General features: G+C 50.7%; 3 protein-coding genes across 4 annotated transcripts in view; 1 reads left to right on the forward strand and 2 right to left on the reverse strand.

The window, feature by feature from the left end:
- The window catches only part of LOC111161748 (MLLT1, super elongation complex subunit), a 64,999-nt gene extending 64,838 nt beyond the window's left edge, over nucleotides 1-161 (forward strand). For both annotated transcript variants that reach the window (XM_022525658.1, XM_022525659.1), the window contains one exon: nucleotides 1-161. This exon is cut by the window's left edge and continues 2,547 nt beyond it. The gene's annotated coding sequence lies outside the window, so the exon portion shown is untranslated.
- A 3,174-nt stretch (nucleotides 162-3,335) lies between these two features.
- LOC111161661 (acyl-CoA synthetase bubblegum family member 2) lies at nucleotides 3,336-20,742 on the reverse strand. Its single transcript, XM_022525429.1, has 13 exons — nucleotides 20,679-20,742; nucleotides 19,990-20,213; nucleotides 16,553-16,641; nucleotides 15,907-16,027; nucleotides 11,127-11,207; nucleotides 10,868-11,017; nucleotides 10,579-10,755; nucleotides 8,651-8,832; nucleotides 8,320-8,553; nucleotides 4,888-5,105; nucleotides 4,490-4,647; nucleotides 3,826-4,072; nucleotides 3,336-3,427 (listed from the first exon to the last, which is right to left on the reverse strand). The coding sequence occupies exons 1-13, from the start codon at nucleotides 20,740-20,742 to the stop codon at nucleotides 3,336-3,338; spliced, it is 2,037 nt and encodes a 678-aa protein (XP_022381137.1).
- Nucleotides 20,743-27,746: 7,004 nt separating this feature from the next.
- LOC111161844 (long-chain-fatty-acid--CoA ligase ACSBG2-like) lies at nucleotides 27,747-59,896 on the reverse strand. The gene is made up of 14 exons (XM_022525851.1): nucleotides 59,874-59,896; nucleotides 50,784-50,884; nucleotides 46,951-47,180; nucleotides 43,205-43,293; nucleotides 42,109-42,229; nucleotides 39,808-39,891; nucleotides 37,168-37,317; nucleotides 34,734-34,910; nucleotides 32,772-32,953; nucleotides 32,396-32,629; nucleotides 30,786-31,003; nucleotides 29,499-29,638; nucleotides 29,088-29,334; nucleotides 27,747-27,820 (listed from the first exon to the last, which is right to left on the reverse strand). Exons 1-14 carry the CDS (start codon nucleotides 59,894-59,896, stop codon nucleotides 27,747-27,749), a joined length of 2,070 nt encoding a protein of 689 aa, XP_022381559.1.
- Nucleotides 59,897-60,948: the final 1,052 nt, after the last annotated feature.

Raw genomic sequence — 60,948 nt, forward strand, 5'->3', positions numbered from 1 at the left:
CATCAGCCTGAGACCAACTCCTGGATAAAAGGAATAAAGGAGAATCGTGTTTGTAATAAGTTACAGGATTGTTTCTGTCCTGGATTTTAAACTTTTTGTTAAATTGTGAAATTATGGAGGAGTTTTATAGAAAAAAAAAGTGAAATAAAGTCAGATGGGAAAGCAGAGCTGTGGAGCCTCGTGCGTCCGCTTGGTTCCTCCTTGAACAGCCAGGAAGGGGAGAGGGTGGGCGTCAAGCCTGGGCAGGGGGCGTGGGGATGGGGGAGTGTGAGCACGGTTGGCCTCCTAGAGGAATACAGATGGTGCCGCTAGAAATCCAGGAGAGGGATGATGGTGGAGAATTTGGTCCTGGGTCTTGTTTTGGATGGTGTGTTCTTTCCTTGGAAGCCGGCAGCAAGGTTGGGATTGAAAACCAAGCCCGACTTCACAATATGGGAGAATGGGTGTGTAGGGGGGTGGGGGGAATGGGTCGGCATGGGGGATGGGAGAGATGGGGGGTGGGGGTGGAGGGGTGAGGGGATGGGTTGGGGTGGGAGGACGACAAAGGGCAAGATAGGTGGAAAAAGGGTGGTGAAGCTTCCTTTGCTGAGAGCTGGGTGGCCTGCCTGCTGGTTTGTCCGTGGCGGCCTTTGCTCTGGACTCCGTAGCAGCCCGAGTTCTCACAGGCCCCACATATGCAGCCCCGTCCGCCCTGCGAGACCTTCGTCCCTGAGTGCCCCGCGCGGCAGGCTGGCACCCGGCCACTCTGCCCACGGCAGCTGCGACAAGGTGGCAGGCCCCCGCGGGGTCCCATGGGATCCCGGGGAGCCTGCCTTCTCAGCCTGGCCAGAACTCTGCTTCCAACATCAGGGCTCTCCCACCCTGTCTTTCCCACCAGAGAAAGATTCTGCAAGTCCCCTGGGGCAGTTTCTGCTCTGAGCTCCTAAAGAAGGGGCAGAGAGCGAGAGAGGGTCCCCGGGGTTCCCAGGGTACGTGGAGCCCCACCACACACTGAAGGGCTGACTGCCCGGGGCCAAGAATGCAGCAGGGCGGAGAACCGTCGCATGGCCTCTTCCCGAGCCCTGGATGGCGCGGGAGCTGCCGCCGGAGTCCCCGCGGGGCGGACAGAGCGGTCCGGAGAGCCGCCGGGCCTGCGGCGCCGCACGTAGGCACATTCTGAGACTTGAGCCCAGGCACGTGCTCCCGCGGCTGCACACGCGTGTTGGCCCCCGGGGGGGGGGGCGCCCTGAGGAATTCTCATTAGCGGCAGGGAATTCAGTTCCTTAAAAAAAAGAAAAAAGTCTGTGTCATCCTTGGTGCCTAAAGGTGTCTCCACGGGGTGCGGAGCTCTAGGTGGGCAGCCGCGCTCTCTTCTCCCGCGCTCCGCTGTGGCTCTGCGGCTGCTCCTGGGCCGTCTGCCTCCCGCCGGATGGGCTGAGAAGTCCCTTTGAGGCTTTGGTCTCTGGTGCCTTTAAAGTTTCCTTTTCGTCTTTCAGTTGGAAACAGTTGCACAACGTGTTGGTGATTTGTTTCTTTCATCCATAGGACATCTCTGTCCCCTTTCAATGCTTTTGCCTTGAATATTTCCAAATCTTACGTCGTAAATGTCTATTTTGATGACTCCAGAGGAGTCTGCAGGTTCCACAGGCACATGACCCTCATTCCTGCTTCTTTTCCGCGTCCACTTTCTCATGCGTCCCTCGGGAGCCGCGCTCCGCTCCCGACCACAACAGTGCTCCCTCCCAAACAGCGGCCGCCCGCACACCTCTTCCTGAACGCATCTGCGAGCTCCCTCCTTACACGGTGCCGATGCACCCTAACCCGCACCACCAGTCCTGTGGGCGGGCTCGGGACGGTTTCCCCCTGCTCCTCTTCCGTGGCTGCACACAGCTGCACGTGGGCAGGGGCGCGACTGGGTCTCGGGGCTGGCGGGTTGGGGGTATGGGGACACCAGCCCTGGCCTCACCGGCCCGCCTTCGGAGGAGGCTCGTGGGCGGCAGCCTGCTTGTGCCCCCGCGCGTGTTCTTCTCGGAGCATGAGATGTGGCTCTTGCGTGGCCCAGAGTTCCCCGCTTGCTCTTCCGTCCTGTGTGCGGCCCGCGTCCCTCAACACGCAGGAGCCTGACATCCTCGTCCCACTTCTTCCTGCACCGCTGGGTGCTTATTCCCGGTCAAGCATGATACAAGGTTTACGAGTTCTCTCCAGGCTCCTTCCACCAATTCAATGCTTTCTCCTCCCTTTTCTTCCCTCCCTTGCTTTCGTTCTCCCCTCTCCATTTGCTCCGTCCGGAGCGCATCCTGCCAGGAGGCAGGGCCCCAGCTCCTTCTCCGCAGTAGCTACACGAGGCCGGGCATCCCCAGTCATGGTCACGGGCTAACCCGTGCTTCCTCCGCTTACCCGAAAGGCCACTCCATTCCTGCACGCTCGTCTGTGTGCCGCGCTCCTCTCCTCTGCCTGTCACTGACGCCCCCTCACTGAGCTTTTCACTACCGTGGCTTTGTCATTTCTTTATTACTAGTAGAACTAGTCCCCTCTGTTAATTATCATTCCGTTCTTAGAGTTTCCCAGAGAGGCCGGCATGGTTGCTTTCCCACCTAGCCTAATCAGCCTGAGTTCTAGAACGTTTTATCTCGTTATCCTGAAGTTTCCTGTTAACATTTAAGTTTCAATTTTAATTAAAAAAAAATAATAAATGTATCCTGGCTGGCGCTGGGTGGGTCCCCAGAGAATCCTCGGTGGCCGCTCTCTCCGGATGACTGCGAACAGAGCGGGGGGGGGGGGGGGGGGAGTCGTTCCTGCAGCCTCTCTCCAGGGGGTCAAGAGCCTGGGCCATGCCTCACCTTTCTTACGTCAGAGTGTGTGTAGTGTTCACAGTGAAGAAACTGAGCTTTATCGCATCTGGTTTCAGCTTTTCCGCAGCCTTCAGCAGGAACTCCTCACCCACTTGGGCACGACAGACACTGCAGCCGGCCTCCCCGTGGGGTGTCAGGTGGCGTCCCTGGCCTCCACCCCCCCCACGTGCCACTAGCACCCACCTGCCTAGTGGAGACAACCAAAAATGTCCCCAGACATCGCCACATGTGTCCTGGGGCGCAGGACCACCCTGGGTGAGAACCACTGTTTTCATGAAACCAGTTTTATTCACTTTCACCTTTAAACGTGAAGCACTGCACCAGAGAGGGCATCTTAGTTAAAACCTGTCCCGGTCGGCTCGGCACTTGGAACAGCTTCCCTCCTTCTAGAAGGCAGCGCCTCGGGCATCAGATCTTCTGGATCCTCCGATAGGGGTTCGGGGGCACAGGGGCTCCAGGTCCGGGGATGAGGCCGGAAGCCCCGGGGCCTTTCCTGGCTGCTGGTTAGTCGTCATAGTCGTCCTCCTCGTAAAGGTTTTCAATTTCAGCTTGGTAGATCCTGGCCACCATGGCCCTCTTGAGTTTGGTGGTGGCTCCTGTCACAGAATCATGTGCAAGGCGGGGCCTTCCCCCCTCCCCCGCCCCTGCAGGAGCCTCCCTCCCCGCAGGATGAAATGTTCGTGGGCCAGATCGGTCCTGGGGATGCAGGGGGGCACCTGGGGTCGGAACAGCAGAAGGCTGGGATTGAGGGGCCCGAGGAGGGGAGGTACAGTAGGCCCGTCCCAAAGTGCCCCGAGATTGTCCGTCCTGCACGGGGACCGCCGCTGAGGACCGCCCCCCTCCACTCCCAGCCGGGTTCCTCGGAGGAGCCGCTGAAAAACGCAGGCGCCAGGGATCGTGGCCCCGGGAAACGGTGGCATTTTAAGGAGCACGAGCCAGGGGCTTGGGAGGGAGCCCCCGCAGCAGGACGCCTTCACGCCCCGCCCCCGCTCACCCAGCTCCCCTCCAGCCACCGAGAAGTCCGTCCTGAGGATGGTCCACTTCATGATCTTGGCGCTGTGGGAGGTGACCTCGGCGTTGGCGGCGTCGATGCCCTGACCAATGAACTCCAGGACGACAGGGTCCCCGTCGTAGATGATGTCGGACAGCCGGGTGGACTGGCTCCTGAGCTGCCGGCAGAAAGCCACCGCCTCACTGGTCAGCGCGTTCCGGGGCTCCCCCGTGTCCGTGTTGATCTGGCACTGACATTGGGGGCGGGGGGCAATGGGTCAGGAGACTCCCTAGCTGCCCCCAGCCCACCCCCAAGCCCACGAGCCCACTCCCCACGCGGGGGCTCGCCCCAGTGGCTTGTCTCTCTCCTCTCCACCCTGGGAGGGCCGGTCCCCACCCCCTCTGGCGCCAACGAGAAAACAAGCTCGGCTTGGGGAGACTTGCCGCCCACGTCCCCACTTCCTCAGGGCTGGGTGGGCCCAGCTCAGCCCTAGCTGCCCTTTCTCTGGAAATGGGCCAGGAGCTTCCCCCCCCCAGGGGGCCAAGGGACCCACCCCTTGCCTCTCCTCCCCCAGCCTCAGTGTGCCCATCCTGCAACTGGGGCAGCAGCCTCCGCCCAGCCCACAGCCCGGATCATCGCGGGGCTCAGACACGCAGCTGGGAGGTACCTTGAGCGTAAGCAGGGCACACAGGTAGGGCGCGTCCTGGCCCACGACCACGACGTAGCGCACAAGAGGGATGTACCGCTTCACCCGCTCCTCGATGGGGTTCGGGTTGATCCTCTCGCCTGAACTGAGAGTGATGATATCTGCATGCAGACAGGGAGCTGGGGGGGCTGTGGTCTGAAAAGCCGCATCAACTCAGCTCTCCCGCAGCCCACGGCCACCCCGTGATGTTCAGAAAGGACAGAGATCGAGCCCAGGCACACAAAGGGTGTCCCTTCCTCCAAGCTGGACTTCAGTCCTCCCCTCATTGTTGTGCAGTACACTACCTGCACCACCGTCCACAGCAGCCCTGTGGGGCCCACTCAGAGGCACAGAGCACCTTGCAGCCTTGTCTTGCTCACCTCTGGTGTTGCCCACGACGTACAGGAATTTATCAGTGTCCAAAAAGCCTAGGTCCCCTGTGCACAACCAGCCATGGGCATCAATCTTCTCCTGGGTGTTCTCCTCATCATTGAGATACCCCATGAAGACGTTCCGGCCCCAAATGTAGATGTCCCCAATGCCCTCATCATCTTCATCCTGTGTCTTGATGTGGGTTCTGGGGAGGGACTTCCCGCAGCTGGGGACAGTGGGCAGGGAAGGGATGTTAGGGACACACCAGATTCCCACTGGCAGAGGGGCAACCCCTTACCCCACCCCCCACCCCCGCACACAGCTTTTCAGATCCCAGGCCTTTCCTGACTGTCCGGCTTCTAACGTCCTGTGGATCCAAAGCAGGGGACACAGGGAGAAGGGGGACACTGAGGGAAGGCTTGGCCCACCTTGACTTGGAACCAAGCTTGCCGGGTATGTGGACCTACCACACCCAGCTCCTGGCCAGCAGGAGCCCCCGGATGAGCACAGGGGACAAGGCAAGAGGCAGGTGAACTCCAGACACCTTTTGGGTGGGATGGGTTGCTGTGAGAGGTATCTGGGCAGGAGAGAAAACAGGACCATCCAGGCAAGAATGAGGCATCTCACCACCTGCTTATGTCCTTGGAAACTGGAGGTGGGTGCTGGGGCTGATGCTTTGCCTTTCAAAGTTCAAGGTTCCTATCCAGGCACCTGGACCCCAATCCTCGCCGCGCTTGCTCCCCAGGCTGACTGGAGATTCAGGGCAGGGCCTCAGCACGGGCCCGGCCAATGCCCAGGATACACCTGCGTGGACTGAATTGTGTCTTCCCCAAATTCCTAACCCCAAATGAGATGGTGGTTGGAGCTGGTTGGGTTTCCGTGAGGTCCTGGGAGTGGGGACTGCATGATGGGACCGATGTCCTTTAAGGAGAGACACCATCTCTCCACCATGCAAAGACACAGAGAGGGGCCAGCCGTCCACACCACAACTGAATCAGGGACATCTCGGTCTTGCAGCCTCCGGAACTGAGACTAGTTCTCTGTGGTTCTTGAAGCCCCTGGGCCTGTGGGGCTCTGTCTTGGCAGCCCGAGCGGAGACACGCCCCCTGAGGCCTGACGTCCAGCCCCTCGTGCAAGGCAATCTCCGTTCACAGTCCCACGCCTCCCGAAGGAGCACAGCCACCCAATGAAATACTGGAAAACCCAGAGGCCTGGCTGAGCACCTCTGCTCTGACTGGTTTCCTGGCTGTGGACACCACTTTCCTTGCTCGAGCTGCTCAGATCGTGTGTGGAATGATGGGATTCTGGAAGCATCGGGGGCTGGCTCTGGCTGCTTGGATTGCGAGCCCCACTGCCCCCCACAGCAGGGATTCTTGACGCCGGGTTCCTGCTGGAACCCTAGTGGTCTGACACCCCAGGCTGGCAGGGATCACTCCACATGCCAAGTGGTACCTAGAACGTGCGGCAACTCCAAACACCACCACCCAGTCGGGCGACAGCTCAGGTCGCGGAACCTGTCTTTCCTCCAGCCTCCATGCCTGTCCCCCTTTCTGCCCTGCCTCTCTTTGGGTCTGGGGATTGAGGAGACCCTGTGGGTGGCAAAGTGCTTGGTGACTGGCCTTCGTCTTGTCTCTGCTGAAGGTCACTTTCACCTCCCCAAAGCCAAGGTGCTCTCGGGAGGGTGCCGCAGACTCTCTCCTTGACCAGACGCAGCTCGGGCTTCTCTGAGCTGTCTTCTTCACAGCCCTCGGCCTTGGTCTCTAGGCACAAACCATCGCATCCACCCACGAACAGAGAGACTTGAGAAAACCTTAGCATTTCCCAACGCTCAGGCCACATCCCCCAGGATGACCCCATCCCTCTTACATCCCTTCCAGAAAGCTTGAGCTCCCAGGAGAGTTTCCCAGATGACCCCCTAAGCCCCCTTTTAGGGTAGCTACTTTAAAAAAGCTTTCAGACAAGTCCTCCTCTGCCCTTTGAGATGCAAATCTGCCACCCAGAACTTTCTCTGCTCTTTGAAATGTGAACGGTCAGGGAGGTAGCTCTGGCTTTCTCCCCCAGCACCTGTGGGAGGCTCAGGACCCCTCCCCAGAGGGCTGCTTGCTCTCATCTGCTCCTCCTGCCACAAACACACAGTAGGTTTCTTTCTCTCCAGAGAAGCAAGTGCCAGTTGTCAGACCCGGAGGGGTTCAGTTAGTGAGCGCCGACCCCCTTTCCTGCTTTCTGTGACGGCCACTTCCCAGATGACTCAAGCCCCCACCACCTCCCTCAACCCCACAGACCCCTCAAAGACATCCAGTCCCTCGGCCCAAATTCAAGTAGAGGTCAGGTCACACAGGGCCCTCCTTCCGGCTGCAGTGGTAGTTGTGAATAAAATCTGTCCCTGTCACTTTAAGGTGTGTCTGGTTTTACCTTTGAAAATGATCACCCCTTCAGAGGCCAGCCCCAGGTGAGGGAGACCGAGGGCGGGGGAGAAAGGCAGCCCACCAAAAGGGCTGTGACGTGTCCAAGTCAACTATTTTGTCCTGTTTTTTCAGCACATGCTGAGTCCTCCAGGAAATGTGCAGGGGTCCCTGAACGAAGTCAGTGATGGTAGTAGCCAGTCTCCAGATGGCTTTGCCCACCCAGAATCCACATCCTGGTGTAGCCCCCTCCCACCCTGGAGAGGGCTGGTCTTCCCGACCCTCATAGATGTCAGGGCAGAAATAGCAGAGTTCCGCTTCTGAGGTTAGGTCGTAATAGGGTTGCCAGATCAAATACAAGATGCCTGGGTATATCGGAATTACAAGTGCAAGTATTAGTATATCTCAGATATTACAGGGGATATACTTACAGTTTAAAAAAAAAAAAAGGTTATTGTCTGAAATTCAAATGTCCCTGGGTGTCCTGTATTTTATTTGCTGAATCTGGCCACCCTAGACCTAAAGGACAGTGTGGCTTCCACTTCCACCTTGCCCTCTCTGGGGTCTCTTGTGTGGGGGAAGACTACTGCCGTGGTGGGGAGAGGTCAGCTAGCAAAGGAGCAAAGCGGCCGTGTGCGGAAGCCAGCCAACAGCTTGACTGTGACGCCTTGAGGTACTCCGGGCAAGGACCACACAGCTCCCAAGCAGCCCCCTGATTCCCAACCCACAGAGGCCACGGAATCATGTTTGTGGTACTAAGCTGCGAAATTTCAGGGTAACCTTTACACGGCGATGAATGTGTTCCCTCCCAAGGGGCCAGGGTGTCAAAAATGGTTGGCCATTCGTAAAAAGAATGGTTGGCACATTAGAAAACAAATCCGAGGGGCTTCGGGTCACCCCACATGGGGGTTCGCTTGCTCGTTGGACCTCGGATCTGCGTCACCGTGGGGAAGAACAGAGTAGCGGGACCATGCGCCCTGGTCAAGGTCAGCTACCCGCCCCGCCCAGCCACCTGTCCGTCCCTCCACTGAGACCCACCTCAGCAGCCGGAAGTCATGCTGCCTGGAGACCGTGTGGATGCCAGTGCTTTCGGACAGGCCGTAGAGCTCGAGGATGGGCATGTTGAGGCTGAGGAAGTAATCCAGGGTGGCTCTGGAGAGCCCCAGGCCCAGGCTGAAGTACTGCCGGCAGTGATGGAGACCCAGGAACTTCCTGGCCTGGTTGAAGGTCAGCCTCTTGGCCAGGCCAAAGCACAGCGGGGGATGGGTCTGCCTTGAGGAGCGGTCACAGGGGAGCAGAGCTGGGCCTCGGGACTCCACGCCGGCACCCCCCCACCCTCCTCCGGGGCAGCCCTGAGACCCAGCCTCACCTGAACATCCGCTTTCTGTTTATCCTGAGTCCCAGCCACATGGCCCACTGGTCGACCCTCCTCCGGAATGGGGAGGACGAGAGCTGGTCTGTCTTCAGGTTGTCCAGCAATCTGTCCCAGACCCACGGGACGCCGTGGAACAAGGTGGGCTTCACCTCCCGGAGCGTGTCTATCAGGGAGCCCTGCATCACACGGCACCATGGGCTCCCGGCCAGCCCTGCCCCAGCCCCCCAGCCCCCTGCCCCACTGCAGGGCCAGGTGTGGGAAGCCCTTCCCTGCAGCCATGGCCGGGAGCTGTGCCGTGAGGGAGGCAGGGAGCGCCGAGGGGGATGACCAGGACCATCTGCTCCCACCGGCCCTGATCAGTGGGACACGCAGGACCCGTGTCCCTCCCCACGTGACTCAACACATGTGAGATTCAGCCACAACATTTGCTGTTCCTGGGGTCCCATCCACCCTCTCCCAGAACCCTGAGTCGGGGCAAGTAGTGGCTAGAGAAGGGAAGGGAAGGTGCAGAGACAGAGACAGAGACACATGGAAAATGACAGACAAACACACAGATTAAGAGATGGAGGGAGAGAGAGACAAGATGAGACAAAGAGACAGAAGGGACAGGAGGGGAGGGAATGAGAGGACGTGGGGGATGAGGAGGGACAAACTCTGGCTTTATCACCATTTTCACATCTTCTCGGTTACCAAGAGAGATGCCCCAGTGCCCACAAACGCAACATTGACAAAGGAGTGTGGAGAGTAAAGGGAGCCAAGCCACGCCCACCGGCCCCACCGGAACAGAGGCCGGCCCCAGAGCTGAACCGGGTCTCACATTATTAAAAGGCCTTTAAAGGGCTCCAAGAAGAAGAGCTTGTGACACGTGAAAATATGAAATCGAAGCTTTCGTGTCCGTAATGTTTTCCACTTTTTTCAGTGAGAAATCCGCAGAAATTTGTTCTCTCCCTAAGTACCTACGTGATTCACCTCAGTTATGCCCCTCGGCCCGGGAAGCCTACATCCCGCACCACCTGGCCCTTTGCAGGACACGTTTGCGGGCCCCTTGGCTGAGGAAGTCGCAAGGATCCGGCGGGCAACGATGTCGTGGTTTTTCGCTTTTCCCTACTTCCTGTCTTGACGGGAAATGTGTGATTTTCTACACTCAGAGTCAACGCGGCTGTGACTGAGGTCTCGTGACGTATGTCAGTGACCTCATGACCCACATGACACCATCTTGACCATTTTCAGTGCACAGCTCCGTGCCCTGAAGCTCTCTCACACTGTCCTGCAGTCATCCCCGCTGTCTGTCTCCAGAACTTTCCATTTCTCCACACGGAGACTCTGTCCCCACGAAGCACAGACTCCCACCCCTGCCCCAGCCCTGGCTTCCACCCTCTCCTGGTTTATGTGGACAGGACTCCTCTGGGGACCTCCTGGGAGTGGGGTCCTGCAGGACGGGTCCTTCTGGGTCTGGTTGCTCTCGCTGAGCCCCGTGTCCTTGGGGTCCCCCCACGTGGTGGCAGGTGGCAGGGTCCCTTCCTTCCTAGGGCTGGACCATCTTCTGTTGGGTGGGTGGAGCTCATGTATTATTACCCACTGGTCTGTTGATGGGCACAAGGTGCGCTTCCCCTCACATGCTTTTTTAACGGCTGGATCAAGCCTCCTGTGCTGGTGAGTTTTGCCCTGTGGGAGGAGCCGGATGGAGGCTCCCATTCCCCAGGGCATGAGCTCATGTCTGCTCCAGCCCCCTCACTTCACAGACGGGGAAACTGAGGCCCAGAGACGCAGAGGACCAAAGTCACACTGCAGGCTGGGGGTAGGGGCAGGGCAGGCATCCCAGTCCTGGGCCGAGCTCCCCACAGAGGAGGACCCCCCGACTCCTCCAGCCTCCCGGCCTCACCTGTGCCCACGGCAGCAGAGGGCCCGGGAGCTCCGCTCACCCTCAGAGCGTCCGGCTGGGCGAAGTAGAGGGCTCCGGCGACCGAGATGGAGACCCACATGTCCAAGAGCTGGGCCCCCATGTAGCTGAGCGGGAGGTAGTTCACCAGGATCTCCTGCGCCTCCGGGGGGCACTTGTAAGACAGCCTCTGGGCCGTGGCCAGCGTGGTCCAGGTGATCTGCAAGACCCCAGAGCCATCACCCTGAGGCTTGTTCTCCTCCCCCAGGAGCTCACCTTCGTCCAGACGAGCCCCAGAGCCCCAGGCTCCCCGCTCCCGAGGGGACACTCACGTTGTCGTGGCTGAGCATCGTGGCCTTCGGTGGGCTTGTGGCCGACAGGCTGTAGACCAGGGTGCAGCACTGGTTGGGCTTCTGGGAGTCGATGACCCGGTCCAGCGTGTCTTCCGAGACGCCGCCTGCCAGGTCCAGGAACCCTCTCCACTGCAGAGAGCCGGTGGAGGGGTGGGGGGTGGCCGGGAAGGGACCTTGACCCTGAGACCTCAGCCCCCAGGCCACGCCCCCAACCCTGCCCTCCCCAGCGAGGACCTACAGAATACAGGTTCTGCAGCCGGGTCCGGATCTCCTCCTTGTACTGCACAATGGCTTTGAGGTGTTTCAAGGAGCCCTGGATCTGCCAGACATTGAGGGGCTCAGGACGCGCCGGGCAGGAGCGCTGGTCGAAGCTGAGCCCCGAGCCCGCTTCCCAGCACTTCCCCACGGGCGGCAAGGACACTCCCCCGTTTTCTTTGGATTGAGGCAAAACACACAGGAATTGCCCACGTTAACCATTTCAACGTGGACACTTGAGCGGTATTGAGTACATTCACGTGATATGAACGTCACCTCTGTCTAGTTCCAGAACATTCCGCCTCCCCAAAAGGAAACCCGGTGCCCGTTAGCCGTGACACCATTCCCCCGTCCTCCGGCCTATTCCGGATGTTTCATATAGACAGAATCCTACACTCTGTGGCTGCATGTGTCCGGCTCTTCTCATTGAACGTCACGCTTTTGAGGTCCACCCACGCGGGGGCATGTCGGTGCTTTCCTCCTTTTAGGACCGAGGAACAGTCCGGGGTGGGGATGGGCCACCATTTATCCACTCATCGGCTGCTGGGGTGCTGCGCTGTGCCCCTGTCTGGACTGCTGGGAAAGTCTGTGTATGAACTTTTGTTTGCACACTTGTTTTCCATTCTGTTGCGTAAACCCCCAGGTGTGGGATCGCTGGGTCATATGATGGTGATTCTACCGTCGGCTTTCTGAGCAGCTTCCCACACGGCCACCCCATTTTCCCTCCCCACCCCCAGCCACACATGAGGGCTCCAGGGGCCCCGCCACCTCACCAACACTTGTCACCTGCGTTTCTGACAATGGCTGTCTTCGTGGGTGGGAAGTGGCGTCTCATGGCGGCTTCCCTCTGTGTTTCCCGGATGACCGTGGACGTTGACCGTCTTCTCTGGGGCTGACTGGCCATGCGTGTTTCTTCTCTGGAGAAATGTCGAAGTTCTTTGCCCACTTTTGAACCTGGTTTTCGTTGCTGGTGTGTTTTGTTTTTGATGTCGAGGGATCCTGGACCCATTCTGAAAGCGGACTCCGTGGGTGTCCTAGGGCTGCTGGGATACACTACGGTGTTGGCTCTGAGCGGCTTGGTCTGCTCTCTGCTTACAGTCTCGTAATCTCCAGACCCAGAAGTGGGAAGCCTGGGTCCCTTCCGGAGGCCCCACAGCAGGATTGCTCATTTGGGAACTGGCTTCTTTGGGTTGTTGGCAGAATCCGGCTCCCTGCGGCTGCAGGACCAAGGTCTGCCTGTCTCCTGGGTGGATGTCAGCTGAGGGCCCTTCTCCACTCCTGAAGGCCACCACATTCTCTGGCTCAGGGTCCCTTCCTCCATTTTCAAAGGCAGAAACCCGGGGCCAGGGAGGTTGAGTTCTTCTCATCCTTTGAATCTCTCGGCTCTCGGATCTGCCTTATCTTTCTCTGTCTCCAGCTGGTGTGTTTATAGGAGACCCCTCCCCCGGATAATCCAGGATCATCCCCCAGCTGAAGGGCCTTAATATTAATCCCATCAGCAAAATCCCTTTTGCCACACAAGGCGCCGTGATCACCTGATCACACGTCCCAGAGATTAGGGCGTGGACATCCTTGGCATCAAGGGGCTGATCACACGGACCGACGGGATTTCCAGAGAGGGAGGACTCAGGAATGGGGCCAGACTTCGGGTCTGAGCAGCTGGAAGGAGGAGGAAACGCTGAGGGAAGAGCAGATTTTTTGGGGGAAGATCAGGAGCTTGGGTTTGGACAGGCTGCGTCTGAGATGCCTCTCCGGCATCCCACGGTGATTATTGGGAAAGCTGGAGATAAAAATGCGGGAAATGTCTGCAAACAGATATCTCCTGGGGAAAAGACCCAGAACATGGAAAGCAGTGGTCTGCTGTCCCCGGCCTGGCTCTGTGATTAAGGTTCAAGCAAGTGAAGAGGAACAAGGAGGAGCAACCGGACAGTGCAAGTTTCATTTTCGACATCGTCCCCACTGCAGCAGGGGCGTGCCTTCCAGGTGGAGAATGACCCAGGCCACACACCTGGTCACCTGCCCAGACCCTGTTTTGGGTTTATTTATTTATTGAGCATTAAAACATTTGTGGTTTAAAAAAATTACATAACAAAGTTTCTCATCTTAACCATTTTAAGCAGATGGTTTGTGGTGTTTAGTGTATTTGCATGACTGGGAAACAGATCTCCAGAACTTCCCATCTCCCCACATGGAGACTCTGTCCGCATGAATCACGGACCCCCCCACTCCCTGCCCCAGCCCTGGCTCCCACCCTCTCCTCTCTGTCTGTGTGGACGGGACTCCTCTGGGGACCTCCTGGGAGTGGGGTCCTGCGGGATGGGTCCTTCTGGGTCTGGCTCCTCTCACTGAGCCCAGTGTCCTCAGGGTCCCTCCACGTCATGGCAGGGGTCAGGGTCCCTTCCTTTCTGAGGCTGGACTGTGTTCCCACATGGGGATGGACCGTGCGATGTGTATCATTCATCCATCAGCGGACATCCGGTTATTTCCATATTTTGACTGTTGTGGATACTGCTGCTATGAACTTGAATGAACCAAAGTATCTTCGACACCTTTCCTTATTTCTTTCGGGCACGCATCTGGCATGGGATTGCTGCTGCCTCTATAAAGTTTTGAGGACGCTCCATGCTGTGTTCTATAGTGGCCGTGCCGGTTTACGTTCTCGACAGAGGACTGGACTGATGGACGGATGCATAATTTACATTCAGTAAAAGTCACCTGTTTAGGTCCACAGTTTCATGAGTCTTTTTTTAAAAGATTTATTTATTTATGTTTAGAGAGAGAGAGCAGCAGGGAGGGGCAGAGGGGAAGAGAGAGAGAGAATCTCAAGCAGACTCCACACTGAGCTTGGAACCTGACCCGGGGCTCCATCTCGTAATCCTGAGATCACGACCTGAGCTGAAATCAAGAGTCAGATGCTTCAACAACAGAGCCACTCAGGCACCTCCAGTTCCACGAGTCTTGACAAACTTACAGCCGTGTGACCACCACCTTCATCAAGATCTAGAATATTTCCATCGCCCCATGAAGTTTTCTCGGCCCCTTTGTGGTCCGATTCCTCCTTTCAACCTGGCAGCCACTGTTCTGGATTTCTGTCCCATAGCTTTGCCTTTGCTGGAGCTTCCCATATATAAACTCACACCACAGGTAACCTTCTCTCATTCAGCACATTTTGGATGCAGCCACGTGATTACATGTAACAGGAGCCCAGTCGTCACTATGGTTTGGTGGTACTGATGGACCATGATTCATCCAAATGACACAAAAACAGCTGGATCTTGGTTAATAGATGTTTGGGCAGTTTTTTTGCAATCATGCCTAGAACAGCCACAGACACTCACATGCAGGGTAGACACGTGTTCTCATTTCTCTTGGGTACGTACTCCAGGGTGGGAGGTCTGGACCATATATTACACCTTTGTTTCACTTGCTGTGAAACCATCTAGCCATTTTCCAAGATGGCGGTGCCATCTCTGCCAGCAATGAAGGAGCATTCTGGTGGCTCTCTCTCCTCATCAACATGCAGTATGGTCTGTTTTAAAACTGGAGTCATCTAGGGGGTGTTTTGTGGTGGCCCTGTCTTTGCCTACATGCCTCTGTCTGCTTGTCATGGGTCCTCTTAGGGTCCCCATTTCACGGGGTTCAGCTCAGGCTGCAGGACGGGCAGGGGCTGACCCAGAAGTTTCAGCTGTAGGACCACCACAGTTCCTCCACGGAAGGGAGAAGAAGACCCAGAGCCCAGGGTGGCCAAACATGAGTGGGCATTACTCTGATGTCCACTTCCTCTGGGTGCCCCATATGCCCATGGATCTTTCCCCATTCCCTCCTTGGAACAGAGATCAAATAGGAATGACCATACCATTGATGATCCTATCCACGATAGTGTTGGCATTGAGCACTGACCATGCTAAGCTCTGTCCTAGCCTATTTCAGGTGTACCTAGTTCATTCTCAGAACCAAATCCATTAGGTAGGTCCTGTTACCACTCCCATTCTACAGGTGAGGAACATGAGGCACCAGAAGGTCCAACACCTTGCCCCAGGGCCCAGACTTAGTGAAGTAGCTTCCGAGCCATGGAGCCCACACCCAGAACCACTTCACTTGGAGCAGTGCTGGCCCAGAGAAATTCAGGATCTGTTGTACAGTTCCATTAAGATGAAACATCCAGAACAGGCAAAGCCACAGAGACAGAAAGTGGATTGGTGGTTCGCCAGGGGCTGGGGCCAGGGGAATGAAGCATCCCCACTAACAGGCACAGGGCTTGCTTTTCAGGTGATGGAATGTTCTGGAACCAGACAGAGGTCTTGGTTGCATAACACTGTGAGTGCCCTCAATGCTACTGAACTAAAAAGGGTGTCAACAGTAAATTGTATATTGTGAGTATTTTACCACAATTATTTAAAAAAAAAGTAGGAAGAGAGGATCTGCTTGCAGTAGATACATTGACGTCCCAGTTTGGCGTGTGTTGGGGGTCAGCCCCTGAGCCAGCATTGAGCGGGCTCTGACCTCCTAGGGCTTGAGCACCGGCTATGGTCAGCAAAGCGAGGGCCATTTGGCAGGAACAGCACATGCCTGGCACCTCTTACAGGCCCCAGACCTGCCCATGCATGGAATCCACAGTTCCTAGCTTGTGAGTAACAGTGGGATAGTAGGTGCGTCATTCATTGGATCTGTTTTGTCTACTAGGCAAAGTCTTTGTCTTTACCTGAGCTGTGCCCTCCACCAGGCAAGCCTGCCTGGCTCCCGCAGTTCCCTGAGTCACTGACCTGGATGATTTTCTGCAACTGCTTGTCATTATCCACCACAAAGATGTCTATCTCTGAGCTTTCAGCGATGACCTGGCAGGCTTTGGGGGAGTTGGTGGCCAAGATGCCAACAGAGAAGCCTCTAGAAGCAGAACCCAAAAGGTGAGGACCCACCGGTGAATTGCAGGGTTTCCAAGAGGCTGGCTTTGCCAAAGGAAAGACAGTCCCTCAGGCAGAGCCCTTAGTGAGGCAGACAGCCCCGAACACCCACAGTATGCCTTGTTTGAAGGTGGGTCTCAGGGACAGCTTGGGTGTAAGCCCTGCCCTTTAGAGGTTCCCCAATGGTCTGGACAAGTAGGGGAGGGCTCAATGCTGGAGAACCCTGGGAAGTGGGGAAGGTTTTTGGAGGAGGGGTCATGGGGATGGGCTTCACAGGATGTGTAGGAGTTCAACAGGTAGAGAATGTCAGGAAGGGTGAGCTGGCTGGTGCTCAGGGCTGAGTCCTTGATGAGTCCCACTGAACACAGACCAAACAGGAGCCTAGTCTGCTCCTTGAACTGGGCTCTTCCATGAGACCCCCTATGGATTCGAGAGGAGGGATAAGACTTTGCTGGGCTGGTGGTTTCCTGCCTCCATGTACCCCAGGGAGATACCAGATAACTCTTACCCAGCCATGATAGCACCAATGCTGGCGATGACCCACTCCTCCGAGTTTAACCCCATGATCCCCACTCCATGGAAGCGCTCCAGGCCCAGCTGGGGAAGGAGGCCCTTGTGAGGCAAGGGGGGCTCATCTGCCACTTGCCCCTCCCTCCCTGCCCCAGAGCCGGAGCCTCAGGCTGAGAACCCTGGGCTCCCTTTTCTCTGTTGACCATTTGGACTTCTGTTTGCTGATAAAAGAGCCCATCTCCCCCATTACAAGCATCTAGGGCAGTGGTTCTCAACAGGGATGACTCCACCATCCCAGGTGACATTGGGTAACATGGGGAGACATTTCTGGGGAAGGGAATGGTGCTGACATCGAGTGGGTGGGCACCAGCGGTGTTGAGAAATATCCTCTAATGTACAGGACAGACCCGTCCGCAAAAAATGATCCAGCCCCCAGTGTCCATAGTACTGAGATTAGAAAATATGAATAAAACGTGCTCCCCCTCCAACATTTTTATGAATAAATATTTGACAAAATCAGGGCTGTACTAGGCCTATATTATCATTAACACACCATTGTTGGTAAAACCATACATCCTGACTATTTTCCCAGCCTTTAAATATTTCTTTATGGTATCAAATATAACACCTCAATGATATTGGGTAATATAGAGATGTCACAATTTGGGGGCATCTGGCTGGCTCAGTTGTTAAGTGTCTGCCTTTGGCTCAGATCATGATATCAGGTTCCTGGGATCAAGCCCTGAGTCAGGCTCCCTGCTCAGCGGGGAACCTGCTTCTCCCTCTACCCTTCACCCTGCTTGTGCTCTCTCTCTCAAATAAATAAATAACATCTTTTTTTTAAAAAGTCCTAATTTAGTGACCCCCCCCCCTTTATTGGTCGATACTTAGGTAAGATCCTTTTTCCCCTCCATTTTTATTAGATAAAATATTGGGAGAACATCTGCCTAGCTCAAGCTCTGTATACCCACATTATTTGTGCTGATGTCTGGATTGACTTAAAAATTCAAAATGGCGCACCATTCATCCATCCTGGCAGAACCAGGGGTTGCCACCACCTGGCCCCCAGGTGGGCCTTTCCCCTCCACTCTAGGCTTCTGAGCACAACTGCCCACTGCTGGTGTCCTTGTCTAAACAGGGCACCATCAAGTCAACATAAAGAATTGTTGATGTTACCTACTCCCCTGTGCTGAACCTGCCTTCTGCAATCTCAGTTAACAGCAGTTCCTTCAAGTTGCCCAGGCCAGAAATCTTGATTATCCTCAGTGCCTTTCATTCTCCTGGACACCCAACTCATCAAGACATAATGTTGGCTCTGCCTTCAGAATCTGACCATGTCTCATCCACTCTCCTGCTACCATACAGGTCCCAAACACCTTCTCAACCTCAACTGGTCTCTCTTTTTCCACCCAGTCTGTTTTCTCTGCAGCAGCCACACAGTGCCTGTGAGTACCCAACTCTGGGCACATTTCTCTGCTTACAGCCCTCCATGGCTCCCACCTCATTACTGGTAAAAGCCCCCCAAGACCCAGCAAAACCTGTCCCTATTGCCCCCTGCCCTCATCACCTCCTTCTCCCCCTCACTCACTCTGCTTTAGCAACGTGGGTCTCTTTGCTGTTCAACCAACATGCCAGGTCCCGTCCTGCCCCAGGGCCTTTGCACATTTGTTCCCACTGCCTGTAACACTTACCCCCAAATACTCACTTAAATTTTCCCCCTCCCAGTTGTTTAAGTCTTGTTCAAATGCCACTCTCAGAGAGTCTCTCTTTGGCCACCATAGGGTAAGATTACAACCCCTACCCCAGCTCATCAACCCCTTTTATTTTCTTTAGTTTTCTCTGGATCACTGTCTACTTCCTGAATACTTGTTTGTTATGTTGACTGGACAAGTCCCTAGAGGTCTCTTTCCCCTTTTCCTAATCTGAAAAACAGGCATTCCTTTCTTGAAGATATACCCAAGGGGCTAGATTCTGGAGGCCTGCAATGAATGAGGTGGTCTGGCCCCTTGCCCTCATGAACTGACCAACTAAACAAATAAAATTATACAACTATGCTGCCACATGGCTATGAGAGCTGGGCAGAACATTTTCAAAGGGGCTATGATAGAGTGTGTTGGGAGCTGGTGAGTCTAGGGAACCAGGGTGATCAGGGATGACCTCGCTCAAAAGATGAGGTATTGGAGGGGCGCCTCGGAAGTTTAGTCTGTGTCTGACTTGTGATTTCAGATCAGGTCACGATCTCAACCTGGTGAGGTCAAGCCCTGGGCCAGGCTCCGCACTCAGCAGGGAACCTGCTTGAGATTCTCTCTCCCTCTCCCTCTGCCCCTCCCTCCAGGAAATAAATAAATCTGAAAAAAAAAAAAAAAGGGTGAGACAGTGGCAAAGAGACACGGTAACAGTAACTACTGTAAAAATATAGCTAACGCTGATGTAATGCTCAGTGTGAGTCAGGGGCTGTTTGATAGGTGTAAACTTCCTGAATTCTTTTTTTTTTTTTTCTTTAAAGATTGTATTTACTTCTTTATTTGAGAGGGGAGAGAGCACAAGCAGGGGCAGGGTCAGAGGAAGAAGGAAAAGCAGGTTCCCCGTTAGGCAGAGAGCCTGACACCAGACTCAGTCCCAGGACCCTGAGATCATGACCTGAACCGCAAGCAGACACTTAACCCACTGAACCACCCAGGCGCCCCAACTCCCTGACTTCTTGTAGCAAACCCTTGTTTTATACTAAATTTAATAAAGTAAATGGATCTGTCCATATATAACGTTTACATTTTTAATATCATACATATAAAAAATAGATATAAAAATCCCCATTTTAGGGCGCCTGGGTGGCTCAGTGGGTTAAAGCCTCTGCCTTTGGCTCAGGTCACGGTCTCAGGGTCCTGGGATCCAGCCCCACATCCGGCTCTCTGCTCGGCAGGGAGCCTGCTTCCTCCTCTCTCCCTCTCTGCCTGCATCTCTGCCTAGTTGTGATCTCTGTCAAATAAATAAATAAAATCGTTTCTTAAAAAAATCCCCATTTTACAGATAGGGACACCGAGGCACGGTGAGGCTGGGTCATTAAAAAAACATTGGTTTGAAGCACCGCCGACACCCAGTGTTCCATTAGCTTTCTGCGTACAACACAGTGATTCCAGAGGTCTATACGTGATGCCACATCCACAAGCGTAGCCTAAGTCATTTTTTTAAACAAAAAAGCCACAGGCATCTAACCACACCTGGTGCTGAGAGAGGTTAAGTGATGTGTGCAAAAATGGCAGGTAAGGGCGGAGCCAGACGAAAGGATGCCTGTCCAGGCCCACCTGTCAGGAGGGGCAATAAGGAAGAGGCGGGGCGGGTGTCGGGATGTGGCGCGCAGGCGCAGTGGCCCGGGCACAGCAGTGCGCAAGCGCAGAGCGGCGGGCCCGCGCGCAGGCGCAGGACGGCACGTGGTACCTTGAGGAAGGCCTTGGCGGCGCGCCGGCACTCCTCGTAGTACTCGATGTAGGTGAGCAAGTGCCAGCCGTTCCTGTGCTTGGAGCCGAGCGCGATGTAGTTGGCGTACTTGATGGCCGTGTTCATGACCATGTCATGCACGGTGATGGGCGCCTGGCTGGTGAAGGTGTCCTCCTGCCGCAGGTGCACCTCGCCGTCGCGTTTTGACGTGCAGTAGGGGTGCTCTGTGGGCAGGCGGGGCTCGGGGGCAGTGAGACCCCGGGTGGGTGAAAGAGGGGCAGGGCTGTGGCCCTGGTGGCGGCAGGGGCGGGCAGAGCAAGTGGGGGAGGGCATGGCGGACAGAGGGAGAGAGACGCCGCCGCCTAGGGAGAAAGATGGAGGGGGATGGTGAGACAAAGAAGAGGGCGCAGGGACGGGTGGACAGACAGATGCACCGGCCCAGACGGGGGGCTCGGCAGCAGCCCACCAGCAAGCAGGCAGCCCAGTCGCAGGCCCGCTGCCCCTCCTCTGGACTCCCCAAGGACCAGCGCCTCTGACCACTGTGTCCACCTTCGCCGCCTCCCTCCCGTACTCCCAGCCGCCCGGCCAGCCTCGCCCAGCGCCCTGACCCCATCCCAGAGATCCCGAGGCTGGCTTACCCACCTTCGGTGGGTGACTGGCTTCTGTGGGGCCCAAAGAGCCCCCCTTACCTTTGGCTTTAGCTTCTGATTGCTGATCTCTCTCCTTTGGACTCAGTGTCTTGCGTGAGGACATGGTATGCAGCGTATCTTTGGCCTCACTTCTTACGGCCTGGGGAGCATCCGGCCTCCTGGGACATCCACAGAAACACACTTGCAGTCCAGTGGAGGGCTGCGAGTGTCCAGGCCGGTGGAGGCCCGGGGCTCCCAGCTACTCGCTGGGGGGGGTGGTGGTGGTCAGGGAAGGCTGCTCTGAACAGTGGGTAGGAGTTGACTTGGCGAGTGGAGGGGGGAAGATCTGAGGAAAGAGAGAGTGTGATGAAGGCCATCCCGGCTGGAGTATAAGGAAAAGCGGGGGGGGGGGGGAAGGGAGGAAAAGAAGCCAGATAGGTGGTGAGAGGGGGATCAGCATGGGGTCTTGCTGGCTGTGTTAGTACAGAATTGCTTTCTGGTTCCTTCTGTGTCCAACCCCCACGCAGTGTGGAGACTGGCTGACCCCTGACGGGAGCTGAAATGCGTCAGCTCCCAGCCCCTGCCTTCCGCCCACAACACATTTTCACCTTCTCTGTCATCGGGGAGGCTGTGCCCACTTCGGTCTGGCAATTCTCTTTATGAGCTTTGATGACCCCCCTGCTCTAGCCACAGGGGGACAGCAGTCTCCAGACAAGACATCCAGAATGTTCCACCTATGGCCAGCCTTTGTGACCTCACTGTGGGTTCTGTAGCCTGGAGTCATGATGGAGATGTGGCCTGTTGCTGCTTGGCAGAGGCCTGTCTAGGGGCCAGGGGTCTGCCCCCACAGCCAGTGGTTCCCAAGGTGACCGCTCCCAGGGAGGAGCCAGCAGGCAGCAAAATCCTAGCTTTAAAGCTGGCAGCTGGAGGGACTCCATAGTCCCTGGCCAGCATTGTTAGCTTTGGGTGACGAAGTTCACAGGAGACCAGGATGGGAATAGTGAGATGAGGAGGCATGAGGTCTCGGAGGCCAGCGAAGCCGAGTGTGTCAGGGAGCCAGTCAAGGTCGGCAGAACCCGAGGCTCCCAAAAGGTGGAGAAGGACCTTGAGTCACTGTGCCTGGGGGGTCCTGAGTTCACCTGCCCATTAGGCGCAGCCTGGAGCTAGAATAGTTTCCCGGGTGGGCATACAGCTGGATTTTTACATATTGCGTTGGATGCTGTTGAGGTCGATAAACCAAAAAGGCATTTCAAGGCCTCTCTGGTTCCTCAAAAAATCAAACATAGAGTTACCATATGACCCAGCAATCCCATTTCTGGGAATATACCCAAGAGGACGGGAAGCAAGGGCTAGAAGAGATTTTGCACGCTCACGTTCCCAGCAGCCTGATTCACAACAGTTAAAAGGAAACCACTGCCCACGGATGGATGAAGGATAAACAAAATGTGTCCATCCATGCAATGGGCTATGATTCAGCCTTAAAAAGGAAGGCCATGCCGACACCTGCTACAATGTGGATGAACCTTGAGGACATTGTGCTCATGATATAAGCCGGACACAAAAGGACAGATTCTGTCTGATCCCATTTGCGGGAGGTACTTAAAGCAGTCAGGCTCAGAGAGACAGAAAGTAGAGTGGTGGTTGTTGGGGTGTTTGTGGAGGTTCCAAGTCTTGATTAATTTGGAAGAGAGTCACATGAGGGGGAGAGCCAGGTGGTTTCTGGGGCCCGCAGTGGGAGCCTCCCCTTCCTGCTTTGGCCAGCCGTTTCCTCAATCAGCAGCTTCTTGGGCATAAGCAGTTTCCCTGAGCACCTCGGGGACAGCGGGAGTCTATCAGCCGCTGGAGAGATGATGGAGCCTTCTCGGCTGGGGACCTAGGAGTAGTTCCTGAGTAGGCTTTTCCAGCCCTATGAGCGATCCCCCCATCCCCCCGCCCAGCTTTTTTGAGCTATCATGGACAAACCATAAAATGTACCCATTGCAACAATCCAGTGATTTTTAATAAAAGTCATACAGTTGTGAAGTCATCACCATAATCATCCTGAAAGTTCCCTTGTGCCTGTGTGACATTGACCGAGCTCCTCATCCCAGCCCTGGGCAACTACTGATCTGCTCTCCGTCCATCGTTTTGCCTTTATTAGACATGTCATATAAGTGGAGTGACATAGTGTGTAGCCTTTTGCATCTGGCTCCATCCACGTGTCTCCGTTGTTCGTGCATTCTTGTGGTTGAGTAGGGTTCCATGATTTGGATGGTACTGTGTTTTGTTTATTGATTCATCGGTAGGTGGACATTTGGATTTTCTCCTAGCATTTGGTGATTATGAATAACGCTGCTGTGAACATTTGTGTACAAGCTTTTGGGTCATCTCTCTTTGGCGCGTACCTAGGAGCCGAATTGCTGGGTCATACAGTAACTCCATGTTCAACATTTTAAGAAACTGTCTAAACTGCTTTCCACAGCGGCCCTGCTGTTTTCATTCCCTCCAGATCCTTGCTGACACTCAGTATTGCCAGATTTTAAATTTTTAGCCATGGGTGGGGGGTATAAAGTGCTGTCTCATTGTAGTTTTGACTTGCGTTTCCCTGATGATTGGTGACATGAAGCATCTTTTCACACGCTTAGTGACCGTTTGTCTGTCTTTAAAGAAATGTCCAATCAAATCCTTTTCCTATTTCTAAATTTAGCCATTTGTCTTTTTATTTTTGAGTTGTGTTCTCTACATATTCTGGTTATAAGTTCTTTAACAGATAAGTGATTTTTAAAAATAGTTTATTCATTTGAGAGAGAGAGAGAGAAAGCACACAGAGGGAGATGGAGAAGCAGGCTCACCCATGTGGGACTCCATCCCAGGACCCTGGGATCATGACCTGAGTCAAAGGCAGATGCTTAACAGACTGAGTCACCCAGGCGCCCTGCAGATACATGATTCTTTTTTCTTTTTTTTTTAACTTTTTCAACTTTTTAAAAAAGATTTTATTTATTTATTTGACAGAGAGAGAGAGATCACAAGTAGGCAGAGCAGCAGGCAGAGAGAGAGGGGGAAGCAGGATCCCTACTGAGCAGAGAGCCCAATATGGGGCTCGATCCCAGGACCCTTAGATCATGACCTGAGCCAAAGGCAGAGGCTTAACCCATTGAGCCACCCAGGTGCCCCAGATACATGATTCTTAAATACTTCTGTCTTTTCAGTTTGACATTTGCTTGGCAGTATGTTTTGAAGGGCAAGAGTTTTTAAATTCGGTGAAGTCCAGTCATGTCATTTCATTTATGCTGTGTGCTTTGCATTCACATCTAAGAAATCTTTACCTAATCCTAGGGCACAAAAATTTTCTCTTTACCCCTAAAGTTTTGTAGTTTTGGCTTTTATATTTAGGTATATGATACATTTTGAGTTAGTTTTTGCGTGTGGTGTGAGATGAAGATCTGTGTTCTCTTGTTGTGTTTGCTTTGGGCACGTTATTGCGGCATTGTTCATTACAAAGACGGCCCTTTCCCCCACTGAACCACTGGGGCACCTTCATCAAAAATTAGTTGGCCATAAATGTGAGCTTTCATTTCTGCACGCTCTGTGGTATTGACCTTGAACCACACTGTCTTGGTCAGTAGCTTTACGGGAAGCTGTGAAGACGAAAGTCTTGCATCTTTGTTCTTTCATTAAAGGCAAGGATCTGGTGGATGGCAGGGCAGGAGGAGTAAGTCATTACGGGAGACACAAGGATTACAAGGACTCTGAACAATCAGGCTCTTTATAGCAGCATGGTACGGCTGACGGAAACGACAGGCTCTGAGTTCAAATTCTTAACCTCAGCATGTTCAGAGAATCCATTCAGCGGAGGCTATCGGTGACTTCTTAACCTCTTCCAGCTGTAGGTTGCTGAGTTATAACATGGTGTGAATTCACAGCCTTTCCAGATCTTTGCATGAAAGTTAGTGCATTATTTGAGTTAAATGGTACCCTGAGAGTGGAAATATTGAAATGGTATTATTTGGGAGGAAGATTGTATGACTTTCAGCGCCTCAAAATTTTATTTATTTATTTATTTATATTTTAATTAATTGATTTATTTTTCAAATTTTTATTTACATTCTGTTTGGTTCACATGTGGGGTAGTTTTGGTTTCAGGAGTAGTATTTATCACTAGATTAATCACTTACATAGAATACCCAGCGCTCATCACAGCAAGCCCCCTCCTGGGTACCCATCACCCTGTTTAGCCCACCCCCAACCCACCTCCCCTCCAACAACCCTCAGATCGTTCTCCGTGGTTAACAGTCTCTTATGGTTTGCCTCCCTCTCATTCTTTTTTTCCCCCTTTCCCCACATGTTCATCTCTTCTGTTTCTTAAATTTCATATATGAGTGAAATCAGATAGCATTTGTCTTTCTCTGACTGACTTATTTCACTCAGCATAATATACTGTAGCTCCAGCCATGTCCTTTTTTCCTCTTTTTTTAAAGATTTTATTTATTTGATGGAGATCACAAGTAGGCAGAAAGGCAGGCAGAGAGAGAGAGACGGGGAAGCAGACTCCCTGCTGAGCAGAGAGCCCGATGCGGGGCTCGATTCCAGGACCCTGAGATCATGACCAAGCTGAAGACAGAGGCTTTAACCCACTGAGCCACCCAGGCGCCCCTCCAGCCATGTCCTTATAAATGATAAGATTTCATTCTTTTTGATGGCTGAGTAATACTCCATTATACACACATGCACACACGTGCGCGTGCACACACACTCCACATCTTCTTTTATCCATTCATCTCTCTCTGGACATCTGGGCTTTTTCCATAGTTTGGCTATTGTGGACATTGCTGCTATAAACATTGGGGTGCAGGTTCCCCTTTGAATCACTATGTTTGTGTCCTTTGGATAAATACCTAGTAGTAAAATTGCTAGGTCATAGGGTAGCTCTACTTTCAACTCTTTGAGGAACCTCCATACTATTTTCCAGAGTGACTGCACCAGCTTCCATTCCCATCAACAGTGTAAGAGGGTTCCCCTTTCTCCCTATCCTTGCCAACATCCATCATTTCCTGACTTGTTAATTTTAGCCATTCTGACTGGTGTGAGGTGGTATCTCATTGTGGTTTTGATTTGTATTTCCCTGATGCCTAGTGATATTGAGCACTTTTTCATGTGTCTGTTGGCCCTTTGGATGTCTTCTTTGGAGAAATGTCTGTTCATGTCTTCTGCCCATTTCTTGACTGGGTTATTTGATTTTGCGGGGGGTAGGCTCTGTGCTGTTGTCTCTAGAAAGTCTCATTCTGTGAGCGTCTTGCCCTGCACATGAACCAAAGTTCTGCCCAAATAAAGCTGCCGTCCCCCTGCGGTCACACTCAGGCCCCCAATCCCTCTGAATTATTACAGCTTTCTCGGAAAGAATCCAACAGAACCCATGCTGTGTTCCTTATAGTGCAGGTGTCAGGAGGTGACGTAGACGTTGACCACCGGGTCAAGTTGGTGTCTCTCAGGTTCCCCCACCTTAAATTGATCTTTGCTGCTTTTACAACTGATCAGAATTTCGTTGGGAGGTATTATGAGACGACACCAATTATCTTCCCTAGCATCAAAGCTCCAGCCAGCGACCTCAGTGTCCACGGACAGCTCCTGATTGTCCCCCCCCTCCCTCCCATCATGATTGCCAAACAGAGACTTTCTCATCCCATCATTCCTTCTGTGTTATCGTGTCATTCTATGACAATAATGACCACCAGTTATTCTGTGGGAAAACAGCCTCAGGAGGACGTGCATCAACAGCACGAGCTGAGGCAAGAAGGCAAGGCAGCACTGTGTTTGACCTCAAGGGGGATTCGAATTTTTCAGCATGTCCACAGATGACCACGGTTGTGTGCTTGGGGTCATTGATTTGGGGGTTACAAATAAATTTTAGTGAGCAGGCAAATTTGCAAATATAGAAGCTGGAAAATAAAGAAGACAGACTATATTTGCATATGAAAAAAAAATTAAAAACCTACGAGATCAATAAGGAAGGCCATCAGATGTGCCATTATCCTGTATGCATTGCATTTGTGTTTGTTTTGTTTGGCAAGGAGTAGGTCTTCATACCTTTCTAATCGATTTATAATTTTATATTTTAAAAAGGAAAGGGACCCTGGACTATGTCTGAGTAACGGAATCTTAAAAGACTGGAAATTTTCTTTCTCTTGTCCTTGTAGGCTGTCCCTCTCTGGCCTGGGAGGTGTCCCTTCCACTGATCTTTCGGGGACCAGCCCTGTGGATTTGCCGTATCAGTGTTGGTCTGCTTATATGTGACCTTTGGAAGAACAACAAACTTCTGTCTTCTTTAAGTTGCTTTATTTTGGGGCCTTAGGACAACAGTGAAACTCATCTGCAAAGATGGGGTTCATCAGGAACCATAGCTGTTAGCCAAGACTGATGGGGGCTTTGACGGTGACGGTTTACCCGTAACGAGGGGTTTCGGGCCTCAGACGCCCCATGCCATCAGCCTTCTCTGTGCCCCTTCACCTGGAAAGGTGTGAGTCTCCAATAGCTACCTTGTCAGATGGGGTCTGTTTTTACAGATTCCCACCCCATCCAGACGCAGAAAGTTGAACTCACAGAGCCCATCAGAATTTGAAACCAGAACTGATTCCAGAGTCCAAACTTCTCAACAAAGGACAAAAAGTTTGAAACTGGGGCCACAAATCCGGACATGGGATGCTGAATTGCTTTATTATCAGAACTTGTTGGAAAGGTTTCCAAGTTGCTTCCAGGAAGATGAGTCAGTTTGGGGACCCACTTCAAACTCATGAAGGCTTTTCTTTCTGAGGCCTCTGTCAGTCCTCTGGGGAGAAAAGAAAATCTGACTGGAACCATCTGATGGGCCAACGTGCCTCAATCCTTGGGTTCCTGGCAAATAGCACTTTTCCCCACCGAAGTTTCTGACAAAGCTGCAGTATAACATCTGGGCATTTTTCTGAAAGAAAAAGCATGAGTTGAGCCCCAAACTAGAATCCCCACCAAGAAAATGTCTGTGTGTGGCCTCCCAGCTCCGCTCACAGACCCGCCTGCACGTAGGGGAACCACCCCTGTCGGACCCATTCAAGGCACAGCCCAGCAAAGCCAGTCTCACCGTCGGGACAGCCAAGAGCAGCTCCACCAGGGAAGTCAGTGGTAGAATTTCTCAATTTGCTTTTTGTATTTCTGGGTGATAAAATGTCTCCTAATCTTTGTCGTCGGACCTGTCGGGAAAGGGGAGACCAGTTCAGAGGTAGGTATGAAATCAAAGTGCATGTGTCCCGTGTGTAAGCCGCAGGGTCCTGTGGCAGGGGCAGGCTGGGGCTGGCTCTGCCATCAACTCCGTGCATGCCTTGCCTTCCCCATCCGTGTGGAGATGACAGAACCTGCCCCTTGGCTGGGGCTGTGGGGTGAGGACTATGGGAGCAGGGAGGTAGACAGCGTGCCAACCTCTGTGGCTCACGTGGCCTGTGCACCCCATGAAGGGGGCACACCAGCCCCTGATTTTACAGGGGAGGAAACGGGCTCAGAGAGGGCCAATTGCTCTGAGCTGACCCAGCGCGTATACGGTAGTGGCAAGACTTGAATTCGGGTCCCGATCCACGCCCCAGGTTACTCCCAAGCTCTGGGTCACCATGGGGTTCAGGCTTCCCCAGCTGTGTCCTGAGCAGCCCCATAAGGACTGCATTTTCAAATTGTTTGGAAGAACCAAGGATTGTAGGGACAAGTTACTTGGAGGGGACAGGATTTGAGCCCAAGTTGTTGGAGGCCATGTGCTTGCCTTCACCCTAACTGCGATCCACGTCATCAGATTAGAGCTGAGTGCTGAGAGCAAGCCCCAGGAAGGACGCTAAGGGAAAACAAGACCCCCAGCCCCCCTGGCGTGAGCCCTCCCCTCGCGGGGCAGACAGACCAGGATCAGTGAACACGCAGGGTAATCCCAGACTATGATGTGGCATGGGGGTAAGATGGCAGCGGTGTTGGAGTGGGGAGGGTGAGCTGTAGAGTTGCTCCATTGAGGGCAATGGTGAGTCATGTTAGGTCAGAGAAGGCTGCTCGAGGAAGTGGCCTTTAGTGTGAGATGTGGACAATGAGAAGGAACCAAAGAATTGAGTTGGGCAGGGGGACATTCCGGGCAGAAGGAGTAGCAGGTGCAAAGGCCTAAGGCAGAACTACACCTGGAGGGTTGTGGGAACAGTGCACAGGCCTGTGCGGTTGGGCCAGAGTAAGTGAAAAGGAGAGGTCAGCAGGAGAATGGTCATGCACGGCCATAATGAGGAGTTTGGCTTTTATTCCAAGAGCAGGGCATGGGAGAGAAGGGACGTGTGTGTATGTGTGTGTGTGTGTGGCGAGGGGAGCTATGCACCAATGAGCTGAAAGTGGACCCTCAGACCCCCAGTAAAGAGCACATCTCGGTTCCCATGTGGCCCTGGACACTAGCAAGGGACCAGCCTCCAAGTGCCAAGGCCACCTGCTCTCTGGGCTGCTCACCCAGCTCTCCATGTAGGACAGAAAAGTCCTTCTCCAGGATGGCCCACTTATGGATCCTCTGCGTGTTGGAAATGGCTTCCTGATTCACAGCATCTATGCCTCGCTGGATGGCCTTGTAGACCAGGGGGTCCTGCAGCTCCAGAATCTCAGAAACGGTGGACACGTGGCTTCCCAGGTTCCGGCAGAAGTGGATGGCCTCCAAGCTTAACTTGTCCAGTGGCTCTCCGTTCGTCCTGTCGACCTCACACTGGCGCAGGACACCCACGTCACCACACCCAATGACCACACACACTCCCTGGACACACCCGAGGACCAGGAAGTGGGTCTTGAACCCACAGGGATGTGCCCTCTGGACCCTGAGGCAGAGACTCCCCCCGCTCCCACCCCTGCAGGACAGCAAACCCATGTTACCTTCAACGTCAGCAGGACGCTCAGAAACTTTGCTCTATCTCCCACTAACATGGCATTACTGACTATGGGAATCTTCTCTTTAACCAAGTTCTCGATGGGAATAGGGGCCACGTTCTCACCACCAGCCATGATAAGGATTTCTGGAACAAAGCGTGACTCAGGGTTCGACAGTGACAGTACAAAGGGCTTGTCCCCACCTCCCGAGGATCAGAGAAAGATGCTGACACAGATGACCACTCACTTAGAAAACCCCAGAAGCAGAGAAGGACCCCTGCCCACAGCCGGGACTCCCACCATGCCCTTCTCCAAGCCCCCGACCCAGCATCACTCTGCTCCTCCTCTTCCTGTCTCCTTGAAATTCCCATCAAAAATGCCCAAGTCCTGCGGACTTCACTTGGACAGCGCCCTATGAATCTACTGCCTGTTTCTTGGGCCTCTGTACCCTTTCCAAGCCCTCCAAAAAGTCTTGCTTGGAAGATAGCACAGTGCTTCTGGCCATGCCCTGTCTCTGTCTCCAGATTTCGTACCATTTGGCAACCCCAAAAGAACCTTTAAGAGAATTGTGTCACTTTCCCCCACCGGCCTCTCAAATTCTCTAAGAGCCCCTCCTCCTGCCCCAGATCTGTTCTTCTCTTTTGTCTAAGGATGCTGGCTGCCTCCTGTCCCACCCACCCAGACTCCCTGTGTCTTAGCCCATGATCTTTCAGCCATCCCTACTGAGGTGGTTAAGGCAGTGGTAATAATGTGATGGGGATGGACACCTGTGCTAGTGTCTGCCAGGGACTCAGGCATCGAACACTGCTGTTTGTTTAGGGAACCCTTCTCTCCACCTCAAACGCTTGTGGTTTGGATGAGGACTGCCAGGATGAGCATGGGACTAGGTCCGACCAGTCCGCACCCTCTAGTCTCTGCAGAGGTTCATCTCGAGATGGGATCCAGTGAGAGTCAGATCTAAAACTGTGGCTATGCCTTGGTGGTTAGGGTGAGCCTAGACTGTTGGCAGCCATCTTGTCACCAAATGGGAAAAGCCTCCAAGAACGGCCCCAAAGCACCAAGGACAGCTCTCAGAAAGGGAGGGACCAAGTAATTCCTTTGATGCTATTTTGGCACCTGGGTCCAGCCATGCCTGAAGTGAGACCTCTTGGACTACCCCATTTTTGAGCCGATAGTTCCTCTTTTTCGCTTCAACCTATTTCAGAAGGCTTTTCTTTGCTTGTCATGGAAATGATGCTAACCTAGCCCTCTTACTGAATAGCTACTGCCTATGTCGAGCTCACCGCCAAGTACCTTTGATGCGGCCGGTGATGTAGAGGTAACCGTGGTTGTCTATGCGGCCCAGGTCCCCCGTGTGTAGCCAGCCTTCGTCATTGATGACCTCCATGGTCACGTCTTCCATTTCCAGATAGCCCATGAAGACGTGCCGACCCCAGATGCAGATCTCCCCGATGCCGTCCTTGCTCTGCTGGTATAGCATGTTCTTACATCCAGCCATGATTTTGCCACAGCTGCCGGGGGGTGGGAGGGGGAAAACCAGGGCTCAGGGAGACAAGGTCACCCATGCGGGGCAGCCTGGGTCCACAGCCCGGGCTCCCTTGCGGGATCTGCTGCTCTCACCCTCTCCAGGACCTGGTGGGCATGAGGAGGGCTACCGATAGTTCCAAGAGAAGGAAATACAAATGGATTTGGAATGGACACAAAGAGGGTTTTTTCCCAACTTCACCCGTAACAAAAGGAACATGCAGGAGAGTCGTGTTGAGGTACCATTTTTTTAACCAACTGCTTTAGCACTGTGGGCGGTGTGCATGCAAAACGTTCGCTTCAGCGCTCTTTGTGGAGAAGAAGCCCTAAGTACCCACTGGTAAGGGGACCAGTTTGGTGAATGACGGTGCGTGCATGCGGGGGAACTCTTTGCAGCTGTTGAAGACGGGGCAGGTGCTTTGTAGAGGGAACATTCTCCACGAGATGGGCATCTCTGGACAGCCACATCCATTTGATTCCTGAGCTTGGATGATGTGAGTCAAGATCAATGGGAAGTTCATATTATGAACCTGGATAATGAAGGACACTGGGCTATCGGACCTCCTGTGGTCCCCGAGCACCAGACGGCAAGTAGTCATTGAGAGATGCTGAGTATTGTGTTCATTTTAGCATGGAAAATGCTTTTGTTGGGGAGAAAAGCATAAATGTCCAGGCACTGCTCATACCAGGTTAGCGTAAAGACAATGGTGAGGTGGTCTGGCCTCTGGGAGGGTGTTAGGGGTTGAGTTGAGCCCCTCTCTCCTGTCACATGTTGTATGGCTAATTCCCAGCCCCTGAGAATGTGACTGGATCTGGGAACAGGGTCATTGCAGATGTCTCAAGTTCAGTTAAGATGAGGTCATACTGGAGTAGGATGGCCCCAAGTCCAGTCTGCCCGGTGTTGTCCTAGCAAGGGGAAGCTTGTATTTCAGACATGCTCGTGGGGAGAACCACGTGTTGATGAAGGCAGAGATCCAGGGGATGCGTCTAAAAGGTCAGGCATGGAGCCTGGTTCCAGCTAAGCTTGGGAGAAAGCTAGCAAGGACCCATGGACACGTTTGAGATGGAGCATGGCAGAGACGAAGGGTCTTCGGAGGTGAACCTGGGTTAGATGAGCCTGGAGGGGGGCATCTGGAGGCAAAACTCACAGGTGACAATTAGGGAGACCCTGGAACATTCTAAGAGCCCTTGTCCATGGGCTCTTGGACACATGGGGGCTTCCCTTGTGAAGATTGAGGGCTTGGAAGCTGGATAATAGGCATCATCCTGCAGACCCAGGTCAGGGTTCACCTTAGCAGTGTGGCTTGCCCACCCTCCCCCCTTTAACTCTAGTGCCCCATGTTGATGGAGGGCTGGGGGTCTTCCCAGGAGGCTGGTACCTGTGAATCTTGTAGCTATTCTGGCTGAACATGCTGTGGGGTCCTGTGCATTCCGTCATACCGTATATCTCATGTATAGGCAAGTCCAGGCTTAGGAAGAACTGAGAGGTCTGTTGGTCGAGAGGCGCAGCCCCGCTGACGGTAAAGTGGCATTTATCAAGGCCAAGGTCACTCCTGACTTTGCTGAACACCAGGGCCTTCGCCATGCGGTAGCTCCCGGGAGTGTCATGTACCCTGTGAATAAGAACACCAGTGCCCTTTGCATGGCTCAGCAGCCATGGAGCTGAACAGGGGTCGGTGGGCACCAGCTGGAGAAGGCTGAGCCCCCTTCCCCATGGCCCTCTCCCTGCCTAGCTCCTCTGGACCCTCCACCTACCCCAACATCCTTTTTGTATTGACCTTTAAGCCAATAACTCTTCCCCATGAGAACACCTTCTTCCTCAAGCTTGAGAATTTGACGCTATTTTCTTTGATCATCTCCTGCATCTTCTCCCAAATTCGGGGCACCCCCAGGAAGATGGTGGGCTTTACCTCCTTCAGAGTGCTGATCAGGGTACCCTGCAAGAGACCGAGCTGGGTTAACCACACCTGCCCCTGCCTGGAACCCAGCTGTCCCATCTCTCCCCAGCCCGTTAGCTCAGCCCTGGAGAAGCTTCTCTTGGCTGCTTGGACCAGGGCAAGCACCCACCCCAGGGAGCCAACCCACTGGCGGGCTGGGGGACAGTCAGTGTTCCCTCTCTGGGTGAAGCCTAGGGATTTGGTGGAGAGCACCGACTGGTGACAAAGGCCAACCCAAGGAGGCAGTGGACTGTTGCACAGCTGTTAAAAAGGATGTAAGATTTGTTCCCAGACAGATCTGTGGGTTCATGCAATCCCTTTCAAAATCCAGGCAGACTTTTACACAGACTGACAAGCCCATCTCGACATTTATGTGGAAATGCAGAGAACCTAGACCGACCAAAGCGGTTTTGGAAGAGAAGAACAAAGTGGGAAGAATTACTACCCGATTTTGAAATTTATTCTGCAATAGGGTGATCAGCCGTTCCAGTTTGCTCAGAACCCGAGGAGCTCCTGAAAGGTGGGATTCTGTCATAAAACCAGGAATGTCCCACAAACCAGGGCAAGGTGGGCGCCGTGCCAGAAAGATAGAAACGTCCAGTTGGTGCGGTTTGGATGTAAGGCTGGACATACGGGTTCAACGGGACAAAATAGAAAATTCAAACACGAGTCTCTACATTTATGAGCAATTCGCAGTCCGTGAAAGTGCCCGCGCGACTCAGCGGAGGGGAGGCTAGTCCTATCCTGAAAAGTAGAAGCAAGGGCTCCATTTAGCGTCTTCTCCCTCACGCACAAGCGAACTCAGGACGGAGCACAGACCCAAGCGTGAGCGCGAAAACTGGAGCGTCCGTGGGGAGCACCACAGAGACCCCCATGGCCCCGGGGCAGGCCAGGGTCCCACGCACATGGCACCACACTCACGAAAGAAGAGAGAAAAGACTTCATCGGAGTTAAGAATGAAAAGACACGCCCCCGGGAGAGGGCGTTGGCGGACCAATAATCTGGTCCAACGCCACTGTAGGAAGAGACGCGGCCACATTTTGAAGTGAGCAAAAGGTTGGCACAGACGCTTTTCTCCCAGAGAAGGTCGATAACCAGTCACCAAGCCTGTCAGGAGGCGCTTGTCACCTGCTCGGCACGAGGGCTGCCGCCTCCCACCCACTTGCCACTCTGAAAACAGTCTGGCAGTTTCTTAAAACGTTAAGATACCTTTATCACCCGGCGGGTGCCGGGTTAGTTGTTTGGAAACTGGATAGTTTTCAGAGATGATAAGGATATGGGCAGATGGGAACTTCTCGGGTCCTGAAGGTGCGTGGGTGCACATGACGCAGTCAGCCAGAGAAGAAAGTATTTATCGAGTGGCTACAACGCCCCAGACACTGGGCACTGGGGTAGGAAGGGGGTGAAGAGGGGCCAAGAGGATACTGAAGCAGAAAACAAAATGACAAAAAGAGATGTGGGTAAGGGCCTTGAGATGGGTTTGGTTTGGGGAGCTTTTTGGTGCTGGGAATACTGACTATAAAAAAAAACAAAAAACAAAAAAACCCACACACACATTCTGCTTTCAAAACAAGTCACATCTTCGTTTTGGATTGTTCAGTGCACAACCCACACAACCATATGTGGCTGCCTTGATTTGGGTAAAGATGAAAACTAAAAGAATGTGGTCGACTGTTTCCGTTGTTCCTAAATGGAGTGTAAGATGAGGAGAGAGAAGGAACCCCCTGGATCTAGGGGCTTGGAAACCCAGCCACTGACCCCGGGCTGCCCTCAGCCTTACTTTGAGAGCGTCTGGTTGAGCAAAGTAGGTGAAAGCCCCGATCTTCATGGGTAACCACATATCCATCATTTGAGCTGCAATGTGGCTGAGGGGAAGGTAGCTAACCACCACCTCTTGCTTTTCTGCGGCACAAGACAGGCCACTGTTCTTTGCCACTGCCCCTGCCGTCCACGTGATCTGGAACACAAGTCAGGATTACGATCCAGGGGGCTCCCCCTGGCCTCACTGGAGGGCCATTTAAATGTGATTACTTAACAAACACTTACAGCACATCTGCTGTGTGCTAGGCCCTGCTCTCACGCTTTCCAAACATGAAGTCATCCCATGCTGGGTCAGTAACTACAACCCTTTATACTTTACAGGTGGAAAAACAGAAGCCCAGAGTGGTTAACGAACTTGCCCGAGGCCAGGAGGAGCTGTAAAAGGTAGTGGGTAGCTTTGGACGTTGAACCGACCCCCGTTGTATCTAACAACAGAGCCTAGCATTGGAATGTCTACATGGAAAGTCAGAAATCTTAACAGATCCAGTAAGTCGCCCAGGATCCAATCCTGGCTCCGTTGTTTGCTAGCTTGGCAACTCCAGGCTCTTTGCTCACCTGTAAAATGGGCACAGGGCTCCTCGTGTCCCACAAACCAAAAGGCCACCCATAATCCCATCACACAAATACCCCACAGTTAACATATGCTTGTTTCTCCTTTTCCACAATGTGCCTCAATATGTCGTTTTTGCAGATGTATAATTTTGAAGTCTGTTTTTCTCACTGGTGTCATCCTTTTGGGCAAACAGTTACCTTGTTAATCCTGCCACACAGGCCTCCACACCATTCCTCCCACACATGAGTCAGGGTCCTGCCTCAGGACCTTTGCACTGGCTGTTTTCTCTGCTTGGAATGCTCTTCCTCCAGCTTGCCCCGCAACTGAGTCTTTCTCACACTTGCCATTTCTGCTTGAATGCCGTACCACCTCAGACGGGCCGTGTCACGCCTCACAGACTGAAGTTGCCATCGTCTAAGTCACTAGGTGCCATCACACACCACAACAGTTCATGACATCTTATCTTCTGGTAAGCGGTTTAGCGAGAGGTTAAAGGGTGCCTAGATCAGCATGGTGACAAGTACCCTGGGAACTCGAGGAACTTTGAACTGTTGATGTGTGTGGAGAGAACTGGGATCACTTACTCTGGGAGGCAGCTCGGAGAGGCAGAAGCCATTCTCATCTCCATCTTACAGATGGGGAAACAGAGGCCCAGAGAAGGGGAGGAACTTGTCCCAGGTCACACGGCTGGCAGGTGGGAGGGCTGGGATTCGGAGCCAGGCGGCCTCGCTCCAGGGCTACTCTTGATCTCGGCTCAGGTCGTGATCTCAGGGTCGTGAGATTGAGTCCCAAGTTGGGTTCCATGGTCAGCAGGGAGCCTGCTGGAGATCCCTCTCCGTCTGCCCCTCCCCCCACTCTCTCAAATAAACACGTCATTCGAGAAAAAATGTGTGCTGTGTAGCCAGCCTGCGTGGGTTCAAGCTGCACCACGGTGCTCTCTGTGTGAGCTGGGCCAAGTTACAGAACCTCTCTGGACTTCAGTTTTCCCACCTGTAAAAAGAGCCTGGCAGAATTGGGAGGGTCGCCATGGGGATTTACCAAGTGTAAAGCTCTCAGAACAGGGCCTGGCACGTAGTGAGCGTGACTGTCTCTCCTGCTCTTTTTTTTTTTTTTTTAGCAGTTTATTGAGGTGAAACTGACAGTATCTGACACCCCCCATTTGTCTCCACTAGTGAAACCATCACCAGCCTCAACATAGTGAACATGGGGTCACCCCTCTGTCATGCCTCCCTTTGCCACCCACCTCCCCGCGCCGCCACCCAAGCAGCCCCAGGTCTGCTTTCTGTTCCTACGGCTACGTTTGCGTTTCTTAGGGTTTTGTATAAATGGGATCTTTTAGGACCTGTTCCCCTTATTCTCCTGTACCAGTGGTCTGAGCTACTATCACCTGTGGACTCCATCCAGACATGCATGTGTCTTTCCCAGACATTCCCAGACTTTCCCAGAGTGTATATCCTGCTCTTCTACCTGCTTATTTTATGTCGAACACTGTTCTACGCTCTCTAGGAATATGTCAACTCGTTTCATTTTCAAAACAGCCCGGGAGGCAGGGGTTGTTATTATCACACCCAGTTTAGAGCTGCACGGACAAAGGCTTGGAGATGTTAGGTGTCTGGCCCGAGATCACGAGGCAGGATGTGAACACAGGTCTGTTCTAAAGCCCCTGATCTCCCTGCACTGTGCTGCCCTCTTGGAAGTGTTTCGCTGGCTAGGGAGCCCCAGGGGTCCAGACCCCCGAATGCTACCCTGCCCCCAGTGGGGTGAGAACAGGAAGAGCCGGAGGGCCACTGGCCTGGGTGCTGTTACCATTGGCACTGGGTTCATCCCCATTGGCACTTACGTTGTCATGGCTAAGCATCACTCCCTTGGGATTGCCTGAGGTCCCAGAAGTATAGATGATCACAGCACACTGATTAGCCCTCTGGCTTTCCATGATCTGGTCCAGTTGGGAATCGGGGATGTCATTGCCCAGGTCCATGAAATCATTCCACTGTGCAGAAGAGACAGGCAGAGAATGGGGACTCGGGATGTGCGGGGGACCCTCGACATGCCAGGGGTCCCCTTCCCCTGTCAGGTCTGGTGCCATCAGCTTCTCTAAAACATGATTCCCAGTGAGAGGGAGGACTCAGGGTCACCAGTCGTGGTGCCTCTTACAAAAGCCCTAAGATGTTTGCTTCCCCTCCTTCACTTCCTGGTAGGCTGCTGGGTCTGCACCTGTGAGCGCAGCTGGTCCAGTCACAGTGAAGGTCAGGGCTTTTGCTGGAAGTGCTGGGACTGGAATGAATCATCCGGGCATGAATGAGTCAAGATGTAGCCCCAGGAGCTGCCTAAGGTCACACAGCAAGTAAACAGGAAAACAGGAACTAGCAGTCTAAACCAATACGGTCACACTCTGCTCTTACTGACCTTCCAGAATGATGCCTCGGAAGGAACTGTTGGGTTGTATGGACTGAGTATCACACAGGACCTGCAAAAATTCTACCACTGAGTCCCCCACCCACCAGGCTCTGGAGGAGGGCAATGCCCCGAATTCAAGATGGCAGGCGTGTAGCACCTTCCAGAAGCAGAACCAGGGGAATGCCAACCCCGTGACATCAGGTCATGTCCATCTCTGCTTGGTTCAGCTGGGAGGGAGTTGCTGGCATCCAGGGGGTGGAGGTGGGGGGGGGGCGCCACTCAGCATCCTGCAGTACGCAGGACGGCCCCGCGACAAAGGGTTATCCACCCCAAACGTCTGTAGCAACGAGATTGAGAAATCCCAGTGTAAGTGGTGTGGCTAGCAAGAGAGTTTTTTTGAAGTATCCAGACCTCAGGTATTGTTGCTCCGATGGTCACTTTAAACCTCAAAAGTCTATGATTCTGGTCATTTTTCTTCCTTATTTATTCACCATCCCTGGTCTTAGGATTCGAGTGTTTTCTGGAAGGTATGAACGCTGGCAAGGTTTTGGCTGGCCAGAGAGGATCGTGGGTATCTTCTGTCCCACCTGTGTGGGGGCAAACCTAATAAACGCCGTGACGTTGCGGGACTTCTGATTTGAGTCGTGGGTTTGAGGGTCTCATCTCGTGGATATTAACAGGAGCTTGTCCTTGGGCCTCACGAGCCTCCTGGCCCGGCTTCCGTGAGATAACCCAGTGTATCCTCACACACAGAACCTGTGCTCTGGCTAAAGCGTGCCTCTGTTGCTCATACCGGCACATTTCCCGACTAAAACACGCTAAGGCAGGGGCATCCGGGTGGCTCAGTCAGTTAAGTGTCTGCCTTTGGGTCAGGTTATGGTCCCAGAATCCTGGGATCAAGTCCCTCGTTGGGCTCCCTGCTCAGTGGGGAGCCTGCCTCTTCCCCTGCTTGTGCGTGCTCTCTCTCTCTCTCAAGTAAATAAATAAAAAATCTTTGAAAAATAAAACATAAAACACGGTGAGGCAGAGTGCCTTTTTAAAAAATGACTCTGATGGCATTTATGGTTTCACACACTCTTTGGTGGCCTTGCCCCTTCCTCAGTAAGAGGTGGTCTAGGTCCCCACCCCAACCCCCCACTGCTCAGCAGACCTTTTGGTCGGCCGTGATAGGCACAGTATGTCGGAAGCGATGGTGTGTCGCTTCCAAGAGTAGATTGTTAAAGGCAAGACATCTTCCACCTGGCCTTCTCTCTCTGTGTCTCTCTCTTTCGATGTTTCTATAGAGTTCTGAGCCAGGAGTAAGTCCAGAGATCCCTAGGTCACCATGCCGGAGAGGCCACAAAGAGAGAGAGGGAGGCCCAGGAGCCCCAGGTGCAGGGTCCAGACCAGAGTGAGGACTGGGGACTTAGTTAGCCTCCAGTGCAAAAATTGAAGGAGATGCAAACAACAAAATAAAACAAAAGGACAACAAACCTTTGGCAATCAAGAGAAATTGTATTTTAATGCAATATATTTTAAGTCACTAACCATCAAAAAATCCATGATGAATGAAATAATAAAAAAAAATTTTTTTTTGAAATATCAAAAATTTAAGTGAAGACAGGCTCCACAAGGGCTGTTGGTCCAAGCCATGGCAGAAATGCTCAGCCCCATATTCGTATTTATACATATTAAGTGACGACGGTTCATGGTTTTAGTGACACTATTATTGATGACTTGGCACATATTAAAGCCGCAAGTCAAGTTTTAACAAATTCTGGTTGGGATATAAAGTAAATATTTAAACCCAATGCTGTGGGTTTTCACACACCCTGCTTTTCAGTGACGTAGTATTTTTTCGGTTGCCTTAATGTTCTGAAAAAAGAAGTAAGAATAAAATGATCGTTGTTGTCTTAAGCCACCAATTTTGGGGGGAGACTTGTTGCACAGCGATAAATAACCAGAACAGACATCTTCCCATCAACCAGACCCTTCACAGCAGGAAGAAAGAGGAAAGCCCTAAGGCCCCATCTGCCCACCTTGCGGGGCCACCTTCCCCTTGGCTCAGCGGCCCCCGCCCCACACTCACACTTACTGTACTTACAGAGTACAGGTTATTACTGCTCCCCTTCATGGGCAGCTTGTACTGGACGATCACCTTCAGGGGCTCCATCCTGCTCTGCGGAATCTGAAAGAAATTTCCATGTGGGCCTCATGGCCCTGGGAGAGACTGAGGGTGGATGCGTTTCCTAAGCAATGGCCCACAGTGACCCCAGCCTCTTTACTCTCCCCTGCCCAGCCTGTACAACATGGCTCTTTGTCCCAACTGGCAGGACACAGCCTGATTTTAGGACTGGGTTCTTTGTGCTCAGTATCAGTAGCCTCCAACACTTAAAGGCTGATGAAGATGAGAGCCTCCTGAGTCCTGCTCCCCTCACAGAGTCATGGTTGTTGGTTTATGAGCCCGCCCCTTGCACTATATGCCCAGGATCCAGCTACCCTCCTAGCTGGAGCTAGGCAGCAAAAATCCTCTGTGCAGGTCACTGGAACCTGGGCAAGCTCAGGACTTTCTACTTATACCAAGGGCTTTCAGGTTCAGTAGACCATGCCTGCGGGATTCTTGTACCCTGTTGATACAAAGGAAGGGGTGTGGTTCCACAGCTTGTCTAGCCGATCCAATGATGAAGTCACTTCCAACATCTGGTATGGTAATTATAAATATAACCACGTCTGTAGCATAGGTTGAGAGAAGAGGACAGAAGCTCTGTGAACGGTGGGACAGGAGGTTTCCAGAGAAAGAGGGAACCGACATCCAGAATGCTTGGAACAGGAAATGGCCAGGGAGGTTTGAGGACTATGTGAAGTCTCAGATGGCTAGGTCAAGGATAGAGGGAGAGGATTGGGGTTGAGGCAGGGAAGGATGGTGAGGGCCATGTCGGGGATACCTTGGAGGCAGTGGTGAGGAGTCTGGAGTTTATTCTAAGGAGGCAGGGAGTCAGTGAAGAGTTGGAGGGCTGTAAGCCTGTGGGTGTTGCCTAGAACAAAAGACTTCCAAGCAGAACTGAATATCCAGTTTGGGAGGAGCGTGTCAGAAGCCTGGCTTTGAATCTTGCATACAAAGAGTATGCAATATTTTCTAATGGTAGAAAACCCCAAATCGTAAGCCAGTATTGGCAGAAAGGACCCAGTCTTCACCCACCACCCATCCCACAGTTTGTTCTGCTATGAACAGAACAAATAGGGAATGATAGGAGTATTGGAGATCGTTGAGGCGTGACTTAAGAAAACAATTTCAGAAAGCTCAAGGCTGAAGGGAGAAGTCTGTTCCCACTGAACCAGGTCAGGAATTAGGCGTCCAAGGAGGCTTGGTGGCAGAGTGTTCTAGTTCACTGAGTCTAGCTGGATTTCATGAGTCTGGAAAGTCTACCCTAACTTCAGAGATGTTAAAATGTGGGAAAACATGACCAGCGATGATTGGAGGATGCCATTGACAGCAAGACACATCTCACCTCCAGAGATATCGACAAGCAGAGAAGTGTTTAACTCAGAAATATGATATTGATGCAACAGCCACAGGGCCCTTGGGCTGAGTGGTGAACCTGGTCACCTGCCCTCACCCCCTGAAGGACTCCTCTCCCCATGGGATCCTCCTGCCAAAAGCCGGGTCAGGAATTTGCAGCTCATTCAAACACTAGTAATTGAAAAACTTTCTACAACATCCACACGAAGTTACTACAAGAAGAAAAAGGGAGCACGAGAGGAGCCAAATTTTATACGTAAAGAAAAGTCACCACAAAGCAAAGGAAAATTGCCACCCAACATTCCAACATAGGATCTAAAACATAACAAAGTAAATACAGCTAGAAAGGAAGAACACAAAGCAAAGCTACAAGCACTGAGGGAAGATAGAGCCATACCAGAAAGAAGTGAAACAGGAAGTGGTAGAACTTAGCGAAGAAATGGAAGAGAAAGCAGCATTTCAGGAATGATGACAGTATTTAAAAAATGACAATTACAAGGGGGTGTAAGCCTCAAAATGCTTCCATTTCTAAAAGAAAACAGTGGGCTGTATATAAAGTAATACATAAACACATTTAAAAAAAAAAATAGAAGCTTACAACCTGGGCAGGGAGCCTACTTAAAAAAAATAAAACAAATAAAGGGGATTTTAAAAAAAATAGAATCTCAGTAGGAAATGAAGTTAATACAAGTTGCAAGTTAGATCCCTGCCACTCTACCCGGTTCCCCCTAGTTATACGTGGAGGAGACTTACTGAGCCCAAGAATGGGGCCAGCCCCACCATCCAGCCTATCATTAACATCCACCTGGGACTAATGGGACAGGCAGTCAGAGCCCTGCAATCCCCCTGGGTGAATGGTGGGTGGTGTTCGAGTTTGGGCTTTACCGAAAGGATTTTCCTTAACTGTAGGTCATTCTCAACCAGCAGGACGTTCACTTTGGCATGACTAATGACGTACTGACAAGCCTCCGCAGAGTTGGTGGCATAAATACCAACACAAAGACCCCTGGGAAAAGAAAACACATGTGCATGTGCACATCTTAACATGGGAATGTTCTGGAAGGTGGAGGGGGCACCCTAGAGACAAGTTCTGAGTTTGCAGCCTTGGTACCAGCTTCCCTCCCTCCACAGCTTCACCGTGATGAAATGAAGCCGCAAAATAAGGATGAGGAAAGCAGCAAGTCCTGTAATGTCATCGTGGTGGCCGATCATGGAGCCCTCACAGCATCCCATTTTAAAGATGCGGAAACTGAGCCTTAGGGCAGGGAAGTCAGTTGTTCAGGGTCCCAAGGTAACCGAAGCTAGAGGCGCGGTTTGGACGCCCCCCCCCCCCCCCGGGTACCTGTTCCATTCATCTGACTGCCTTTTGTTCTTGCCTTTAACCATTCTGTTTTTCAAATTTGCATTTCCCTGATGGCTTCAAGCTCTTGTTGGCTACTTCCCTTTGTGAGCTTTCTGTTCAAGTCTTTCCTTATTTAAAATCTTTCTGTCGGGGCACCTGGGTGGCTCAGTGGGTTAAAGCCTCTGCCTTTAGCTCAGGTCATGATCTCAGGGTCTTGGGATGGAGCCCCACATCGGGCTCTCTGCTCAGCGGGGAGCCTACTTCTCCCTCTCTCTCTGCCTGCCTCTCTGCCTGCTTGTGATCTGTATGTCAAATAAATAAATAAAATCTAAATAAAATAAAATCTTTCTTTTTTTCTTTAAAGATTTTTAAAATAATCTATACATCCAGCGTGGGGCTCAAACTCATGACCCTGAGATCAAGAGTCGTATGCTTTGTCTTTTTATTACTCATTATAAAAGCACCGTATATATGGGAGATGCTAGTCCTTTGTCAGGTTGGTCGGTCAGTGTGTCTGTCTTGCCTCCTAACCTGGGGTTGCCCCTGAAATCCCCGATCACATCTCAGAGCCAGCCCCCGGGTGCCAGCCCAGAGTCGCGGCTCGCCCACTGTCGGAGTCAACCCAGCCCACAGTCTTACCCTGCTAAGATGGCACCGAGGGAAGCGATGAACCACTCAATGGAGTTAAACCCCAGGATGCCAACTCCGTGGAAACGCTGCAGGCCCAGCTGAGAAGGCAGAAACAAACAAACAGAAAGCAGAAACACAAAGACGTCTTGTTTCTGGGTGGGATCTGCTCACTGGGATGTGGGAAAGCAGATTCCAAAGCCCATGAGGTCACACTGGGAAAAGGCAGCGTTGAACCTAAAATCTGGGGTGTGATATTTTTGTGACTGTTAGGAGGCCGCTTTGCCTCCCTCTGCATAAGGCACCATTTATTTATTCTTGTTTGTATGTATTTTATTTTTTTAACGTGGTCAACTGTACAAAGCAATTTTGAGTGCACAACTCAGTGGCATGAAACATACTCACACTGTTGTACAATCGTCACCACCATATGTCTCCAGAACTTTCCATCTTCCCAAACAGAGACTCTGTTCCTAGGAAGCATGGGCTCCCCACCCCCTGCCCCAGCCCTGGCTCCCACCATCTCTCTGTCACTGTGGACGGGACTCCTCTGAGGCCCTCCTGGGAATGGGGTCCTGCGGGATGTGTCCTTCTGGGTCTGGGTCTTCTCACTGAGCCCTATGTCATCAGGGTCCCGCCATGTGGTGGCAGGAGTCAGAATGTCCTTCCGTTGTTAGACTGAATAATAATTTGTTATATGGGCGGACCACACTATATCTTCTCCATTCATCTACCAAAGGACTCTTGGTTCCCTCCACATTTTGACTGCTGGTTATCATGGTGCTGTGAACATGGTGCGAAAGGATGTGTCTGAGTCCTTGCTTTGAATCCTCGAGGAATTGTTGGGTCACATGGTAATTCCGTGTTTTATCTTTTGAGGAACCACCACACTGCCTTCCATAAGGGCTGCACCATTCTACATTCCCACCAGCGATGCACAAGTGTACTGGTTTCTCCATGTCCTCGTTGACACTCGCTATTTTGTCCTTTTTTCAAAGATAATGGCTGTCTTAATAGGTGTGAATTTATTTTTGTTTGTAATAACAGAAGTACTCCAAGAGTGATAGCCTGAAGTGGGGACAAATTGCACTTTTAAAGGTGTAGCCTTGGGGCGCCTGGGTGGCTCAGTCAGGCAAGCATCTGCCTTTGGCCCAGGTCATGATTCCAGGGTCCGGGGATTGAATACTTCTCCCTCTCCTCTGCCTGCCGCTCCCCCTACTTCTCCGCTCACGCTCTCTCTCTCTCTCTCTCTCTCTCTCTCTGTCAAATAAATAAATCTTTCAAAATAAATAAAGGTGTATCCTTGATCTGAATGTACTTGAGAGTGAACCAGAAACCCAGACATGAAGGTAATCCTCCTTGGGGAAGGTCCAGGTTTTGCCACACCCCAGATTTTAGGCTTAATGCTGGCTTTTCTTAACATGACTCCATGGAGTTTTGGGACCCTCTAACTTTGTTGGCTCTTTTAGTCACACGGGGCAAAGCCGGCAATGACCCTGTTCTTGAGGAAAATGTAAGCATTTCGAAGATATCTGCCTCCCAGTGCTTCAGAGCATAAGTATTTCTGCTTAGTAACAAACAGGCTGTCTCCTCTGCAGGTAGACAGTCTCTAGCAATATGCAGATAAACTGCTTAGATCCCTGAGGATTAGGCGAGTAGGGATCTTTGAATCCCCAGACCTAAGGACATAGCCAAAGAAGATCATCTCTCAGGAGAGGCGAATCGTCACAGCACCATGGTGGGACAGCCGAGCAGAGATTCCATCCTAAAAGAACGTTCTCATCATCGCTTGGTGAAGACACGTGGGTGTCAGAGGGGAGGGGAGAGGGGAACTCAGGTCTGGGTCAAAATGTGAAAGCACTTCCTATAAATCAAAGCCACCAGGCATTCCCTTTTATAATAGGAGCTACCTATCATGTCCTTATCTGTTGCTGCCTAACATATCACCAAAAACTTAGCAGCTTAACACAACACATGTTTTATTATTGCAGTTTTCATAGGTCAGGAGTCCGGGGACAGCTTCACTGGGTCCTGTGCTTAGGCTCTCCGGAAGCTGCAGTTAAGGTATCTGCAGGGACCGTGGTCACCTCTGAAACTTGAGAATCTTCTCCCACAGTTACTATTTGCTCTATTTATTTCCATGTAGTTAAATGACTGAGGTCCCTGTTTTCTTCCCACCTATCAACTGGGGACTGCTTTCCCAGAGGTGGTCTGCTGTCCCCTACCACATAGCCCCGTCCACAACTTGGCAATGTGCTTCCTCAAAGCCAGCGGAATAATCTTTCTTTTAATGGTTTTCCTGATAAGGTCAGGCCCACCAGAGCCCTTGCTGTTTTGATGTACTCAATGTCAGCTGATCAGGGAGCTTAATTCCATTGGCAAAATCTCTTCACCTTTGCCAGCACAGGAGGAAAATCCCATCAGAGTCACAAGTCCTGTCCTACTCAAGGGGAGGAGTCCGTCCATACAGTGTCATTATACCAGGGGTTGGGAATCTTGAGGGGTCATTGTAGAATTCTGCCTAACATGCCTATCAAAGTAGCCAATATGCACATTTTTTATAATATGATGCTGGCAAGAATAATAGGTAAGCAGTTTCTCTCACACACTCTGAGTGGGCCGATAGAAGCACTTTCTCTGTAAGAATTCATTGTACAAAGAAGGTTCTCTGTGCCTCCATGTATGGTAGCAAAGCTCAGAAACACCGTTACTACCCACCAGTATACCAGTATTGTTACATACATATTCGTAGTTGCTGAAAAGAGTATGGATTTGTTTTTAGTGAATCAATATGAAAGGAACTCAGAGCATGGCAGGCGGCTTCCAAGATGGCGCTCACTGATTCTCACCTCCCGGGGTTTGTGTTCCTGTATAATCCCCTCCCACATTGTGTCAAGGCTGGTCTGTGTAACCAGTAGAATACGGAAGAAGGGATAGTATGTCACTGAGATTAAGTCATGGAAGCTATGGGAAGATATGATTCCCATCTTGTCCACACTTTCTTTTGGATCACTCATTCTGGGGGAGCTGGCTGCCATAGTCTGAAGACACTCAGCCCAGTGGAGAAGGACAGGGAACAAGGAATAAGGTCTTGACCTCTTGCCAATTGCCAGCCATGTAGGTAAGCTTACAAGTGGACCCTCTGGCCCTTGTCAAACCTTCAGAAGGACAGCTTGACCACAGCTTCCTGAGACACCATGAAACTAAATTTTGGGGTAATTTGTTATGCAGCAGTAGCTAACTAATACATAGAGATTTTAAAAAGCAAGATGTGGGGCGTCTGGGTGGCTCAGTCAGTTAGGAATAGAACTTTGGCTCAGATCATGAGCTCTGGGTTGTGGGATCAAGCCCCGAGTTGAACTCTGTGCTCAGCAGGGAGTCTGCTTGTCCCTCTGCCCCTCTGCCTGCTTGTGTTCTCTCTCTCTCTCTCTCTCTCTCAAGTAAATAGGTAAAATCTTTTTTTTTAAAGCAAAAAAATAGCAAGATGGAGAATGATGGGTAGAGTAGGCTACGATTTATGTAAAAATTTGCTTGTAGAGAAATTTTATAATATATATACACACAGTTTATTCCCCAAAAGGATTTACAAAAAACTGGCAATGGTGGCTGCCTCCATAAGAGAGGGGTCAAGAATTAAAGGGAAAATTCTCACCAGTGAACCTTCATATCTTGTGGTGCCTCGTGCATTTTATACCATATGTTTGTGCATGTAGAATGAATGATCGACTAAGTGTTGAATGAATGAATAACTCATTTACCTTGATCAAGGCTCTTGCAGCCTTCCGACAAGCCGCATAGTACTGGTTGAAATTCAGAACTTCCCACTGCTCACCGTTCTTTGTTGCAAGGGCTGGATATGCCCCAAATCGTTTGACTGACTCCCGAAAAAAATCAGGGATGGTTACTGGGGTCTCATGGCCTGGCCCATGTTTGGATAGCCTCAGAAGGACTTCTCCATCTCGATGAATGGTCCACAGCCCAGGAGTAACTGCAAACAGCCACCAGGGTTGGTGGCAAATGTTTTTATTAATTTAATAACTTTGGGGGAGGAGTGTCCTTTTTGGGCTTGAAGGGCTGAGTGTTGAATTAATCCCACTCCCCAGGTGAAGTCACATGACCAACGCCAGCCAACCCATTCACGCTTCCTCTTTCTTACTTTTCCTTGCCCCCCCCAACAAATTACTGTGAAAAATTTCACACCTACAAGAAACCTGAAAGGTCTGTAGAGCCAACATCCTCTTACCACATGGTTTCCACAACTGCTGGCATTTGCTCCATTTGCTTTATCCTATCTCGGTCCCACCATCTCTCTACATCCATCCATCACTCTGTCCATTTCAGCGCAGCGGCTACCCATCCATTTCCTCCTTAAGCACTTTAGCATGTGAATCATTAGCTTGAGTTCCATATTATTTATAGGTTTTTTTTTTTTTTAAGGTAAAATGGACACGCGGCAGACTACATGCTTTGGTCAGTGGAATGTGAGAAGTGACCGTTGTGAGTCTCTCCCAGGCGGAAGGTTTAAGAGCCGGTGTGTGACCCACCATACCCCGTTCTCCTCACAAAAATGGTGCGAGCACTTGTCAGGGAGGAACCCTAGTGCCAGATACACATAATGCAGGTGAGAAACAAGCCCGTGTTGTGTTGAGCTGTTGAGGTTTGGGGTCGGGTTTTAAAGCAACATCACCCAGACCACCCGATTCCACCAACTTATAAGGACCAGGCAAAGGGTCTGGCTCAAAGCCAGTTTGTTTTCCTTCCTCACTCACCTCCTTTCAGGAGTGAAATGGTTGACCCCGAGAGAAAGAGGAGAAGAGGGTTTCCTGTGGAGAGAGTTGGTGTGCAGTGTGTTGCTCATCGCCCCCCAACCATGGGCCAAGTGAGAGAAGATTCTGGAAACCCTCTTGGAAGAATGGGTGTGTGACTCTTGACTTTGAAACTTATCCACTGGAGGGCTGGTAGTTGGAAATGGCCGAGCAGACAGCGGGGTTGGGAGAACACCACACGTCTACCTGCTGGGGGACACTGATTTTTCCCCTTGACTATATGGACCTCATGGAGAGGCTTTTGGCTGGAAGCCAGTAGAAAGAATTCCACTTCATCTGGAGATCGGTGTTCAGACACAGACCGTGAGGAAAGTCACCAGTGGGCACTGAGCAAAGAACATGAACTATGTATTAGTCAGCTAGGGCCACCATGACAAAGTTCCCCAGACTAAGTGGCTGACACAACAGAAATCTGTTCTCTCAGTTCTGGAGATGATAAGTATGAGATCAAGGTGTGTGCACAGATAGCTCCTTTGGAGGCCCTGGTGGAGAACGTGTTCCATGTCTCTCTCCTCATTCCTGGCGATTTGCTGGCCATCTTTGGAGTTCCTTGGCTTCCAGAAGCTTCATCCCAGTCTCTGCCCTTAGCTTCACGTGGCGTTCCCCCTGTGTGCCTGTCTGTGTCCAACTTGCCCCTTTTCACACGGACACGGTCATTGGGTTAGGACCCACGTGAACGACCTCTTCTTATCTAATGATACGTGCAGTGACCCCTCTTTCCAAATAAGTCACATCCCGAGGTGCTGAGTGTTGGGGTGCATCTTTGTTCATGTGACTATTCTAGCACGATGCAAGACACTTACAGATAACGTTTATTTCCCATAGTTGCGGGGGCCAGGAAGTCAGAGACCAAGGCTCTGGCAGATTCAGTGTCTGGTGAGAACCTGCTTTCTGGTTGATAGCGGCTTCTCACTGTGTCCTCCCTTGGCAGAAGGGATGAGGGAGCTCCCTGGGGCCTTCTTTATCAGGACACTGATCCAGTTCACGTGGACTTCGGGGCCTGATCCCTTCTGATCAGCCCCACCTTCTAATGTAATCACCTTAGGGTTAAGTTGCAATCTGGGAGTTTTGGAGGGACACAAGTATTTAGACCATGGCAGGGGGATATAATTCAACCCATGGCAGCCAGCATCAAGGCAAGGCTAGTTCAGAAGTGCCCCCGCCCCTGCCCCCAAGGAGAGTTAATAGCAGGAGGCATGACAGCTTACAGTGGGCAACGTTGGGCGGGGGAGCATCCTGGAGGGGATGAAAAAACAGCTCATCAGGCCTCCCCACCCCCACTGCTCCAGGCATCCAGCCTGAGGCCTGGGGGAAGGGAGAAGCTTTAAATGGGACAGAATTGTGGAGGGGTGTTGCCTGGACCCTGGTTAGGGATATTTTATTGGCTGTATTGCGATGAATGATGCTCCCCCAGAATTCATGTACAGAATCTCAGAATGTGACCTTATTTGGAAATAGGGCTTTGGCAGCTGGTATCAGTTGAGGACCCCGAGATGAGATTCTGGATGTAGGGTTGGCCCTAAATCCAATGACTGGTGTCCTTAGAGAAAGAGGAGAGGACACAGAGAGACCCAGAGAGGAACGTCATGTAATGATAGAGGCAGAGATAGCCGTGATGACTTCGTAAGCCAAGGATCACCAAGGATTGCTGAGGGCCACCAGGAGCCTGGAGACCGGGGAACGGACTGTCCATCACAGCCTCCAGGAAAAGCCAACCCAGCCGATCGCTTGATCTCAGACTTGCAGCCTCTAGAGCCCTCACAGAAGGCAGTTTCTCTTGTTTCCACCACCCAGCCTGGGCCCTGGGAATCTGACAGTGACCGGAATGACATTCTGAAGATCGCGGTCACTTGAGAATGGTTATAAAAGCTGTCGTTACTGCCAACATTTTAGGCACTCAGAAGAGGGCAGCTGTGGAAGATAATGAGTTCACTCTGTCTCGTGATGTTCCCTGAGCTTTGTTCCGCCGGCAAAGTGGTTACAGCATACAGAGGAAAATCATTATCGCATACCTGCACTATGTAGTTATCATAAAACATATAAAATACAAATGGTAATACAGAGTAGCATTTAATTACAATATACCTGTACTCTATGATACGTATTGTCTGTATTATATAAATAATATTACATCTGCATTATATGTATGTGAGTACATCTGCGTTATAGTATTACATCTGGCCCATATTACATCTGGACTCTGTCCCTCTCTCTTTCTCTTTCTATATATAGAATTGCATCTGTACTTTATATATATATATATATATATACACACACACAATGATACCCACTATATGTCCTATCACATTCATATCTATACTATATATATTATTACATTGTATACACACACACACACACACACACACACACACACACACACACATATAATTATATCTGCACTATATATAATGGTTGCTGGGTGCTTTACCCACACGGCTGTCCTAATAGGGAGGTGTTGTGATCAGCGTCCCGTGGTACAAATAATACAAATGAGGTTTCCAAAGAGCGGGCCCTCACCCCCTGTCACAGGCCTGGTGGAGCTCTGCTCAGACAGCAGCTGGCCTGGACGGCCTGTGCTCCCTATCACATGTAGGTAGGAGTCGCCCGTCCCTCCACCCCCGTTGCAGGCACATCAGCCAAAGCCAGGGACCCGGGCAAGGAACAAGTGTGCCCTGACTCTCTAAGGTGGGGTTGCTCCTTTATGAAAAGGCTTGGCTGAGTCTGTGCCCCGTTCCCTTTCCTATATGCACTCGAGCACAACATACCTTTGTTTTTACTCATGTCTCCTTCAGGGTCCTTAATCTCCACTTCCCGAGTCTTGGGGTTTTCGGCCTTTCCAGGTCCGGAGACACCATGCTTCACAGCACTGCAAGACACAAGGCAGGGAACTTAGCAGGGCCGGCAAAGGGGCTGCAGGTCAGCTTCCATCCACTGCCTAGAATCCTGGGATCGATTAGTCATGCTAGTCCCAGGCCTAGGAGGGGAGGAGAGGGGTCCGTGTGACAGATCGTAGAGCAGTTGTAAGTCCAGAGGGCATTCAGTCCGTGAGTTTCCAGAAGTCTCTTAAATGGCTGGGGCATAACAACCAAGTCCATATGTGGTCCTGTGGGTGAGGAAACATTCTGAACTCTAGCAAGGGAAAGAAACCCATGGGAGAGTTTGGTTCTGCTTGGTTGCCTTAAGGATAGTATGATGTGAAAACCCAAAGGACATAAAGGAAAAACAGAAAATCTTGCTACGTTAGGAAGTTTTTAATTTCCGGGGCGCCTGGGTGGCTCCATGGGTTAAAGCCTCTGCCTTCAGCTCAGGTCATGATCCCAGGGTCCTGGGATCGAGCCCCGCATCGGGCTCTCTGCTCGGCGGGGAGCCTGCTTCCTCCTCTCTCTCTGCCTGTCTCTCTGCCTACTTGTGATCTCTGCCTGTCAAATAAATAAATAAAATCTTGAAAAAAACAAAGAAGTTTTTAATTTCCACATGGCAAAAGAATACCATAAAAACTCAAAAGATTCACAACAAATTGAGAAAAAATACAGGAAACGTGTCTAATAGAGAAAGGCCTGATTTCCTTTACCTGGCAAGAACTCCAGTGGATCCGTAAGAAAAACTCCCGGTACCTCAAAGGGCATAAATAGATAGTTCCCCGAAAACAGATTTAAAATGACTTTCTCAGTCATGAGAGAGTGCAGTAGAAAATATTGTGATGTATTTCACCTGTCAGATTGAGTAGGCTCAAAAAGGCTGAAAAACACTTGATATTAGTGAGAATGTGGGGAGACAGACACTCTCGTACATTGTGAGACTGAGGCGGCCCCCTTGGAAGACAGTGTCCAGAGGTCAGACTTCAGATCACATGGTCGCTAACCCATCCTTGGAGGACAGTGACGATTGTGGCTGCCGGGGTCCTTGCATGCTCATGAACTGGACTCCGTTGTTTGAAACCTTTCGTGTCTAATGGGGTCAACCACCACTCCTTAACCTTGTCTGATTTTCAGTGTGTTAATCCTTAAACCTATTAAGCAACATTCTTGTAAACATTTACTTGACAAAAATTAATAGTTGTTTTCCTAGACAAAATTATGTTCCCCAAAATTCATATGTTGAAGCCCTACCCCGCACCCAGTGTGACTGTATTTGGAGATGGAACCTTTAGGGAAGTAATTCAGGTTACCGGAAGTCCTAATAATGGGGTCCTGATCCAACTGGATTAGTATCTTTATAAGAGGAAAGGACACCAGCCCTTGCTCTTGTTGCATCTTGTGAAGACACAGCTGTCTGCAAACTATGAAGAGTGCTGTCCCCAGAAACCAGCCCCGCTGACACCTTCATCTTGGACATCCAGCCTCCAGAACCGAGAGAAAATAAGTTTCTGCTGAGTCACCCATTCTGCAATACTTTGTTACATGGGGTAATCCACTTGCGTAAATGTTGAGAAGATACTAAATCTTAAATGCCATTTAATGAACTTGGGAATTTAACAAATCAAAATTTCCGAAACATCTGAACATTGGCCACATGTTTCATTAATCAGATTCCCCTAAGCATGTAATTAAAATCACAAATCCAGTATGTTATTTCGTTCCAATCCAAGATGTCTGCAGATATCATCAGCGGTATCCTCCACCACTGGCTGACATCATCTGAGAACAGTGTGTCGGTGGTTTCCATGAAGGAAAATTGTCTTATCTTCCTCGTGACAAACATTATACTCGATACCAGAGTCAAGCAGTCCTGAACTCTAGATTTGCAGTTCATGTTCTACAAGAACCTGACGATACACCGTCTGGCAAATACAGCCCCATGACCTGTGCACGGTTCTACGATAGCAGACTCTAGCTGTATATTTCAGGGAAAATGAGTAGCTAGAAAAGCACATTATAATATGAACTGAAATGAGTCTCTGTGGCATTTATACACACAGAGTAGATCAATCAATGGAGGAAAGCAAATAGCCAAACATAGCCGATCTGAATGAAGCTAGGACCATGCATGCAATGACATTCATAAAGTGTGCTACAAAAGAAGAAACCAGGAAGTCCAAGGTCCTCCTGGAGAAGCTGGTCCTGGCTTAGAAACTTGGTGTCCCTCACCCTGATCTATCCTTTTATCTCCATTTGTCCCTCCCTCCCTTCCTTCATTCCATCACCCTCCCTCCCAGCCATCCATCCATCATTCCATCCTTCCCCATCATCCATCCTTCCATCCACTCGTCCATCTGTCTACCCATCACCTAACCAACTTCCCTCCCTCCCTCCCTTTGTCTCTCCCTCCTCTCTCCTCTCTCCCTCATCTGTTTCCCTCCTTGCTTCCTTCTGTCTCCTTCTTCTCTCTTCCCTCCCTCTCCCCCACCCTACTATCCCTCCCCTTCTCCCTCTCTCTTTCTGCTCCCTCTTTCCCCCACATCTAGCCCAGTCTTCAAAATAGGTCCCCAAACTACTGCTCCCCCAGACAGGCACAGCTCTCTGGAACCTGGGCTCCCTCCCATGAGCCAGAGGGACCGTGCTCAATGGTGGATTCCATCAACCACATTCAATGTGTGGATTCCAGCCGCATCCCAACCCAAACAAGGCATCTGTGGTCAGTGGGGACTTGAACACTGAATGGATGTCAAATGACACGAAGAAACGATGGTCACGTTTTGAAGTGTGATGATGGTTTGAGAGTCAGTTAAAGAATCCCTGTTGCTGAAGGATTCCATGTGAAATAACACACTATCTGGGGTTTGCTTTAAAACGGTCCAGTGGGAGCATGGCCGCATGGAGAGAGACAAGGCCAGCTCCACGTTGACAATTATTGGAGCAAAGCAATGGATAGCTGTTGCTGTTGTTGGGAGGGGTGGGTCATAATGCTATTTGTGTGTGTGTGTGTGTGTGTGTGTGTGTGTGTGTGTGTGTGTGTGAAATGTTCCATCATAAAAACTATTAAAAAATAAGAATAAAATAAAATGTTGGTCTGACCATGTCCATCCTCTGCCTGCAACTCTCCAGGGCTCCCACCTCCCTCAGGGTGTAAGCCCACAACTTCTTTGTGCCCTGCACAGCCCCCTGCCCCTCCCTTCCCTCCCCTCCCATCTCCATGGTACATCCATATGCGGAACGCCACAGCACAGGGGATGGAACTGTGGATGCAACCGTTCGAGCAAATCTCGAAGACCTGAGGGAAAGAAGCCAGACTCAGAAGGCCACAAGCCTTATGACTCCATTTATGTGACTTTCTGGAAAAGGCAAAACAGTAGTGACAGAGAACAGGTTGGAGGTTGCCAGGAGTTGGGGTGTGAAGTGGGGTTGACTGTGAAGGGGGAACAGGAGGGAATTTAGGGGTGGGCTGGCAACAGTGACTGTGCTGCTGGTTATACGACTCCAAGCATTTGCCAAAACTCCAAAACTCTACACCAAAAACATGAATTCTACAATATGTGAATCAGGTGTGCTATGGACCCTTCAAAAATGTTCCATAGCTAAGTTCATTGGATTTAACAGTGTCACTAAAGATAAAACTTAAGGAGCAAATAGCTTGTTAGCAATCACTTCCCATCTCCTGTTGAAACTTAGTTCCTGTCCATAATATGCCAATTATGTATTGTTTAAAAGCCTAATTGTGGGGCGTCTACGTGACTCAGTTGGTTAGGAGTCTGCCTTCAGCTCTGGTCATGATCCCAGGGTCCTGAGATCAAGCCCTGCATCAGGATCCCTGCTCAGTAGGGAGTCTGCTTCTCTCTCTGCCCTTCCCCCCCATGCTCTCTCTCTCTCTCTCTCTCTCTCTCAAATAAATAAAATCTTAAAAGAAATAAAAGCCTAATCACTCTCCCCAGTATTGTTGCATGGTGATAACATTCTTTCAAGCTATATTTTTATTCTATCAGTCTAAAGAGAAAAATTTCATCCAGCCAGTTTTATTTAAAAAAAAAAATACATTATGTATCTTAAAAGGCTTACTTCGGCAAAGTAAAAAAAGAAAAGGTGTACTATACAACAAAATTATGTATCTCCCTTAAAAGTAAAACTTGGGATAAAACATAAAACGAGTAAGAATGTAGTAAAAGATCTACCTCATGCAGGGCATCATGACAAATATTTGGGTCTGCTGGAGAGGACCTCGAGGACAGATCTGCCCAGAGTTCCAACTGGGAGTAGAATCCATATGAAGACAAACCAAAGTAGACTGGAGACACCAAAGAATTACCCACCAAGGGGTGGGGGTGGGGAACGACGGGTCAATGTGTACAGAGTTTCCTTTTGGAGCAATGAACCATTTTTGCAACTGAACAGAAGTGATGATTGCACAAGACTGTGAGAGTATTAAATGCCGCTGAGCCATCCACTGTAAAAAGATTAATTTATGCTACGTGAGTGTCATCTCGATGAAAATTCGTACACACCCCAGAGAGGTTGGTTCATGGTTACTGAATCTGAATGTTCTTCAAGACAGGATATTAAATCAGAAAAGCAAGATTCGGGACAACATACAAAGAGGTGGTCGTTTGTGCAGGTGAATGGATTTGTGTATGTGTTTGTGACTCAGGAAAATATGGTTTTGCCTCTGGTCTAAGGAGTTGTTGGCTCTGTGGTGGTCATAAAGCAAAATGTAAGCGATCTGACCCTACCGCTGAAGCCGTGAGAAGGGGAAGATGATAGGTCTCAAATCATTAAGTGCCCACGGCCATCGGGGGGCCTGCCCTGGTTTCTCTCAAGCTGAACCATCATCAAGAACGTTTCTTACAAATTCAGTGAGGGAGAAAGACAGAGGTGGATCCTGGGACCCTCTTCTCCTTGTGTCTTCTGAGCACCTACTGTGTGCCAGGCAGAGTTCTAGGCACTGGGCAAAAGATGGACAAAATCCCTCCTTGAGCTGACATTCTAGTTGGAAAAAATAGCCAGGAAAGGAACAAAGATCAGTTCAGATAGTAACAGGATGAGCCTCAAAAAACATCATACTGAGCAAGAGAAGCCAGATGTCAAAGGACACAGTCTGTGATGCTGTGTCCTTTTGTAGGAAATGTCCCAAGCAGGCCAATCCATAGAGACAGAAAGCAGATGAGGGGGTGCCTGGAGCTGGGGACAGAACTATGGGGAGTGACTGCTAATGGGCATGTGCTTTCCTTTGGGGGTGATGAAAATGTTTTAGAACAAGGTAGAGAAGGTGGTTGCACATCAGTGTGAATGTCCTGAATGCCACTGACTTGTGCACCTTAAAGTGGTGAATCTTGTGATATGTGGGTATCCCTTTGATTAAAAAAAAAATTAAGGTTGGTGATGATCACAATGAGAACAACAGAACAGGGTGTTGTAGTAGAGAATGCTGGGGTGGTCAGGAAGGCCTCTCTGAGGAGGTGTCATCTGAGTTGAGTGAGACCTGAAGGATGTGGAGTTCTATTGGGGTGTGTGTTCCAGACAGAGCAGACTGTGGTTGCAGAGGCTTGGCTGTTCTAGGTGCAGACATATACAATTAGCCTCTGAGAGCAAGGGGCGTGTAGAAATAAATGCAAAGACAGCCTTACCTCCTGCCATACCCCTCACTTATCTGCTTGGACCTTCTCTCTATCCCCACACACTCTAGTCTCCCTCTCACCTCAGGGCCTTTGCACATGCTGTCCCTTATGCTCAAAACACTGTTCTCCCTAATCTTCATCCATTCCTTCCTTCCCAGACTCAGCCTCTGCCTATGAGTCTGTTCTTCACAGGAATATCCCTTGTTATCCCAGGCTGAGCTAGAGCCTACTCCCTCTTATTCCATCCTCTCTTTCCCTTTATTGCATGATCTAGCTTTGTAACTAGGGGTGTGTGTGTGTGTGTGTGTGACTATCTTGTTGATCACTATATCCCTAACACATAGCACAGTGCCTAGCACATGAAAGGGGTTCAATCAGTATTAGATTAATGAGTATATATCCAAATATATTGATTCTGTAGACCTGTGGTTCTCAACGAGGGGCCATTCTGACCCCCAGAGGACACTTGGCAATGTCTGGAGACATTCTGATTGTCACAAGTTGGGGAGTACTACTGGCATCTAGCGGGTAGAGACCAGAGATGCTGTTCAATGCCCTGCAATGTCCAGGATAGCTCCTCACAACTAAGGATCATCTGATCTCAAATGTCAGTAGTGCCAACACTGAGAAACTCTGGACTCGACAAGGCAGTTACAAGGTGCAGATGGCAAGCACTTAGAGTATTTTCTACAGAGAAAGATAATATGGGAGCTCTACCCGGAGACACTGCCTGTGATCTTGGACTGAGAGGATCTGGGTAAAACCAGAAGTCCTGTTAAGACCAAGACTATTAAGACACCTAGATGGCTCAGTTGGTTAAGGGTCTGCCTTCGGCTCAAGTCATGATCCCAGGGTCCTTGGATCAAGTCCTGCATGGGGCTCCCCGCTCACTGGGGTGTCTGCTTCTCCCTCTCCCTCTGCCCACTGCTCCCCCTACTGCGTACTCTCTTCTTTTCTGTCAAATAAATAAAATCTTAAAAAAAAAAAAGACCAAGACCGTTCATTACAGAACAGCAACGACAAGCAAAGCAAATAACAAATGGTTCTTTCCTGTGTGCTGAGCACTATTCTGAAAGTTTTCTGTGCATTAAGTCATTTAATCTTCACAATAATCCTAGGAGGTAGGTACTGTTATTTACTATTATTCCATTTTACAAATGAAACTAGGACACAACAAGGATAGTTTGCCTATGGTCACAGCATAATTTTTTCTTCTCAGTCTTGGGAGCATTCATTCATTCATAAGCAGCTGTAAGTGGAGATGGTATGACTCTTCAACCAAATAAACGTCCAATCCAGCCATGCATTTAAAGAATCTTTACCAGAAGCAGAATGTCTATGTATTGAGACATCAGAAAACAGTAAGTCAAGACAAGTCACTGACTGGGATAAGAGATTTGCTCTGTTCATATGCCAAGAAAGAACTGATATCCATAATATGAAAAGAGCTGCTCTGGATTAAAAAGGCATAGATAAGTAATCCAACAGGAGATGGGCAAAAACATGAACAAGGAGTTCACAGGAAACAGAATGGGTTATAAACAGGACAAGATGCTCATGTTCTTGATAATGAGAAAAATGAACATTAAATGAGATATTTCCTTCCCAGTAGATACAAAAATGCATCCAAGTGCTGGAAGGGAAAGGGGATGGGGGCTCTCCTCCACTACGGATGTGAGATAAAGACAGCACACCCAATTGACAAAGCTCTGGTGTTAACCATTAACAGTGAACATGTACATATACTTGAGTTGGCATTTTCACCCCCAGGCACATATACCCAAGAGAAACTCTTGCATATCTGCCCCAGGAGACATGAACAACAATGTTTGCAGCAGCAGTGTCTATAAGAACCCCACACTGGAAAACCCCTAATGTCCATCAACAGAAAAGTAGACATTTCCATTAGGTTGCACTACACTGTGAAGAAAAATCCAAGAACATACACAAAAAATTGGATGCATTTCCCAGTCCTGGTGCTGATAAAGAAGTAGGTTGTAGTATGATTTTTATATATAGTTTACAAACAGGCAACATTAATTAGTACTTGTTTGGGTGCTAAAACTACAAGAAAGTTTCTGAAGACAGTTCAAGGTAGGGGTTACACTATCAGGAGAGGGAGGAACATGAGAAAAAGATAGGACACACAGAGGATGTACAAGTTACTAGTATCATTTTATTCCATAAAGTGAAATAGGTATAGACATTTATTGCTATTCATTAAGTTTTCAGATTTTTTGTATTATTTTATATGCAAGATGTTTCACAATTTATTTTAAAGATTTGTTTATGTTAGAGAACATGGAGAGGGTGGCAGAGGAAGAGGGACAGACAGAATCTCAAGCAGACTCCCCATTGAGCACGGGGACACATAGCTCGATCCCACAATCCCAAGATCATGACCTGAGCCAAAAATCAAAAGCCGGACACCTAACCAACTGAGTCACCCAGGCTCCCCATTTCACCATTTTAAAAGGCCACATAGGGTTTATTGTAACTGCAAAAATTATTCAACACTAAACATCTTATCAATATGAGTTACTGCATTTAAGAGAGAAAGGGTGAAAAAACATATGATCTCTTCAAGATAGAATTTGATGAAATATCTGTTGTTTATGAAAATTCTTAGCAAATAAGAAATGGAAGACTTTCTTTAACTTGATAAAGTATATCTGGCAGAAATATTCAATAAATACTATACTTAATAACAGCAACAAAAGCTCTGGAAGAATTTCTAAGAAATCAAGAATAAGACAAAGATGTCATCTGTGACTGCTACTATTCAGCACTGATGAAGTTTCCTAGCCAATGCAATAACATAAGAAAAATAAATGAAGGAAATATGGATTGTAAACAAACAACACTGTCATTTTGCAGATAATATGATTGACTCCTTAGATTATTCAATAAAAATTTCTGTAAGGTGGTTAGGCAAAAGATCAATATTGAAAAAGCAATCAATAGCTCTTTTGTACACCAACAGCGATCAGTGAAAAAGTACAACAAAAAAAAGATACTGAGGGGGGCACCTGGGTGGCTCAGTGGTTTAAAGCCTCTGCCTTCAGCTCAGGTCATGATCTCAGCGTCCTGGGATCGAGCCCCGCATGGGGCTCTCTGCTCAGCAGGGAGCCTGCTTCCTCCTCTCTCTCTCTCTCTCTGCCTGCCTCTCTGCCTACTTGTGATCTCTGTCTGTCAAATGAATAAATAAAAATAAAATCTTTAAAAAAAAAAAAAAGATACTGAGGGTCTGGCTCAAGGCCAAAATGTGTGCTGTGGTAAGGCTAAGTCCTACTGAAATATACCACTGAATGACAGCCAGACACTGAATCCCAAAGGACCCCCACATGCCCCTCCCCCATACCAATGTCACTTGTCATGAGTCCTGGCCATCATGGCACGGCATTGGTTGCTGAGACATTTGGGTACTCAGAACGTTTTCTTCTTCTGCAAAGATCGTAAACAGCTTGCCTATCCTGGAAATCTGGACATGTGCTGCGTCTTCCCAGACCTCGTCGCTGTCTGGGTCCAGCCAGGATGGTAGTGGTGACAAGAAGCAGAAAGGTGGGCAGTATTCCTTCCCAACAGCCCTTCTACCCCATTCAACCTTCCAGAACCTTCCATCCCAGACACCTCTTGTGACATCACTGGCTGTCTCTGCCTCCCCACCCCACCCCCACCCCTGAAGGAAACTGCTTCTGGGGCAGGAAGATTGCTGTTCTCTTTTCACTCATCCATTTGTTCATGCATACATATGTGCACACATTGCATTCCTGCAATGGAATTTGTGAAAGTTACATGGAGCTACCACACTTAACGTTGTGCTAGATGCTGGGGACACAAAGAGGAGCAAAACCAGATGAGGTCTGTTCAGGAACCCAGCAGGAAACCTAGAATCATACAAATGAATGCAAACTTAGAGTTGTGCAGAGAGACCTAAGTCAAGTGGGTTTGATGAAGGACCTGACACGGGGAGGTCAGGAGAACTTCCCTAAGCAGAGACAGCAAGGATCTCACTACTTTCAATTACACTAACCTGCGTTATGTATCTTCAGACTGCATCTCCTTCTCTATGTCTGTTTTGCTCATTGCTGCATCCCTGGCAGGGCAGAGAGTAGGTGCTCAATACATAAAGATTTATCAACCAAATATTCTGCCCTGCTAAGAGAAAAGAACAAGGAGTGTTCCTTTATCTCTGGAGACTTCTGGGTGGTTCAGGTCCATGGCTGACCAGTGTTCACCCCACAGAGTACTGAGGTGGCTGTGGCTGGGAGAGCCAGTGTCCACCAATAACCATTTGGCTCTTTCTCTAGACCTAATGACTGTGTTTCCCAGGCCCCTTACTCCTACATGTGGTCATCTGGCTGAATCCTGACTCATGAGATGGGGAAAGAAGTGATGGAGGCCACTTTGGGGTCATGCCTTTAATGGACGGGAGATGGCGTTCA

Source organism: Enhydra lutris, unplaced genomic scaffold, assembly GCF_002288905.1.
Source record: "Enhydra lutris kenyoni isolate GAN:26980312 unplaced genomic scaffold, ASM228890v2 scaffoldscaffold86, whole genome shotgun sequence".
Taxonomy (NCBI): domain Eukaryota; kingdom Metazoa; phylum Chordata; class Mammalia; order Carnivora; family Mustelidae; genus Enhydra; species Enhydra lutris.

Coding starts and splice junctions, on each gene's coding strand:
- LOC111161661 (XM_022525429.1), bottom strand. CDS start 20,742: ATGTCCTCACGCAAGACACTGAGTCCAAAGGAGAGAGATCAGCAATCA. Junction 11,018..11,126: donor GGCTGCAGAACCTGTATTCT/GTAGGTCCTCGC, acceptor GGCTCTCTGCAG/TGGAGAGGGTTCCTGGACCT. Junction 8,554..8,650: donor AACAGAAAGCGGATGTTCAG/GTGAGGCTGGGT, acceptor CCGCTCCTCAAG/GCAGACCCATCCCCCGCTGT.
- LOC111161844 (XM_022525851.1), bottom strand. CDS start 59,896: ATGATGGCCAGGACTCATGACAA. Junction 37,318..39,807: donor GCAGTAATAACCTGTACTCT/GTAAGTACAGTA, acceptor TCTTCTGCACAG/TGGAATGATTTCATGGACCT. Junction 31,004..32,395: donor AATAGCTACAAGATTCACAG/GTACCAGCCTCC, acceptor ACCCCCCGGCAG/CTGTGGCAAAATCATGGCTG.